This window comes from Pleurodeles waltl, unplaced genomic scaffold (assembly GCF_031143425.1).
Source record: "Pleurodeles waltl isolate 20211129_DDA unplaced genomic scaffold, aPleWal1.hap1.20221129 scaffold_37, whole genome shotgun sequence".
In the NCBI taxonomy this organism is placed as follows: domain Eukaryota; kingdom Metazoa; phylum Chordata; class Amphibia; order Caudata; family Salamandridae; genus Pleurodeles; species Pleurodeles waltl.
Genome location: NW_027150076.1, coordinates 1,555,354 through 1,627,442, shown reverse-complemented (window position 1 = coordinate 1,627,442; position 72,089 = coordinate 1,555,354).

The window sequence follows — 72,089 nt, the reverse complement described above, 5'->3', positions numbered from 1 at the left end:
GTTGTGTGCCATCTGCTGCGATGAACCATGTTTCCTACATGTATGTGTGTAATAGGTGTGGTCCTCAGCTATTGACCTTCAAAGGTGAACTGTACAGGATGTCAGTCATTTACATTGTGTGTGTATGTGACCGTTGTATGATAGGCATTACATTTGTAGTGTATTTTTCTGTGTCCTGATTGTTATATCATTAATGCTCCATGAGACGACATTCTACTTCTGATATTTAGAGCTAAAGGTGTGCAGACATGAATAGCCAGACCATGATGTGGTGTTTGTTATCAGTGTTTATTTACAATAGTTAATTAAGTGGTGATGGTGATAATAATTAAAAGAAATTGTTCACAATGTGTTGGCGCCTACGCACTCCAGCAGCCGTGTTTGGTTGTTCCCCCTCTTGTTGCAGGGCAGCATCCTCCTCTTCCTCGTCTTCAGGCATGTATGGGTCTGGTTCGAGGAGGGGAATGTTCCTTTTGACACAAATGTTGTGCAATATTGGACATGTGAGGATGATCCTACAGACAATCTCGGGGAATATAGTAGGCTACCACCAGTGATGTTGAGGCAGCGGAACCTTGACTTGAGGATGCCGAAGGTCCGCTCGACAATGCTGCGTGTCCTCTTATGGGCGTCGTTGTATGCCCGCTCTGCAGCAGTACTCGGGTTGCCAAATGGTGTCATTATCCATGGCTGGATGCCATACCCCTGATCAGCTGCAAGAGAAAAAGAATGGGATCATGTTGATGTAGCTTGCACTATTGAAAAGACCTTCAATGGCAGTAGTTGTCTTGTGTTGTCTGTGACTATTTTGTGTAGTAATGTGACATCCTATACTTGTAGGCTATACCATCTGCATTGTGTTGTTTCCTTGGCTGAGCAAGTGTTTGTCTGCTAACAGTTTGTCAGCAGTATGTGTTGGGATTTTCAGTGCAGTATGCCCTCCCTAGCATTGTGACTTGTGATACAGGTGTCCTTGTGTCTTCACTTGGGGTGAGTAGATAGTTCAATGTAGAGTTTCATTTATAAGTGTTGTTAGCACGTTCATATGAAAGTACCCTGGACATCCCATACCTTTAGACTTAGGCAGTGTATTAATGTAAAGGTCATTGGGACACTTACAATTTGCAAGGTGACATTTCGGCTACCATACTCATTAATGTCTTCACATTAGGCTGTAAACTTATTTTCGATGTGTGACAGGTTCAATGCTGACTTAAGAAACATGGCTAGCGGTGTCACGACCTCAGTGTGTTCCTGTCTAGATGTTGCTGTTGTGGTGTATGTGTTGTGTGTCCTAGAGGGTTGCTGTGCAGTGTGTATATAAGTAGGTTTTTGTACTTACCAACAAGTAGTCCATTGCCATACCGTCCATCCTGGAAGTGTTGGTTGATGGTGCAGTGACAGAAGATGAATGAGTCATGGACACTCCCAGGATATTTAGCCACGATGGTGGCGAACATTCCTTGGTGATCGACAATGGCCTGCACGTTGATTGAATGTGTGTGCTTCATGTTGCGGTAGAGGTGTTCAGTTGCAGCAGGTGGCACAAGGCGTACATGTGTGCAGTCGATTGCACCAAGGACGTGTGGGAAGCCACTGATTGCGTAGAACCCCTGTTTAGTTTCCTGCTGCTTCTGCAGTGTGTTAGGGAAGCAGATGTGGCGGGGTGTCAGGCAAATGATGGCATCTAGTACCTTGGGCAGAAATGCGGAGAATTATGGTTGTGATATTCCGCCAACCAGGGCACCAGTTGTTTGAAAAGAGCCACTTGCGAGCATGTGGAGTACGGCAAGCAGCTTTGTTTCTGTTGGTATGGTGTGGGGTGTCACCAAAGCAGGGGCCAACTGCTGTTCAATGTTTCTCAGCAGCTGCTGTATGGCCTGCCAGTTCAACCGGTACCTCTGTATGATGTCGTGTTCCCTGAGGCCCTGAAGGGTGGTTCTTGGGCGGAATATCCTCTCCTGCCTTCTGCGCTGCCTTTGGGGTCCCTGCTGGTGTTGTTGTAGCTGCTGTTGTTGCTGCTAGGCTCTGCGTCTACGTGCACGCTGGATAAGAATCACCTCCATGTCTCCCTTTTGCTGCTCTGCTGCTCTGCTGCTCTGCTGTTTGTTCTGTGTGTTCTGATTAAATACAGGTGTGTTTGCCCCATTTTAACGCTTGCCCTGACCCAGGCGTTAAATTTTGACGCAAATCGGGCTGTGTGTCATTTTCTCGCTCCGCCTCCCGGCTGTGCGTCATTTTTGCCCAAAAGCATAAATACGACGCACAGCCGTTTAAGTAATTTTTTGGACGGGAACGCCTACCCTGCATATCATTAATGCAGGGCGGGTTGCCGCATCCAGAAAATGACGCACACGGCGGAATTTTGTCGTCCGCGGGCTCGGGTGTCAAAGTTTAAATACGGGGCAACCTTTGCGCTGATTGTGCGTCAAAATTATAAATATAAATATGCCCCTCAATCTTAAAGCGACCCTTAGACCTTCCGATACTAAATGTTTCACCGCATAAGCATTCTGGGCTCTTTTTAAGAAAGCGCTGCGTGCAACACACTGAGCATAAAAGCACCACACACTGAAGTCCACGGTTAGAGAAAAACACCTTGTGATTGCGAGAAGCTGCGGCTTGTTGAGGATCATTTGTATGAGTGCGAGCAGATACCTCGCTTTAAGTGCTCTGTGTTCTTTAGCTGTCTTTTGTAGGCGCTAGAGAAGGTGTGTGTTGGCCCATAGCTATATTCCCATTCTCACACCTTCTCTAGCATAAAATGGATATTTGCAATTCAGCCATAAATTCTGTGGGCCAGATGTATCAAGATAGGGCTTTGCGAATCGCAAATAGGCGCTAGAGAAGGGGTGGGGGCGATGATTTTTTTTTCTTTTCACTGGGGTCATGGCATTAAGAAGTTTGAAACCACTGCATTACGGGGTAATTGGCAAACTTCTGATGTTCTTGAAAAGACTGAGCATTTGCACCAAGTGAACCCAGCCCTCGGGGAATGATGGAGATGCAGAAATGAGTTACCGCCTGCCCGGTGCTCTGCGCTCAGCAGTGTAGCGCCCACATGGACTCACAGCAGCAGCCGTGTTTGTGACGAGATAAGAGCAGGATTTACAGCTCTTTACATGAAGGGGGAGCAGAGCTTTGAGCGAGGTCTGGGAGGGTCTGGGGGGGTAAGACTGAGTGCGCACAGGCTGAATGAGAGGAACCCTTTGCAGCTTATCACACGCAGTGGGGAACAGAAACCCCATGCTGCCACGCAATCTTGCTGCCAGCGAGCACAGCCTTCAGGAGCGTCAAGCGCAACCGGGAACTGCGATTATAAAGCCATTTGTTCACCTGGATGTCCGCCACATGGTCCTCCCGAGCCCAGGCTTCACAAGGTGTGGCGCTGAAGGGCAGTGAGGCAGGCCAGGCACCCTCACAGCAAACACAGGGCACCACTTGGGCGCTTCAAAGCTGGGCGGATCGACGCTAGGCGCACCTTTCATACTGGTAATGGAAGCAGGAGATGGAGAGGAGCGCAGACTCCTTGACTTGGGATGTTATGTCAGCAGCCCTGATCGTCCTGGGTTTATCTTCTGAAAGGCAGACTTCCACAGAAGAGGAATAATTCCAAATGACACAAAGGACCCAGCTGCCCTGGAAAGCCCCCTCTGCCCTTGTTTTATGTTTGCAGAGGGAGGTGGGGAAGGCAGGCCTGCCGGAAGACTCACTCGAGAAAGCATGACTGCTCTGAAACACACACCCACAGTGTAAGACTAGCAGGCAAACACTGGAAAACAGTCCCCTACAAAAGAGATAAACAGGACAAAGTGTAAATTTACAATACTTGGTCCCTGCTCTGAAAGAGAAAAAAGAGGAACAACGAGACAGAACTGACCACTGTAGGAGGCTGGCCTGGCTTGTAGTGGGTACCTTGTGGTACTTACACCCTGTGCCAGGTCCAGTTATCCCTTATTAGTGTAGAAGAGGTGTTTCTAGCAGCTTAGGCTGATAGAGGTAGCTATGGCAAAGCAGCTTAGACTGAACTAGGAGACATGCAAAGCTCCTACCATACCACTTATATCATATAGCACAATATCATAAGAAAACACAATACTCAGAGTTACTAAAAATAAAGGTATTTTATTTTAGTGACAATATGCCAAACGTATCTCAGAGGATATACTCCCTTAGGAGGTAAGTAATATACACAAAATATACACACAAATCAAAATCAGGTAAGTAAACAGTTAGAAAAGTAGTGCAAACACTGTAGAATACAATAGGATGCAATTGTACACAATAGGCCTAGGAGCAACACAAACCATATACTCCAAAAGTGGAATACGAATCACAAATGGACCCCAGACCTATGAGAGGTTGTAGAGGGTCACTGGGACTGTGAGAAAACAGGAAGGGTGTCCAAGATACCCCACCCCAAGACCCTGAAAAGTAAGAGTAAAATTACCCTACTGGCCCAGAAAGACAATATAGTCGTGATAGGGGATTCTGCAAGAACCACAAGCACCAACAAAACACTGAAGACGGATTCCTGGACCTGAGGACCTGTAAAGGAAGAGGACCAAGTCCAAGAGTCACGAAAGTGTCCGGGGGGGGCAGGAGCCACTAAACCCCGGATGAAGGTGCAAAAGGGCTGCCTTCGGGTGGAAGAAGCTGAAGATTCTGCAACAATGAAAAGGGCTAGGAACTTCTCCTTTGGATGGAAGATGTTGCACGCGTGCTGGATGTTGCAGAAGTGTTGCCAGGCGGAAATACCGCAAACAAGCCCTGCTAGCTGCAAGAGTCGCGGTTGAGGATTTTGGGTGCGGCTGGGGACCAGGAAGGACCAGGATGTCGCCCCTTGGAGGAGGAGACAGAGGGGGCGCTCAGCAACTCAGAGAGCCCCCGCAGAAACAGGCAGCACCCACAGAAGCACTGGAACAGGCACTTAGAAGATCTGAGGACAGCTGTCGACTCAGAGTCACAAAGGAGGGTCCCACGACGTTGGAGTCCAACTCAGCAAGTTGGGCAATGCAGGATGGAGTGCTGGGGACCCAGGCTAGGCTGTGCACAAAGGAATCCTTGGAGAAGAGTACAGAAGCCGGAGCAGCTGCAAATCACGCAGTACACAGGTTTGCTGTCTGGCGTGGGGAGGCAAGGACTTACCTCCACCAACTTTGGACAGAAGGGCCACTGGACTGTGGGAGACACTTTGACCCAGCTCCTGCTCGTCAGGCTGAGAGGAGACCCAGAGGACCGGTGATGCAGAAGTTTGGTGCCTGCGATAGCAGGGGGAAGATTCCGTCGACCCACAGGAGATTTCTTCTTGGCTTCCAGTGCAGGGTGAAGGCAGACAGCCCTCAGAGCATGCACCACCAGGAAACAGTTGAGAAAGCTGGCAGAATGGGGCGCTACAATGTTGCTGGTAGTCGTCTTGCTACTTTGTTGCGGTTTTGCAGGCATCCTGGAGCATTCAGCGGTCGATCCATGGCAGAAGTCGAAGAGGGAAGTGCAGAGGAACTCTGGTGAGCTCTTACATTTGTTATCTGAGGAGAGACCCTAAATAGCCAGATAAGGAGGTTTGGCTACTGACAAAGGAGGCTTGGCTACTGAACGAGGTAAGCACCTATCAGGAGGGGTCTCTGATGTCACCTGCTGGCACTGGCCACTCAGAGCAGTCCATTGTGCCCCAACACCTCTGAATCCAAGATGGCAGAGGTCTGGGACACACTGGAGGAGCTCTGGGCACCTCCCCTGGGAGGTGCAGGTCAGGGCAGTGGTCACTCCCCTTTCCTTTGTCCAGTTTCATGCCAGAGCAGGGCTGGGGGATCCCTGAACCGTTGTAGACTGGCTTATGCAGAGATGAGCACCATCTGTGCCCATCAAAGCATTTCCAGAGGCTGGGGGAGGCTACTCCTCCCCAGCCCTTCACACCTATTTCCAAAGAGAGAGGGTGTAACACCCTTTCTCAGAAGAAACCCTTTGTTATGCCTTCCTGGGACTGGGCTGCCCAGACCCCAGGGGGGCAGAAACCTGTCTGAGAGGTTGGCAGCAGCTGCAGTGGAGACCCTGGGAAGGCAGTTTGGCAGTACCTGGGTTCTGTGCTAGAGACCCGGGGATGCATGACAATTCCATGATCTTAGACATGTTACATGGCCATGTTCGGAGTTACCATTGTGACGCTACACATAGGTAGTGAACTACGTTTAGTGCACGCGTGTAATGGTGTCCCGGCACTCACAAAGTCTGGGGAATTTGCCCTGAACAATGTGGGGGCACCTTGGCTAGTGCCAGGGTGCCCACACCCTAAGTAACTTGGCACCTAACCTTCACCAAGTGGGTGACTTATAAGTTACTTATGTGCAGTGGAAAATGGCTGTGAAATAACGTGGACGTTATTTCACGCAGGCTGCAGTGGCCATACCATATAGAAGGGAATTATAAGGGTGTTCCAGTGTGCCAATGAGAATTGGTGAAGATAGTCACTAGCCTGCAGTGACCATTGTGAAAAGCAGAGAGAGCATTGGCGCAGTTGTGCGTCAAAAAGTATAAATATGGGCCCAAGAGCTAAGAAACCGACCTCCATCCCAGATCTAAGATACCAACCTCCATCCCAGAGGTGAGATACCAACCTCCATCCCAGAGCGAAGATACCAAGCTCCATCCCAGAACTAAGATACCAGCCTCCATCCCAGAGCTAAGATACCAAGCTCCATCCTAGAGCGAAGATACCAAGCTCCATACCAGTGCTAAGATACCAGCCTCCATCCCAGAGCTAAGATTCCAACCTCCATCCCATGGCTAAGATACCAAGCTCCACCCAGACCTAAGGCGCCAAGCTCCATCCCAGAGCTAAGATACCAAGCTCCATCCCAGAGCTAAGACACCAACCTCCATCCCAGAGCTAAGATTCCAACCTCCATCCCAGAGCTAAGATACCAAGCTACAGACTGATCACGTAATATATAACACCTCCATCATATTGATATGTTTTCTGGATTTATCCACAATAAGGTCTGAGCTATAGGTTTTAAAGACCTTCGGGCAGCACAGATTGAGACAACATGCTGACATGAGAGTAGAGAACCATGTGAACCGTAACCACGAAGCCCCTTTATTTCCTTTAGGGAGCCATTCTTATTTTCTGTGATCCATGAAGTAGTTGTCCACAAAACCCTGCTTGGTGTCTTTGATAGCCCAATGGGAGTTCTCAGTCACAATAAGGTTCATAATTAGTAGGTAAAGCAGCACTTTGAATGTATTAACCATTGCAGTGTTCGGATCTACAGGACTGAAGAGCAGACATGAGTAACACATATACCCCCCTCCTGTGTTATGGATGCCCCTCACCATAAGGTTTGTGTTACTGGTGCTCTAATGTTTACTGCTAAAGTGATATGTTGTGCTGTTACAGATCAAATTTAACCTGACAATGAACCAGGGAATACCTTTTACTATTCAAGTACCTGGCAAACCCAAAGCAGTGAAGGAGCTCCTGTCTGAACTAAGGGAGGAAACCAATGCAACTATGGCCTTCTCTGTCATTAGTGTAGGAGGCTGGGCTGGCTTGTAGTGAGTACCAAGGGGTACTTGCACCTTGCACCAGGCCCAGTTATCCCTTATTAGTGTATAGGGTGTCTAGCAGCTTAGGCTGATAGATAATGGTAGCTTAGCAGAGCAGCTTAGGCTGAACTAGGAGACGTGTGAAGCTACTACAGTACCACTTAGTGTCATATGCACAATATCATAAGAAAACACAATACACAGTTATACTAAAAATAAAGGTACTTTATTTTTATGACAATATGCCAAAGTATCTTAGAGTGTACCCTCAGTGAGAGGATAGGAAATATACACAAGATATATATACACAATAGCAAAAATATGCAGTATAGTCTTAGAAAACAGTGCAAACAATGTATAGTTACAATAGGATGCAATGGGGAAACATAGGGATAGGGGCAACACAAACCATATACTCAAAAAGTGGAATGTGAACCACGAATGGGCCCCAAACCTATGTGACCTTGTAGAGGGTCGCTGGGACTATTAGAAAATAGTGAGAGTTAGAAAAATAACCCTCCCCAAGACCCTGAAAAGTGAGTGCAAAGTGCACTAAAGTTCCCCTAAGGACAAAAGAGTCGTGTTAGAGGAATAATGCAGGAAAGACACAAACCAACAACTGTGGATTTCCAATCTAGGGTACCTGTGGAACAAGGGGACCAAGTCCAAAAGTCACAAGCAAGTCGGAGATGGGCAGATGCCCAGGAAATGCCAGCTGCGGGTGCAAAGAAGCTTTGACTGGACAGAAGAAGCTGAGGTTTCTGCAGGAACGAAAAGGGCTAGAGACTTCCCCTTTGGTGGACGGATCCCTCTCGCCTTGGAGAGTCGTGCAGAAGTGTTTTCCCGCCAAAAGAACGCCAACAAGCCTTGCTACACGCAAATTGTGCGTTTGGCGTTTTTGGACGCTGCTGGGGCCCAGGAGGGACCAGGAGGTCACAAATTGGACCTGCAGAGAGAGGGGACGTCGAGCAAGACAAAGAATCCTCACTGAAGCAGGTAGCACCCGGAGAAGTGCCAGAAACAGGCACTACGAGGATGCGTGAAACGGTGCTCGCCGAAGTTGCACAAAGGAGTCCCACGTCGCCGGAGACCAACTTAGAAAGTCGTGCAATGCAGGTTAGAGTGCCGTGGACCCAGGCTTGGCTGTGCACAAAGGATTTCGGCCGGAAGTGCACAGGGGCCGGAGTAGCTGCAAAGTCGCGGTTCCCAGCAATGCAGCCCAGCGAGGTGAGGCAAGGACTTACCTCCACCAAACTTGGGCTGAAGAGTCACTGGACTGTGGGGGTCACTTGGACAGCATCGCTGGATTCGAGGGACCTCGCTCGTCGTGCTGAGAGGAGACCCAAGGGACCGGTAATGCAGCTTTTTGGTGCCTGCGGTTGCAGGGGGAAGATTCCGTCGACCCACGGGAGATTTCTTCGGAGCTTCTGGTGCAGAGAGGAGGCAGGCTACCCCCACAGCATGCACAAGCAGGAAAACAGTCGAGAAGGCGGCAGGATCAGCGTTACAGAGTTGCAGTAGTCGTCTTTGCTACTATGTTGCAGGTTTGCAGGCTTCCAGCGCGGTCAGCGGTCGTTTCCTTATCAGAAGGTGAAGAGAGAGATGCAGAGGAACTCGGCTGAGCTCATGCATTCGTTATCTAAAGTTTCCCCAGAGACAGAGACCCTAAATAGCCAGAAAAGAGGGTTTGGCTACCTACGAGAGAGGAAAGGCTACTAACACCTGAAGGAGCCTATCAGCAGGAGTCTCTGACGTCACCTGGTGGCACTGGCCACTCAGAGCAGTCCAGTGTGCCAGCAGCACCTCTGTTTCCAAGATGGCAGAGGTCTGGAGCACACTGGAGGAGCTCTGGACACCTCCCAGGGGAGGTGCAGGTCAGGGGAGTGGTCACTCCCCTTTCCTTTGTCCAGTTTCGCGCCAGAGCAGGGGCTAAGGGGTCCCTGAACCGGTGTAGACTGGCTTATGCAGAATTGGGCACATCTGTGCCCAACAAAGCATTTCCAGAGGCTGGGGGAGGCTACTCCTCCCCTGCCTTCACACCATTTTCCAAAGGGAGAGGGTGTCACACCCTCTCTCAGAGGAAGTTCTTTGTTCTGCCATCCTGGGCCAGGCCTGGCTGGACCCCAGGAGGGCAGCTGCCTGTCTGAGGGGTTGGCAGCAGCAGCAGCTGCAGTGAAACCCCAGGAAGGGCAGTCTGGCAGTACCAGGGTCTGTGCTACAGACCACTGGGATCATGGAATTGTACCAACAATGCCAGGATGGCATAGAGGGGCAATTCCATGATCATAGACATGTTACATGGCCATATTCGGAGTTACCATGGTGAAGCTACATATAGGTAGTGACCTATATGTAGTGCACGCGTGTAATGGTGTCCCCGCACTCACAAAGTTCAGTGAATTGGCTCTGAACAATGTGGGGGCACCTTGGCTAGTGCCAGGGTGCCCTCACACTAAGTAACTTTGCACCTAACCTTTACCAGGTAAAGGTTAGACATATAGGTGACTTATAAGTTACTTAAGTGCAGTGTAAAATGGCTGTGAAATAACGTGGGCGTTATTTCACTCTGGCTGCAGTGGCAGGCCTGTGTAAGAATTGTCAGAGCTCCCTATGGGTGGCAAAAGAAATGCTGCAGCCCATAGGGATCTCCTGGAACCCCAATACCCTGGGTACCTCAGTACCATATACTAGGGAATTATAAGGGTGTTCCAGTAAGCCAATGTAAATTGGTAAAAATGGTCACTAGCCTGTCAGTGACAATTTGGAAAGAAATGAGAGAGCATAACCACTGAGGTTCTGATTAGCAGAGCCTCAGTGAGACAGTTAGTCACTACACAGGTAACACATTCAGGCACACTTATGAGCACTGGGGCCCTGGGTTACCAGGGTCCCAGTGACACATACAACTAAAACAACATATATACAGTGAAAAATGGGGGTAACATGCCAGGCAAGATGGTACTTTCCTACACAACCCCCCCCCAAACGAAGGACAATAAGACTAGCCATTACCTGATGAGTCTTCATTGTCTAAGTGGAAATATCTGGAGAGTCCATCTGCATTGGAGTGGCTACTCCCAGGTCTATGTTCCACTGTATAGTCCATTCCCTGTAGGGATATGGACCACCTCAACAATTTAGGATTTTCACCTTTCATTTGTTTTAGCCAAAGTAGAGGTTTGTGGTCTGTCTGAACAATGAAGTGAGTGCCAAACAGGTATGGCCTCAACTTCTTCAGAGCCCAGACCACAGCAAAGGCCTCCCTCTCAATGGCAGACCAACGCTTTTCTCTAGGGGTCAACCTCCTACTAATAAAAGCAACAGGTTGATCCTGGCCCTCAGAATTAAGTTGTGATAGGACTGCCCCTACTCCTAATTCAGATGCATCAGTTTGGACATAGAATTTTTTAGAGTAACAAGGGCTTTTCAGGACAGGTGCAGAGCACATGGCCTGCTTCAGCTCCTCAAAAGCTTTCTGACAGCTTGCTGTCCATAATACCTTTTTACGCATTTTCTTGGATGTGAGGTCATTAAGAGGGGCTGCAATGGAGCCATAGTTCTTAATGAACCTCCTGTAATACCCAGTGAGGCCTAGGAAGGCTCTCACCTGAGTCTGAGTGGTAGGGGGAACCCAATCAATAATAGTTTGGATTTTCCCCTGAAGTGGTGCAATCTGTTCCCCACCAACAAGGTGTCCCAGATAAACCACCTTACCCTGCCCTATCTGGCACTTTGAAGCCTTGATAGTGAGGCCTGCCTTTTGCAGAGCCTCCAAAACTTTCCATAGGTGGACCAGGTGATCATCCCAGCTGGAGCTAAAGACAGCTATATCGTCCAAATATGCTGCACTGAAAGCTTCCAGCCCTTGCAGGACTGTGTTCACCAACCTCTGAAAAGTGGCAGGTGCATTTTTCAAACCAAAAGGCATTACAGTAAACTGGTAATGTCCTCCAATGGTAGAAAATGCAGTCTTAGGTTTAGCATCTTCTGACAATTTGATCTGACAATACCCTGCAGTCAAATCAAAAGTGCTTAGATACTTGGCAGATGCCAGTGTATCTATAAGCTCATCTGCCCTGGGTATAGGGTGAGCATCAGTTTTGGTTACCAAGTTGAGACCTCTATAGTCTACACAAAACCTCATTTCCTTCTTTCCATCTTTAGAATTGGGTTTTGGTACCAGTACCACAGGAGAAGCCCATGGACTGTCAGAGTGCTCAACCACTCCTAGTTCCAACATTTTCTGAACTTCTTGCTTTATGCAGTCCCTGACATGGTCAGGCTGCCTATAGATCTTACTTTTGACAGGTAAACTGTCTCCAGTATCTATAGTGTGCTCACACCAAGAAGTGGTGCCTGGCACAGTAGAGAAGAGTTCTGAAAATTGTCCTAGGAGATTTATGCAATTATCTTTCTACTCAGCAGTAAGACAATCAGCCAAAACTACACCTTCCACAAGAGCATCTTGTTCTGTGGAAGAGAAGAGATCAGGTAGAGGATCACTGTCTTCTTCCTGTCCCTCATCTGTTGCCATGAGCAGGGTGAGATCAGCCCTGTCATAGTAGGGTTTCAGGCGGTTGACATGGAGCACCCTAAGGGGACTCCTGGCAGTGCCTAAGTCAACCAAATAGGTGACTTCACCCTTCTTTTCAACAATTGTGTGGGGTCCACTCCATTTATCTTGGAGTGCTCTTGGGGCCACAGGCTCCAAGACCCACACTTTCTGCCCTGGTTGGTACTGAACCAAAACAGCCTTCTGATCATGCCATTGCTTCTGGAGCTCTTGGCTGGCCTGAAGGTTTTTACTGGCCTTTTTCATGTACTCAGCCATCCTTGATCTGAGGCCAAGTACATAATCCACAATATCCTGCTTAGGAGCTTTTAAAGGTTGTTCCCAACCCTCCTTTACAAGTGTGAGTGGACCCCTAACAGGGTGTCCAAAAAGAAGTTCAAAGGGGCTGAAGCCCACTCCTTTCTGGGGTACCTCCCTGTAGGCAAAAAGGAGGCATGGTAGAAGGATATCCCATCTCCTGCGGAGTTTTTCAGGGAGTCCCATAATCATGCCTTTGAGAGTTTTATTAAATCTCTCCACCAGTCCATTTGTTTGTGGATGATAGGGTGTTGTGAACTTGTAAGTTACACAACACTCCTTCCACATGGCCTTTAAGTATGCAGACATGAAATTGCTTCCTCTGTCTGATACTACTTCCTTTGGGAAGCCCACCCTGGAAAATATTCCCAGGAGGGCCTTTGCCACTGCAGGAGCTGTAGTGGTCCTTAAAGGAATAGCTTCAGGATATCTTGTGGCATGGTCCACTACCACCAAGATAAACCTATTGCCTGAAGCAGTAGGAGGGTCAAGGGGGCCAACTATGTCAACCCCTACCCTTTCAAAGGGAACCCCAACCACAGGCAGTGGGATAAGGGGTGCCTTTGGAGTGCCACCTGTCTTGCCACTGGCTTGACAGGTTTCACAGGACTTACAAAATTCCTTTGTGTCCTCAGACATCCTAGGCCAATGAAACAATGGAACCAATCTGTCCCAAGTTTTCATTTGACCCAGGTGCCCAGCTAGGGGAATGTCATGTGCCAGTGTTAGGAGGAACTTTCTGTACTCCTGAGGAATCACTAATCTCCTGGCAGCTCCAGGTTTAGGATCCCTATGCTCGGTGTACAAGAGGTTGTCCTCCCAGTAAACTCTGTGAGAGTCACTGACATCCCCATTAGCCTGTTTGACAGCTTGCTGTCTGAGACCCTCTAATATGGGACAGGTTTGCTGTGCCACACTCAGCTCCTCCCTGGCAGGCCCCCCTTCACCCAAAAGCTCAGCAGTGTCTGCTTCCAGCTCCTCTGGTGTAGGTTCTGCACAGGGAGGGAATTCTTCTTCCTCAGAATTAGAATCCACTGTAGAGGGAGGGATAGTAGGAAGTGGTTTGCTTCTACTAGCCCTAGCTTTAGGGAGCACTTGGTCCATTGTTCCAGGATCCAAGCTTCCCTGTCCTTTTTGCTTTTTGGCCTGAGCCCTTGTCAAAGCAAAAATATGCCCTGGGATGCCCAGCATTGCTGCATGGGCCTCCAACTCCACATCTGACCAAGCTGATGTCTCCAAATCATTCCCTAATAGACAGTCTACAGGTAAATCTGAAGCTACCACAACTTTCTTTGGACCAGTTACCCCCCCCCCAGTTGAGATTTACAACAGCCATGGGGTGGCTTTGTGTTATGTTGTGAGCATCGGTTACTTGGTACTGGTGTCCAAGTATGTGTTGTTCAGGGTGCACCAGTTTCTCAATCACCATTGTGACACTGGCACCTGTGTCCCTGTAGGCCTGGACCTCAACACCATTTATTAGGGTTAGTTGCTTGTACTTCTCCAAGTTATGGGGGCAAGCAACCAAAGTGGCTAAATCAATAGCCCCTTCAGAGACTAAAGTAGCCTCTGTGGTCTCCCTAATCAGACCAACCCCAACTAAATAACCAAAAGTGAGCCCAGCTACTCCCTTGGATTGGCTATTAGTAGGTTTGCTCCCACCACCACTGCTATTAGTAGGGACACTAGGTGTAGCAGTAGGGGTTGTAGTGGTAGGAGCTGTGGTGCCTTTCTTTGGACAACTGGGATCTGTTGTCCAATGGCCTTTTATTTTACATAAATAGCACCATGGTTTCTTTTCCTTGTTCTGATTAAAGGAGGATTTGGACCCACCACCCCCACCAGAGTGTTTTTGTGGGCCTGATGAAGACTCATTTTTAGATTTGTCCCCACCCTTGTCAGAAGACTTACCATCCTTCTTTTTGTTGCCATCTTTGTCACCCCCTGTATGAACTTTTCTGTTCACTCTTGTTCTGACCCATTTGTCTGCCTTCTTTCCCAATTCTTGGGGAGAGGTCAGATCAGAGTCCACCAAGTACTGGTGCAACAAATCAGACACACAATTATTAAGAATATGCTCTCTCAGGATTAAGTTATACAGGCTGTCATAATCAGTAACTTTACTGCCATGTAACCACCCCTCCAAGGCCTTCACTGCCTGGTTGTGCTGCTTTACTCTTCAGAATATCAAAACTATGCACTTCAGGATATTTTAAGGCACAATGTAAAGCAATCACTCTCAAACACCTTCGTAAGTAGAGTAATCAAGTTTATTTAAGGGGCAAGTTCTCAGCTAGCAAAACTAAACCACACTAATATATATATATATACATCAGGAGAATAACATGAGAATAATGATAAAGATATAAGCACTCTGTGAATAATTGCAAGAGTAAGTGCATATAATACAAGCACACACAATATACCTCAATGCTCAATAGCATGAAAATTACTGTAAAAATAAGTGCATATTACGCGCGCACACACAATATACTTCAATGCTCAATAGCATGAAAATGACTGCAAGAATAAGTACATATTACGCGCGCACACACAATACACTTAATAAATTGAAAAGCTTCACCGAAAAGAGCGTCTGCATCCCTCCGCCGTACACAAAGCTGGGGAACCCAAATCAGCTGACACAGGGAGCCTCTGTTCGGGACAATCAGTCCTCCTGGCGTTGCGTCCAACCCAGAAGAGAGTTCCTAAACCAGCCCATCCAGGCCCCCAACTTTTATAGTATTTACTAACGCCCAGGAGTCTTTTCTAGAAAAAGACCCCCTCCTTTACAAATTGTGCAATCGGCGGTACCTTGTTCACCCTTCGAGACGTCTCCTCAGAACGGGCCAAGTTCCCAGGAGAGGACTCCAAGGTGAAGCTTGCATTCCTCCTTGTGTACAGGCGCATCCCCCTGTTGTTCTAACTGATAGCTCGTGGAATGTAAATAGCGCCCTTCGTACCAGGCAGATGGAGCGAAGTTGAGCAGAAAAACACCCCACCCTTCAGCTTGCCGAAGCTTGTGGAAAAACACAGAACAGTGCCTTACGCACCGAACCAGACTCGACAAAATGGAGTCGTGAACCAAAATGGAAGCGAAGGCCAATGAAAGCAGAGGCCAATGGTCCACACTCTGCACCACTGTTTACCTTGCACGTAGTGCTGCCGCATGCACGTAGTGTATGTAGCAATACATTTACGTAGTGTATGTAGCAATACATTTCCACCCTTGGACCATTTGGCCAACTTACAACTAAGTATATCCTATAAGCTGAAATGGCAATGCTCTTGGGCGAAACTGAGATAGAAGGTTAGGCACACACTGAATACAACAACATAATGAAATTAAAATAACTGTTATGATAATGATTACACCAAAGATATAACGCAGTTGGCCTAAATTAGGCAGCCATCCAAAAGCCCAATCCCACCACCCCTTGTCAACATCCTGCTGCACCCCCTTCACCAACTTATGCAGGGCCTCTATGTGGGAGTTGATTGATATGGAGTGGTCGGATAAATTGAAGCAACATAATCCTTCAAAATCACTGCAGCCACGGTTGTGTTTAAGCAGTAAATAATCAATAGCAGCGCGATTCTGCAAAGCAGCTCTTCTAATTCCCTGTACATCTAATAACAGCTCAGCTAAGGCAGCTGATGTATAGTTAATATTCTTGACTACTAAACATGCAAGTTTATTAATAACTCTGGTATTATATACTGCAAGTCCTGGCACCCCTACGATAGAACTAGCTAAACTAACATATTCTGTTTTGGACAGCAATGAAATTTCAGAATCACAGTCCGTAGGTAATTGAATAGTGTCTCTGGTATAGCGAGGGTGTAGAGCAGTATCCATAGGAAACATGAGAAAGCCTAAGCGTGACCAGGCACAAGGCCCTCCGGTTAGATTGGCTGGAATATAAGTAAAAGAAAGATTACCACAAGAAAAGAGCCAACCTTTAGGCAACTTAACATTTTGAATGTGGCTGGCAGCAGGCACCACATGTTGGCAAAACATTGAATTATTTACATTCAAACAGGTTAGGTCAGTCCGTGAGTGGCACAACGTCCGTTGTGCAGCAGTTAAGTTTTTGTCTCTTTTCTCCAATTTGAGCTGAGCACATTTACCTATTTTCATAGGATCACAGGTCAATGAATAGCACACATCCCCATTTGAGATGTTAAACGTGAGTATAGATGTCATGTTCCTCCACAACCGCCTGCCCACCTCCGGGCAATGACGGCAGTACTCATAGAGTGACAGATGGGAGCGAACGTCACTCACATCCACCATTCCATCCTGGTTTGTATTGTTAAAGATGTGTAATAATACAGCAGCAGGAGTGGGCACTGCCACTAGACAAGTGGTAATCAAATCTTGAACGCTTTGCATGTTACTCATGCAGAAGTGAGATATATTCAGCACTTCCTGCGCTAGATGAATCCAAACATTGTTCGGTTGATGCAGCAGCGTTGGCATCTGCGGCTGACGGTTGAATTTTTGGGCTATGAGCCCCTCCCGCTCCCCGGTGGAGTCTCCCGAACGGGCTCCATACACCACACTCATGGCACAGGCACTCCACAGGATGATCTGAAAAGAACAAAGGACAAAACACGTATTATCATTCTCGCAGATAGCATTTGTCAGCGGGAACATGTTCCCATTTGTCTTGACCAGGTCGCATAACTACCAGGACATTGTCTGGTCCAGTGGCGATGACATCAGCGGGTTGAGGAGGGTTATTTGGGGATTCAATCCACACTTTGGCCCCTGGGTTCTTGTCAGTAGATCCGAACCCTCCTTTGCCTCTCACAGTGAGAAGAGCTGGGGCGCTCCCCTTCTTAACAACACCTCCATAAACCGGCATAATGACAATTTGGGCAACACGATCTCCAGGTTGCACCACTAGGTCTGTGTCACCACTGTTCAAGAGAATGACTTTCAACTCGCCTTGGTAGTCTGCATCTATCACGCCTCCTAAAACTTGGATGCCCCTCAAGGCAAGCCCAGATCGAGGGGCGATCAGACCGTAATGCTCAGGGGGAATCTGAATTCCCACCCCAGTTTCAATCAGAGTGATGTCTCTAGGTTTCAATCGATGCATGTGTAAAGCATGTAAGTCAAGTCCTGCAGATTCTGGTGTAGCTCGATATGGGGCCAAAGCTCCTGGAGCTGTTTCCCAATACATAATGGTATTGCTCGTTGTAAACGGATTAATCTGTAAAGCAGGTGTCAGCATTCTCATGAGAGGTGTTTCGGCATTTGTTAGGGGTCGGTTGTTCAAAATTTGCAAAGCATCATACAAATTATCCCTCCACCCCTTCAGTGTCCCATCATTCAGTTTACGCAATTGTTCTTTCAGCAACCCATTCATTCTCTCAATCAGTCCCGCTGCTTGTGGGTAGTAAGGTATGTGAAAAATCCACTCAATATTGCGTTGTGCACAATAGTCCTGCACTAGTCTGCCCTTGAAGTGGCTGGCGTTATCACTTTGAATCTGGAGTGGCACTCCATAGTACAGAATCAACAGATCTAGTGTTTTCAGGGTGCTCTGCTGAGTTGCACGCTTGCAGGGAAAGGCTATGAGATAACCAGAGTAAGTGTCTACCACAGTGCAGGCATACTGACACCCTCTGCTCACTGGCATTGGTCCAATGTAATCAATCTGCCAAATCTGTCCTGGCAATTTACCTCTGCCTAGCTGTCCTCTCACCACCTGTGGGACCGGTCTGTGCTGTGCATGCTGACAAATGGGACATTCAATGATCGCTGTTTTAATCAAATCTAGGGGAAGATGCATCCCTCTAATCTCAGCCCACCTGTGAGTAGCCTTTTCTCCAAGATGTCCGCATTTCTGGTGTGCCCATTTAGCCATTCCCACCAAATCAGAACTCTGCGCCTCCACTTCAGCCTCTTGAATCTTGGCTCGATCGTCTGCAAGACAATTGAACCATCGGTCTAATGAATCAGTTGGACAGTGAGCGTCCACATGATAGACAGTCACGGTGCTTTGAGGTAACATTTCCCAGATCTCCTGCCATAACTCCTTCCCCCATACCTCTTTGTTATGGATTTTGTACTGATGTGCATGCCACGTGGGAAGCCAAGTAGCTAACCCATTGGCGGTAGACCAGGAATCTGTATAAATGTGACATTTTCCGGGTAGCTCCTGTTTTAAAGCCTGATACACGGCATAAAGCTCTGCATACTGGCTACTTTTTCCCTGTCCTGTAGTTGTCAAAAGCTTCTTGGTAACAGGATTATAGGACACTGCCTTCCAGTGCCTTTTCGCTCCAACATATTTTGCTGAACCATCTGTGAACCACACATGTTTTTTGTCATCTGCAGACAAGTCTGCGAACGGCTGGCCCCACCCTACTGGGGATTCACACACTGAAGGTACATCATGCAACATTTCGGAATTCTCCACTGGAGCCTGCGCTACCTGCTCATGCAAAACGGCGGTCCCTTTTGGACCCGCTCGTGCCCTGTCCTGGACATACCATTTCCATTTTATAATGCTGGCTTCTTGCGCATGTCCAATTCTATGAGTTTTTGGGGAACTCATCACCCACTGCATGATGGGAATTTCAGGCCTTAAAATCACATTGTGTCCCAGTGTAATTTGCTCAGTATCAACCAGGGCCCAATAGCAGGCCAGCAGCTGCTTCTCAAAGGGAGTATACCGCTCTCCTGCCTCAGGTAACTTCTTTGTCCAAAATCCCAGGGGCACCCTCTTTCTTCCTTGTTTTTGCCATAAACTCCAATTGGCATACTGCCCCTGGACTGTCACATTCAACTCAATGTCTCCCTCTCGAATCGGCCACAAATCCAAAGCATGCTGAATGGCGTCTTTCGCCAATTCAAACGCGCACTGCTCCTGCTCTCCCCATTCAAACGCATTTTTCTTTCGTGTAACTTTGTACAATGGGGCCAAAATCTGAGACAGATGAGGTATATGTTGTCTCCAATACCCGAATAGTCCAATAAAACTCTGGGCTTCCTTACGATTTCGCGGTACTGCGAATTCCTTAATCTTTTGTTTCACTTTTGGCAACACTTCTCTGTGTCCCTGATTCCACTGAATGCCCAAAAATGTCACGCTCTGAGACGGTCCCTGCACTTTCTCGGGGTTAATCTCCCACCCTTGATTCTGCAAATGTTCCACCACCCTGTCTAGCTGAATTTACACCTGTTCTTGCGTCTCTCCCTGCATCATCACGTCATCTATATAGTGAGAAATTTGCACTCCAGGAACCACTGGTACTTCATCCAAATGCTCTGCCACCAGCCGGTGGCAGATAGTGGGGCTATGTAAATACCCCATGGGTAATCTACAGAAGGTGTACTGACGCCCCGCCCATTGAAATGCCAGCTGAGGCTGGCTCTCAGTAGCTATTGGTATCGTAAAGAAGGCATTGGCAATGTCAATGGTTGCATACCAAGTCCCACTGTGTTTCTGTATGTTCTCAATCAAGGTAATGGTGTCTGGGACCGCTGCAGTCAGAGGAGGTGTATGTTTATTCAATTGGCGATAATCAATGCAAATCCTCCAACTGTTATCACTTTTACGAACAGGCCAGAGGGCATTATTCCACGCAGTGGTGATGGGAACTATTACCCCGGCCTCTAGTAAATCATGTATAGTCTGGCTAATCTCCTCATGTCCTCCCGGTATTCTGTACTGTTTCATTTGAATCACTTTAGTAGCTTGGGGAAGTGTTACCGGAGGAATCTTCAACAGCCCCACCCTTGCGGCGGCTATTGATATAAATCTTTTGGAACCAAATTGATAACATCCATCTTCCAAATGTAGGGTCATCCCTTTCAAAATGTCAATTCCAATAATGTATTCGGGAATGGGCACAATCAGGACAGTGTATTCTCTCTTTGGAAGTGCCCCTATTTTCATGGGAACCACTATCTGCACTGCCGGGGTTTCTTTTCCGCCCAATCCCGTAATGGTAAAGTACTGTCCCCTGAATTTTCTTGGATTGCCATGAATCAAAGTGGCCTCCGCTCCGGTGTCAACGAGGGCTCGAACTTTTTGAACATTTCCACGTTTCCAATAAATTTCTACTTTGACATGAGGTCTGTTATCTTTGCGAGCCCATCCCTGCACCGGAGTTTGGCCTGTTTCCTAATCTATTTTCACTCTGCGCACATCAGAGTCTGCCCAAGTCAAATCTGGATACAGTTTGCGGTAATTCTCAGGGAACTCCTCCTCCCTGTCTCTGCTTCGCAACCTCTCTGAGCTTACCAGCTCCCTCTCCCACTCTCTTCCTCGAGTTTTCCCAGAACCTGTCAGTTCCCGGTCTCTCTCCCTGCTCCGGGTTCCCTCTGCGCTTCGGTGCTCTTCCTCCCAATTTCCGTCCTCTGGGGATCTCTCTCTACTGTGGGGTTTTCTCCCTCTCTCTCCCTTTTCACCCTCACGCTCCTCCTCTCCTGCCTTTCTCTGGTTCACCACTTTGTTATCCTTCTTGTTCCCTTTCCTACTCCCCTCCTTTTTATCCAAACCGCGTTTGCGGTACATTTCCCACAGGTCCTTGGTGCTTATCCCATCAATTTCATTCCTGGTCACCCCATCTCGCATCAAGGCCTGAAACATGTCTCGCCTTGTCACCCTGTTGTTATCAGTACGATTCTCAGACCGTGAATTCCTCTCTGGCTTAGCCCATTCTCCTAAATCACTTAACTCATGCACCGCTTCTACCACCTGAGACAATGGGTTACCTGTCTGATTAATTAACAAAGTCATGATGACATGCTTATATGCAGGAGGAGCGGCCCTAATCAGCCGGTTTCGCACAGACACACTTAAAATTCCATTCATCAAATCATGGGCATTACCCATAAAGATAGCTGTTTTCATCCCTTCTTCCTTCAATCTCTGTACTGCATCTCTCAAAGTATACCAAGGTTTATCATTAGGCGGCCAGTCTGACTCTGTCGGATACTTCTGAGCACACCCCTGCGCCGCTAGCTCTAACAAATTGGTCATGGGACCATTCCCTGGATAGGTTCTAAACTCATTTTGAATAACCGGGTCTGTACTTAACATACAAAGCCTCGGGGCGTCGCCGTGATCCAATTGGACCCCCTGGCCCCCCATATCGTGCACCCGCACCAACCACGTAAGCAATGTTTCCCCAGACCTCTGTCGAAATCTGTCTATCACATCACTTAGTTCTTGTTGTGTATAATCCTCCAGGGCATCCAACATCACCCTTTCAGGATTAGCTGGGCTATGCTGTAACTTTCGCCGATATATGGGCTGCGCACGGACAACATTCCTGCGCTCTGTCTTCTCCTGTCTAACATCTTGACAGTCATCGCCCCCGGACCCATCTGAAAAATCAGATGTATCCCAGATGTTTCCATCCCAAAATTCAGGGTCAAAGGCTAATCCTGCCTGAGAGATAGCTAAATGCACCTTCTTTTTATTAACTTTCCCTCTTCGTTTCTTGTGTTTATATTTAGCTACGCTAACAGCCGTTCTCTCTGCAACTAGTTGGTACATTTCCAACTTATCACTTAATAATTTATTTTGACAAGCTAGCATGGTAGAGGAATTTCGGGCTTCCACTAACTCCTTCTCCAGCTGCTCGTGGTCTTTTTGTAACTGTAAACATTTTTCATACAACTTTCGGTACGCAGAAAGCAAGATCCAGCCTCGCCTCCCCAACGCACAAACCTCCCTTCCCTTGTCAATTGAAACTTTCCGTAGACATATGAGAAGGTCTTCAGGTTCCACATTTAACATACACGCATTCCAATTTTCACACAAACCAGCACAACGTGACCATTCCTGAGCTAAAAGTTTATACGGAGCGGTTTCCCACCCCGGTATTTCTATGTCTGGATTTGCTACATGAGAACCTGCTTTTGAGCTCGCTTTGATCTTATTAAGCATTTTCCCTTTTTTTTTTTTTCGAATCCTGCAAACGACTACGCCAATTTGTGCTGCTTTACTCTTCAGAATATCAAAACTATGCACTTCAGGATATTTTAAGGCACAATGTAAAGCAATCACTCTCAAACACCTTCGTAAGTAGAGTAATCAAGTTTATTTAAGGGGCAAGTTCTCAGCTAGCAAAACTAAACCACACTAATATATATATATATACATCAGGAGAATAACATGAGAATAATGATAAAGATATAAGCACTCTGTGAATAATTGCAAGAGTAAGTGCATATAATACAAGCACACACAATATACCTCAATGCTCAATAGCATGAAAATTACTGTAAAAATAAGTGCATATTACGCGCGCACACACAATATACTTCAATGCTCAATAGCATGAAAATGACTGCAAGAATAAGTACATATTATGCGCGCACACACAATACACTTAATAAATTGAAAAGCTTCACCGAAAAGAGCCTCTGCATCCCTCCGCCGTACACAAAGCTGGGGAACCCAAATCAGCTAGCACAGGGAGCCTCTGTTCGGGACAATCAGTCCTCCTGGCGTTGCGTCCAACCCAGAAGAGAGTTCCTAAACCAGCCCATCCAGGCCCCCAACTTTTATAGTATTTACTAACGCCCAGGAGTCTTTTCTAGAAAAAGACCCCCTCCTTTACAAATTGTGCAATCGGCGGTACCTTGTTCACCCTTCGAGACGTCTCCTCAGAACGGGCCAAGTTCCCAGGAGAGGACTCCAAGGTGAAGCTTGCATTCCTCCTTGTGTACAGGCGCATCCCCCTGTTGTTCTAACTGATAGCTCGTGGAATGTAAATAGCGCCCTTCGTACCAGGCAGATGGAGCGAAGTTGAGCAGAAAAACACCCCACCCTTCAGCTTGCCGAAGCTTGTGGAAAAACACAGAACAGTGCCTTACGCACCGAACCAGACTCGACAAAATGGAGTCGTGAACCAAAATGGAAGCGAAGGCCAATGAAAGCAGAGGCCAATGGTCCACACTCTGCACCACTGTTTACCTTGCACGTAGTGCTGCCGCATGCACGTAGTGTATGTAGCAATACATTTACGTAGTGTATGTAGCAATACACTGGTCAATGAAATCAACCCAGTCTTGTGAAGACTCCTTTTTGGTCTCTCTGAACTTTATCCTGTACTGTTCAGTGGTTAAGCCATAACCATCCAGGAGTGCATTCTTAAGAACTTGGAAATTATTAGCATCATTTTCTTTTACAGTAAGGAGCCTATCCCTACATTTTCCACTAAATGATAGCCATAGGATAGCAGCCCACTGCTTTTGAGGGACATCCTGTACAGCACAGGCCCTCTCAAGTGCAGCAAACCACTTGTTAATGTCATCCCCCTCCTTATATGGGGGAACTATCTTGTGCAGATTCCTGGAATCATGCTCTTTTGCAGGATGACTATGGGGAATACTGCTGCTGCCACCATGGGTATCTAAACCCAACTTCTGTCTTTCCTTCTCTAATTCTAAAGACTGTCTATCCAAATCCAGCTGTTGCTTCTTGAGCTTCAGTCTGGTTTGTTCCACTCTCAATCTATTGAGCTCCTTTTCTAACAATCTGTCATCAGGGTGGGTGGGAGGGACATTTCTAGATACAGAGGTATGATGGGAATGAACAGAAGGAGACCTGTCCCTTACAGAGGGCACCCTAACAGCTTGGCTACCAGTATAATGTGAGAGCACACCATCAGTATGGTGTCATTCAACCTCTGTACCAACTATGCTAGACTGTCTAGTAATGGGCAGGCTGAGAAGTTTCTTTCCTGAACCTTTTCCTGGGGGAGTCCCTGGATCAGATTGAGAACCATTAGCTACTTTTTCACCAGATTGGGCACTTATGGCCTTATCCTGTACTCTAAGCATATTAATTAACAGTTCTAAGGAAGGATTCTTCCCTACACTCAAACCTCTCTCTATGCAGAGACTCCTTGCTCCTTTCCAGCTAAGGTGATCATATGCAAGTTTGGTCAGTTCAACATTTTTGCCTGTGCCAGACATTTTTTAGAGAGAGTTAAAGTGATAGAAAAAGAAAAAAAAGTTTTCAGAACTTTTTGGAAAGACAGAAAAAACTTTTTAAACTTTTAAGAACTTTTTGAAAGTTTTAGAAGTACTTTTCAGCACTTAGAAAAGAGTGAAAAGAGGAAATGCAAAACTTTTTGGCTATGTGTATATACACTGACCTTGTTTTGTATATTTTTCTCTTATGAAAAGTACAATGACAAGAGTGGTAAGTAGTCTCAAGCACTTATCCCACCACTGCACAACCAATGTACGAGGCTGGGCTGGCTTGTAGTGAGTACCAAGGGGTACTTGCACCTTGCACCAGGCCCAGTTATCCCTTATTAGTGTATAGGGTGTCTAGCAGCTTAGGCTGATAGATAATGGTAGCTTAGCAGAGCAGCTTAGGCTGAACCAGGAGACGTGTGAAGCTACTACAGTACCACTTAGTGTCATATGCACAATATCATAAGAAAACACAATACACAGTTATACTAAAAATAAAGGTACTTTATTTTTATGACAATATGCCAAAGTATCTTAGAGTGTACCCTCAGTGAGAGGATAGGAAATATACACAAGATATATATACACAATAGCAAAAATATGCAGTATAGTCTTAGAAAACAGTGCAAACAATGTATAGTTACAATAGGATGCAATGGGGAAACATAGGGATAGGGGCAACACAAACCATATACTCCAAAAGTGGAATGTGAACCACGAATGGACCCCAAACCTATGTGACCTTGTAGAGGGTCGCTGGGACTATTAGAAAATAGTGAGAGTTAGAAAAATAACCCTCCCCAAGACCCTGAAAAGTGAGTGCAAAGTGCACTAAAGTTCCCCTAAGGACAAAAGAGTCGTGTTAGAGGAATAATGCAGGAAAGACACAAACCAGCAATGCAACAACTGTGGATTTCCAATCTAGGGTACCTGTGGAACAAGGGGACCAAGTCCAAAAGTCACAAGCAAGTCGGAGATGGGCAGATGCCCAGGAAATGCCAGCTGCGGGTGCAAAGAAGCTTCGACTGGACAGAAGAAGCTGAGGTTTCTGCAGGAACGAAAAGGGCTAGAGACTTCCCCTTTGGTGTACGGATCCCTCTCGCCTTGGAGAGTCGTGCAGAAGTGTTTTCCCGCCGGAAGAACGCCAAAATGCCTTGCTACACGCAAATCGTGCGTTTGGCGTTTTTGGACGCTGCTGGGGCCCAGGAGGGACCAGAAGGTCGCAAATTGGACCTGCAGAGAGAGGGGACGTCGAGCAAGACAAAGAGCCCTCACTGAAGCAGGTAGCACCCGGAGAAGTGCCAGAAACAGGCACTACGAGGATGCGTGAAACGGTGCTCGCCGAAGTTGCACAAAGGAGTCCCACGTCGCCGGAGACCAACTTAGAAAGTCGTGCAATGCAGGTTAGAGTGCCGTGGACCCAGGCTTGGCTGTGCACAAAGGATTTCTGCCGGAAGTGCACAGGGGCCGGAGTAGCTGCAAAGTCGCGGTTCCCAGCAATGCAGCCCAGCGAGGTGAGGCAAGGACTTACCTCCACCAAACTTGGGCTGAAGAGTCACTGGACTGTGGGGGTCACTTGGACAGCGTCGCTGGATTCGAGGGACCTCGCTCGTCGTGCTGAGAGGAGACCCAAGGGACCGGTAATGCAGCTTTTTGGTGCCTGCGGTTGCAGGGGGAAGATTCCGTCGACCCACGGGAGATTTCTTCGGAGCTTCTGGTGCAGAGAGGAGGCAGGCTACCCCCACAGCATGCACAAGCAGGAAAACAGTCGAGAAGGCGGCAGGATCAGCGTTACAGAGTTGCAGTAGTCGTCTTTGCTACTATGTTGCAGGTTTGCAGGCTTCCAGCGCGGTCAGCGGTCGTTTCCTTATCAGAAGGTGAAGAGAGAGATGCAGAGGAACTCGGCTGAGCTCATGCATTCGTTATCTAAAGTTTCCCCAGAGACAGAGACCCTAAATAGCCAGAAAAGAGGGTTTGGCTACCTAGGAGAGAGGAAAGGCTACTAACACCTGAAGGAAGGAGCCTATCAGCAGGAGTCTCTGACGTCACCTGGTGGCACTGGCCACTCAGAGCAGTCCAGTGTGCCAGCAGCACCTCTGTTTCCAAGATGGCAGAGGTCTGGAGCACACTGGAGGAGCTCTGGACACCTCCCAGGGGAGGTGCAGGTCAGGGGAGTGGTCACTCCCCTTTCCTTTGTCCAGTTTCGCGCCAGAGCAGGGGCTAAGGGGTCCCTGAACCAGTGTAGACTGGCTTATGCAGAATTGGGCACATCTGTGCCCAACAAAGCATTTCCAGAGGCTGGGGGAGGCTACTCCTCCCCTGCCTTCACAACATTTTCCAAAGGGAGAGGGTGTCACACCCTCTCTCAGAGGAAGTTCTTTGTTCTGCCATCCTGGGCCAGGCCTGGCTGGACCCCAGGAGGGCAGCTGCCTGTCTGAGGGGTTGGCAGCAGCAGCAGCTGCAGTGAAACCCCAGGAAGGGCAGTCTGGCAGTACCAGGGTCTGTGCTACAGACCACTGGGATCATGGAATTGTACCAACAATGCCAGGATGGCATAGAGGGGGCAATTCCATGATCATAGACATGTTACATGGCCATATTCGGAGTTACCATGGTGAAGCTACATATAGGTAGTGACCTATATGTAGTGCACGCGTGTAATGGTGTCCCCGCACTCACAAAGTTCAGTGAATTGGCTCTGAACAATGTGGGGGCACCTTGGCTAGTGCCAGGGTGCCCTCACACTAAGTAACTTTGCACCTAACCTTTACCAGGTAAAGGTTAGACATATAGGTGACTTATAAGTTACTTAAGTGCAGTGTAAAATGGCTGTGAAATAACGTGGACGTTATTTCACTCAGGCTGCAGTGGCAGGCCTGTGTAAGAATTGTCAGAGCTCCCTATGGGTGGCAAAAGAAATGCTGCAGCCCATAGGGATCTCCTGGAACCCCAATACCCTGGGAACCTCAGTACCATATACTAGGGAATTATAAGGGTGTTCCAGTAAGCCAATGTAAATTGGTAAAAATGGTCACTAGCCTGTCAGTGACAATTTGGAAAGAAATGAGAGAGCATAACCACTGAGGTTCTGATTAGCAGAGCCTCAGTGAGACAGTTAGTCACTACACAGGTAACACATTCAGGCACACTTATGAGCACTGGGGCCCTGGGTTACCAGGGTCCCAGTGACACATACAACTAAAACAACATATATACAGTGAAAAATGGGGGTAACATGCCAGGCAAGATGGTACTTTCCTACAATTAGCAATAACTGGTAAAATATTTTGTGTGTGTCATCCAAGATTACTAAAAGATCTGAGCATGGAGAGTCTGGTATCCCGAACATTTGAGCATGAACATCTGTCCTCCAAACAGGCTGACTTTTTGGGAGGATCTTCTGTTTCAGCACCAGGGAAGGGTCCTGCACCCAAACCTGTGCACCCTCCACCTTCATGTGTGGAGACTGAGCGGCAACAGTTGACAGCTTTTGATCTTCCTCCTGAAGCCTGTGATGTTATTCTGGCAGCCAGTTGTCCCTCCACTAAAACTGTATACACCTTGCAGTCGGATAAGTTTATAGCGTGGTGGCCATCCAGACATATTGACACTCTTTCTGCACCTCTCTCCCAGATTCTACTTTTTGTTCTTTCTTTGGCCCACCAGGGCTCCACTACTGGCACAGTTAAGGGCTACCTCTCAGCCACTTCTGCATCCTTGCAGTTGGCAGACCAACCTTCTGAGTTTAAGTCACCCAGTGTGGCTCAGTTCCTAAAAGGTCACCTCAGCCGGAAGATGGTACAACGCCACTGCTCCTGGAGGGGGCCACATGCCCATCACTCTGTCCTGGGGAGTGCAAAGCCACAGTCTCTCAAGTGGGTTGTTTTCCCACTGCTTGGTCCTGGGGAGTGCAAAGCCACAGTCTCTCAAGTGGGTGCCAGTTTTCCTCTGGTTCTGGAGGGGGCTTTGTGCCCAGTGTGCTTCATCCTGCTAAGGATAGGGTGAATGGATGCCTTATTCCACTGGTTCTGGAGAGGGCTTTGTGCCCAGTGTGCTTCATCCTGCCAAGGATAGGGTGAGTGGATGCCTTCTTCCACTGGTTCTGGAGGGGGCTTGGTGCCCAGTGTGCTTCATCCTGCCAAGGATAGGGTGAGTGGGTGCCTTCTTCCACTGGTTCTGGAGGGGGCTTGGTGCCCAGTGTGCTTCATCCTGTCAAGGATAGGGTGAGTGGATGCCTTTTCTTCCACTGGATCTGGAGGGGGCTGGGTGCCCAGTAATGCAGCACATGGGGTGTTCAAGGTCACAGTCACTCACCTGGGTGTCAGATCCACACGATTTTCTGTGGGCAGGATGCATGACACCCCATGGTTGCAGGACTACACTCTATCCGCTGGCGGGGATGGCTGTACAGTGGCTGCAGTGCAGTTGTCGGTGCTGCCAGCGTGGGGGGAGGCTCCAGCCATTCCCCTGCAGCCTCGGATGGCCGCCCACTGGGGCTTCTGGTGGAGGTGCTGCTTGCGGCGGTGCTTGCGGTGCAGGTGGCAGTGCTGGCCGCGGTGCAGGTGGCGGTGCTGCCAGTGGAGGGGGGAGGCTCCATCCCTTCCCCAGCAGCCTCAGACAGCTGAAGTGCCCTGGCTGGTGTTCTGTGCCCCTTCCAGATGGTGGTGCCTCCTTGCTTCTGCCAGCTGGAGTCTTTCCTTTGGCCTTGCTGGCTGGTTGTGCCTCCTTTTCCTTGAGGGATGCTCTCCCCTTTTTGCCCTTTCCTGGTGGCAGAACCTTCTTGGCCTTGGCAGGTGTTGGTGGCACACTGGCTAGGCAGACGGGTGCTTCCTTAGAGCCTCTCAGAGCTGCTGAAACCACTGCAGACGTGGACATGGTGGCTGAGGTGCTGCGCTGGGTTCTGGCCACCCTAGCCCGAGGTGAAGGACGGAGGGAGATGGTGTAGAGAAGAGGTAAATGTTGGTGAGGAAAAGCTTCTTAGGGACATTGGGGTGGGAAGAGGATGAAGGTTTGGGAGTGGAGGAAGAGGGGGTGGTTGTTGGAGGGGTCAGCCTGCTGTGTTTGGGTGCAGTTGCATTAGCTGGATGCTGTTGTGAGGTGGATGGCTGTTGGGTGGGTGTGTGCTTGCGTTTGTGTACTATGGGAGGAGGGGTCACAGACACAGTGGGAGAGGACACAGTGGACCTGTGCATGGATGTGGGGGCGGTGACTGCCAGTGAGGGGCATGGTGTGATAGGTGTGCTGGTGATGGAGGTAGTGGATGAGGATGTAGTGCATGCAGGTGTGAGTGGAGACGCTACTGGGAGGGAGGTGGACGAGGAGGGGATACAGTGGAGGCACTGGATATTGGTGTGTCTGCATGGGAATGATGCTTGTGTGAGTGCATGTGAGATGAACTGTGGTTCTTGTGTTTGCCTGAGCCACTTCTGTGTGTTGATCTGGGTGAATGCTGGTCTGAAGGTGTGCTTGGGATGGGTTGGGGTTGAGGGGATTGGGACTGGGTAGAGGAAGTTGGAGGGGGGAGGCTGGAGACAGGGACAATGGCTGCCATCAGTGCGGAGGCCAGAGCCTGAAAGGCTCTCTGTTGGGCCACCACGCCAGAGTGAATGCCCTCCAGGTATGCATTTGTTTGTTGCAAATGCCTCTCGACACCCTGGATGGCATTCAGTATGGTTGACTGCCCAACAGTGAGGAATCTCAGGAGGTCAATAGCCTCCTCAGAGAGGGCAGCAGGGCTGACTGGGGCAGGGCCTGAGGTGCCTGGGGCAAAGGAGGTGCCCACCCTCCTGGGTGAGCGGGCACGGAAAACACGCTGAGGGGCTGCTGGGAGGATGGTGCTGGTAGAGGGGGTGGCGGCTGTACCTGTTGTTGGGGTTGGCACAGAGGTGGAGGAGTCGCTGTCTGTAGTGTCCCCTCCTGTCTCTGTCGTGGTGCTCCCCTCACCCTCCGTCCCACTGGTGCCCTCAACATCCGTGGATTCGGCCTCCAGGCCCATGTGGGATGCAGCTCCCTCCGTCGCCGGTGCCTCTGCTCCGCCGCAAGATGATGCTAATGCACACAAGGACAGGGTGACAAAACAAGAAGAGGGGGAGAGAGACAGAGGATACACTTGGTCAATGCCAACAACAACACTACCGTTGGCGTACACAACACACAGGGATCAGCCCTATGCACTAGGCCATGCACTACCAGTTACAATGCTAGTCACCAGCCCATGGGGTACATTGCCCAACACCATTGGCTGCATACCTGAAACCAAAAGGACCCTGCCCAGTAGTGGATGCCCACTAACACTGTTGGTGTTGGAGTGCTTCAGAGCCTGCCCAACAAAGGACCTAAGCCTGCCAGTTTGCCCTGGCCTAGGGGCACCCACAGCTCACATCCCTCACCCAGGTACAACCTTAACACGCACAAAGTAATGAAACTGAATCTGTACTCACCCCCTTGTGGCTGCTGTGATGCCCTCAAGCACCCATCCAACTCCGGAGAGGCCACCGCCAGGATGCGGAACATCAGGGGGGTCAGGGTATGACAGGCACTCCTTCCTCGTTGGGAGGCCAGCCCTAGCTGGGCCTCCGCAGTCTTCCTTGCCTAGCGGCGCAGGTCCTCCCACCGTTTGCGGCAGGGGGTGCTCTGCCTGTCAAAGACCCCCAGGGTCCGCACCTCCTTGGCGACGGCACGCCAAATACTCTTTTTCTGATGGCCGCTGACCTGCAGGAAAATATACATAGAAAATATGGGATTAGTCATACCGTCAGGACTGTTACACTCATTTCCCCATATATTTCTCCCATCCCCATACGCACAAACATTTACCACCATGCATGCAGCACTCTGCCCAGGACCCCTCAGCCCCCTCGTACACGAGGCTTACACAGACAGCAATCCATACATTCATGGCCCACGCATCATGCTCACAGTGTACTCACCTGTTTGTCTGGAGGACCATAGAGTAAAGTTTACTGGGGTAGGACCCCATCCACCAGTCTCTCCAACTCCTCCGAAGTGAAGGCGGGGGCTCTTTCCCCAGACACTCTATCCATTGTTGCTTCCAGACACAGGTCACAGCAGCACTTGCAGTGGAGGTCCTCTCCTGTTGAAGGTCAGGTTGCAAGTGAGTGAACAGATAGAAAATGGTGGTTACGTCGGCGGTGGTGCATACCGTCACCGCTGGAGTACATCGTCATTGGCTCCTGGAACCGATAGGGCCCAATGAAAACCAATGCGAAGTTGCGCGGGGGTCGTTGACCCCCGACCGCAACGGCGCACAACGCCAGCGGAATTACCTCATTTCCACTTGTCTCTCCTCACAGGTCAGACAGCCACCTTTTGAGGGGGGCACAGGCCATGGCACCTAACTGCGTCACAGCAGACATTGGAACATCAACTGACTTTCGTATTCACATACTGTTTCTGTACAGGAAGAAATGCATTTTTATTTTCACATATGTGTGAATATGACCCTCTGCTCACGGTTTTCCACCCTGGACTTCAACTGCTGAGGATGAATAGGAAATGGAGACTTCCTCCTGTGTATAGACCCCTGGTGGGCCTGGCGACTATGGAGGACAGGCACATAATCCTTACCTATAGACTTGATCAGGCCACAATCCAAGAACTATGCGCCCAATTGGAACCAGACCTGATTTCAGCTATCCACCAGCCCACAGGTATCCCCCCTCTAGTGCAGGTCCTGTCAGTGTTCCATTTCCTAGCAAGTGGTTCCTTCCAAACAACAGTGGCCATGGCATCAGAGATGTCTCAGCCAATGTTCTTCAACGTGTTGACCAGAGTGTTGTCTGCCCTGCTGAAACACATGCGCAGCTATATCGTATTCCCCCAGGTGGAAGATTTGGCCACAGTGAAGGCTGACTTTTATGCCCTAGGACATATCCCCAAAATCATTGGTGCCATTGATGGTACACATGTAGCATTTGTCCCCTCCCGGAGAAATGAACAAGTGTTCAGGAATAGAAAAAGCTTTCACTCTCTGAATGTGCAGATGGTGTGTTTGGTGGACCGGTACATCTCCCATGTGAATGCAAAGTATTCTGGCTCTGTGCATGATGCCTTTATCTTGAGGAATTTCAGCATCCCATATGTGATGGCTCAACTCCAGAGGCACCGGGTGTGGCTAAGAGGTGAGCCCAAGGTCCCCACCCAGTATATGTTGGTGTATGGGTATGGGGTTGTCCCTAAGGGTGAGTGTGTGTCTAACAGGTATCCCTCAATATTTGCAGGTGACTCTGGTTACCCCAACCTCTCATGACTACTGACCCCAGTGAGGAATGCCAGGACAAGGGCAGAGGAACGTTACAATGAAGCACATGGGCGAACAAGGAGGATAATTGAAAGAACCTTTGGCCTCCTGAAGGCCAGGTTCAGGTGCCTTCATCTGACAGGTGGATCCCTGTACTACTCACCCAAGAAAGTGTGCCAGATCATCGATGCATGTTGCATGTTGCACAAGCTGGCATTGAGATGCCAGGTGCCTTTTCTGCTGGAGGATGAGCCTGGAGATGGTCTTGTGGCAGTGGTGGAGCCTGTGGACAGTGACGAAGAGGAGGCAGAGGAAGAAGATGTGGACAACAGAAGTTCTCTCATTCAACAGTACTTCTAGTGACACACAGGTAAGACACTGTAACTTCACTTTCCATTGCAGTTTTGTGTTAGACATTGCACATGGCAGCCTGATTTCCCTATGTCTATGGCCACTTACTGTACCCTTTGTTATCTCTATTTTCAGATCTCTGTGGCCCATACTGGCTCCTGGAGTGTTTACTGCTGCCCACTACCGGTCATACCAATGTATATATAACTGTACATATGACTTGAAATGTTAAAAGCTTGTTAAACTAATACATATTTCAATCAGTTGACAGACTTGTATTTGTTCCAAGGGTGTTTATTTACTTGCTAAGAGGTGGAGGGGGATGTGCAATGGGCTGGGGTGATGGTGGAGGAAAGTCTAGAATAGAGTCCAGTCTCTTTGTATCACATGAGCATTGACCATGGGTGCATAGAAGGGGAGGAATGGCAGTTCAAGGTGGACAGGGTGACAGAGTTGGACAGAAGGGTGACATTCAGGAGAGTCTTATTTCCTGGCGGGGGTCTTGGCAATGTTCTCTGGCTTCTGCCTGGATCGCAGGGACCGTTTGCAGGGTGGTTCTCCTTCTGCAGGGGGTGGTGTGCTTGTGGCCTGTTGGTCCTGTGGCTGGGCCTCCTGTCCACTAGCGCCGTCAGAGGTGGAGGGATGATCTTCGTTGTGGCTAGTGTCAGGGGCCCATTGGTGTGCCACTGCCTCCCTCATGGTGTTGGCCATGCCAGCCAGCACCCCTGCAATGGTGACCAGGATGGTGTGGATGTGTTTGAGGCCCTCCCTGATCCCCAGGTACTGTCCCTCCTGCAGCCGCTGGGTCTCCTGCAACTTGGCCAGCATCTGGCCCAAGGTCTCCTGGGAATGGTGGTATGCTCCCAGGATCCCTGCAAGTGCCTCGTGGAGAGTGGGTTCCCTGGGCCTGTCCTCCCCCTGTCGCACAGCAGTCCTCCCAGCTTCCCTGTTGTCCTGTGCCTCTGTCCCCTGAACCGTGTGCCCACTGCCACTGACCCCAGGTCCCTGATCGTCCTGTGTTCGTGGGGTTGCCTAGGGTCCCTATAGTGGTAGACGGTTATATGTCGGAACGAAGAACGAGATTGGAACAACAACTTCGTTCTAACCACTAATGCCTTTACCACAAATGTGTTTACAATGATTTTACCATTGTAAACACATTCCTTGTAAAGGCATTAGTGATCAGCATGCACGGTTCCAGCATGCTTCCCACCTGTGGCTTTGCGCCCCCCAACCCAAAAAACCCCAACTACCCTTCCCCTAAAACCGAAACCACCCCAACCCACCCCTTAAACCTAAACCTTGAATCCCACTCCCCCCTAAACCCTAATCACCCCCAGCCCGCCACCCCACCCCAAAAACTAAAAATACCCCGAGTCCCCACCCCGCCCCTAAAACCTAAACACCCCAACCCACCCCTTAAACCTAAACCCTGACCCCTCCTCCCCACAAACCATAATCACTCCCAGCCCCCACTCCACCCCAAAAAACAAAAAATACCCTGAGTCACCACCCGCCCCTAAAACCTAAACACCCCCAACCCACCCCTTACACCTAAACCCTGACCCCCCTCTAAACCCTAATCACCCTGAGCCCCCCCCAAAAAAACAGCCCCAGTCCCAGCCCACCTTACCTCCTCCTTCACCGCGTCGACTCCGACTCCCTTCTTCTGTACCTTAACCATGCATGTACATGGTTCAGACATGCGTGGTTAAGGTACCAAAACCAGGAAGTCGTGGAAAACAAAAGTGTTGTTTCACTTTCGTTTTTCACAACTTTGTGGTTTCGGAGTCGTTGTTCTGGTTGTTTCCCGTGGTGGATACACTGCTGATTGACATGTCCTGGGAACAGCGGTATGGGCCCGCTGGGTGGGTGCTGTGCTTGTGTTTCATGAGAGGGAGGCTCTGTGGTGCTATGGGACTGTGGCAGGGTAACCGACTCTCCCGAGGTCCCTGATGGGCCAGATTGGTCATCGTGATCCAGGCTTGCAGAGCTGCTGTCATCACTGTTGGCCTCTTCTGGGGGGGGACTGGATGTTGGTAGCACCTCCTCTCCGGTGACGTTGAGTGGAGGTCCTGTGGGGATGTAAATGCAGTGTTATTGTATCTGTGTGTGCCATCTTGTGCACTGGTGTGTTTTCCTGTATGGTTGTGATTGTCCTGTCAGCTTTGCCTTGTGTGAGTGGTGATTTTGTGGGCTAGGTGATTCTCTCTAATGTGCATGCTTTAGTGATGGGTATCCATGCAGGTCTGTGATGGGTGTCCATGCATTGTTGTTGCATGCAGGGCATGGTATTGGGATGGGTGGGTTGTGATAGTTGGGTATATGTGAGGTGGTGGAGTGATGGGTGTGAGGGTAGGGGTAGGAGTCTGTGATGGCATGCAGGTAGGGTGGGGGATATAGTAGTAAAGATTTGACTTACCAGAGTCCAGTCCTCCTGCTACTCCTGCGAGGCCCTCAGGATACATGAGCACCAAGACTTGCTCCTCCCATGTTTTTAGTTGTGGGGGAGGAGGTGGGGGTCCACCGCCAGTCCTCTGTACAGCTACCTGGTGTCTTGCAACCACGGAATGTACCTTCCCCCGTAAGTCGTTCCCCCTCTTCCTGATGTCATCCCTTGTTCTGGGGTGCTGTCCCACGGCGTTGACCCTGTCCACGATTCTCCGCCATAGCTCCATATTCCTTGCAATGCACGTCTGCTGCACCTGTGATCCGAATAGCTGTGGCTCTACCCGGATGATTTCCTCCACCATGACCCTTAGCTCCTCCTCTGAAAACCTGGGGTGTCTTTGGGGTGCCATGGATGTGTTGTGAGTGGTATGTGTCAGTGTGTGTGGGGTGATGTTTTGGGGTGTGTGCTGTGAGGTGCGTGGATGGTGTATGGGTGATGGTGTTCTGTGGCTCAGATTGAGTGGGTGCTCCTGGCTTGTCTCTCTCTCAGTTGGCAATCTTTTTTTCTGTTGAAAGGGTTGTGGGTAATGTGGGTGTGTGTTTTATAGTGGTATGAGTGTGTGGGTGTGGTGTGTGTATGTGTGTCAGGTGTGTGTATTTTGAATTGTCCAATGTGGTGTAGTTTTGTTAGCATGTGTGTATTTTGAGCGCAGTGGTGTGTCCCGCCAATGGTTTACTGCGGTTGAAAGACCACTGCAGTGATTTGTGGGTCCTGAGACTGTGGGTGTATTTCTGTTGGCGTAACGGTGTGGGTTTTGGTACTGCCAGTTTATCACTGACCTTTGGTCTGGCGGACTTGTGTGGGTGTCTGTATTGTGGCGGATTTCTATGTGTGGGTCATAATACCCGTAACGGTATACCGCCACAGTCACGGTATCTTGGCGGCCATCAGCATGGCGGTAGGCGGCATTTACCGCCAATGTTGTACTGAGGGCCACAGTGTAGGGAAACTATGCCAGCTATGGTTAACAAGCTCCTCACTAGATGCTGTTAGAGAACACCTCAATCTCCTGTCTAAAAAACTGATTTACAGGATTTCCTGTTAGGACCCAGAAAACAACACAGAAAGCGCTTCTTATATGCAGTCTATAATTAAATATGGAAGCTTACCCAGCAAGAAGCCGCTGCCCGGTTAAGGCAAATAGATCAGGAAAACTTACAGAAGGCATTAGCTGTTGTAGATAATTGGATTAAAACCATGTCCTACTGGATATACACATTAAACAACATTGTTTTTTCTGCAATTGACAATACAAAGCAACCTGTCCTCTTTACACCACGGACAGAGTCAGCTAAGGTCCATTATGCAGTTGGGTTGGACACTATAAACATTGAAGGCAGGTCACGTTCACTGGCAACACGTTAGCGCAAGGGACATATTTTCCACATTTAACTTAAAGCGACAACAACAACTAATGGCTAAGAAAGAAGAAACTAATGTCATGTTAACTATTGAGAAATTAGAAAAGTTGCCTATTAATCTGCCTATTTCAACACTTCAATTCATGTCCTGCTTAAAACACATTCAAGTGGGCAGATATGAAAGGCTAGGAGATAGCTATATCCATGAGGTTTGGGAGCTACCCTTCCTGTACAAATGTCTCAGTGGCATGAAAGAGGTCTTTCTTAGCGGCAGTGAATGTGAGACTAATTTCAGCGATTGGATGGTTTGTAAACAGCTGTCCTTGCACTGGGTGTGTAGAGCTTCGGCAGCAAACTTGGCTTGTTATCTGAAGGGAGTCCCAGCCCTCTTGATTAGACTAATAATCCAGGTGCTCCCGAATGGCAGCTATGTGCTCCTTAATAAGAAGAGCTGTTGTGGGATGCGAGCCGGAATAGTTTACATCGTTTCGGTAACCAACTTCTTTACCCAGTCAGACATGACACTGACACTTTTTGGTTCATTCCTTTTTTCACTTATCTAATTCCCCCTGTTCCAATCTTACTTTAGCATCTTCATAGGGGGCCTCTCATTTTAGTTTTCTGTCCTACTTTTTCCTTCTTTTTTCCTTTTTCCTTTATGTTGTAGTGAGTAAAGCAATACGCATGTGGTTTTCATTATTATACACTATTTCTCAGTCTACTCTCTACAGCAACAGCTTCTTAGCAGTGAACCCCCAGATGGGGTCATACTCGTATCACTACTTCTTTTTAAGTTGTTTTTCTCTTTCATTTTCTCACCTTTTTGGGAGCACGGCATACAAGGATGCATGCTTCATCCGTCTGTAATTAGGATACTCACTTTTGTAGTAGCACCACTCTTTAGCGTGTGACTGACCTTTAGTCTCACATAGTGTTTATATACAAAAGATTTTCAGCCTTGAGAAAGCCCTGGCGTATTAGTAACAAGGGGCGAAACACGTGTTGGCTGTAACATCTTTGAACATTGGAAGCCTCTTTGTTCCTTGAATCAAAAGATTGTGCCAATTGGAGCATTACATTGTTGAACATTGGAACTTGTACCTCATAATTAAAAACTGCTGAACTGGACTCTTGCCATGTATTGCACATTCAATAACATAAACTAGAAGAAACCTTTTTTGTGGGAGCTTACCATCGCTTCGCTGCAGCTGCTTATGTAGACTACAGGCCTCTTAGTCAGGTATGAGGGATGATGTCTTCCCAGGGGGAACCCGAAGGGTAGAATTAGAGCTTAACCTGCTGTGCTCTAACATAGCATAGGTAGAAACTATGTATACAAACCCTAGTGACAATATGGTAGCGTTATTTCTGTGTTTCACTGTAGGAGGCTGGCCTGGCTTATAGTGAGTACCTTGTGGTACTTACACCCTGTGCCAGGTCCAGTTATCCCTTGTTAGTAGAATAGAGGTGTTTCTAGCAGCTTAGGCTGATAGAAGGTAGCTATCGCAAAGCAGCTTAGGCTGAACTAGGAGACATGCAACGCTCCTACTATACCACTTATATCATATAGCACAATATCATAAGAAAACACAATAATCAGAGTTACTAAAAATAAAGGTACTTTATTTTTATGACAATATGCCACAAGTATCTCAGTGAGTACCCTCAGTACGAAGGTAAGTAATATACACAAGTTATATGTACACAAACCCAAAACAGGTAAGTAAGAGTTAGAAAAGTAATGCAAACAGTGTAGAATTACAATAGGATGAAATAGGTGAACATAGGTCTAGGGGCAACACAAACCATATACTCCAAAAGTGGAATGCGAATCACGACTGGACCCCAGACCTATGGGAGCTTGTAGAGGGTTGCTGGGACTGTAAGTAAACAGTCAGAGTGTCCAAGATACCCCACCCCAAGACCCTGAAAAGTAGGAGTAAAGTACCCCTACTGCCCCAAAAGGACACAATAGTCGTGATAGGGGGATTCTGCAAGAACCACAAACACCAGCAAAGCACTGAAGACGGATTCCTGGACCTGAGGACCTGCAAGGCAAGGGGACCAAGTCCAAGAGTTGCGATAGTGTCTGGGGGGGCAGGAGCCCAGAAAACCCCGGATGAAGGTGCAAGGAAGCTGCCTCTGGATGGAAGAAGCTTAGGATTCTGCAACAACGAAGAGGACTAGGAACTTCTCCTTTGGATGGAAGATGTCCCATGTCATGCTGAAGGATGCAGAAGTGTTCCCACGCAGAAATACCACAAACAAGCCATGCTAGTTGCAAGGGTTGCGGAGGAGGTTTTTGGGTGCTGCTGGGGACCAGGAAGGACCAGGATGTCGCCCCTTGGAGGAGGAGACAGAGGGGGCACTCAGCAACTCAGAGAAACAGGCAGCACCCGCAGAAGTACCAAAGCAGGCACTTAGAAGATTTGTGTACCAGAGCTGGCTCAGAGTCACAAAAGAGGGTCCCACGACGTCGAAGGCCAACTCAGAGGTTTGAGCACTGCAGGACGGAGTGCTGGGTACCCAGGATAGGCTGTGCACAAAGGAATCCTTGGAGGAATGCACCAAAAGCCGGAGCAGCTTCAAATCACGCAGTACACAGGTTTGCAGTCTAGCGTGGGTAGGCAAGGACTTACCTCCACCAAACTTGGACTGAAGGATCACTGGACTGTGGGAGTCACTTGGATAGAATTCCTGTGTTCCAGGGACCACGCTCGTCAGGATGAGAGGGGACCCAGAGGACCGGTGATGCAGTCTTTTGGTGCCTGCGTTAACAGGGGGAAGATTCTGTCGACCCACTGGAGATTTCTTCTTGGCTTCCAGTGTAGGGTGAAGGCAGGTGACCCCCAGAGCATGCACCACCAGGAAACAGTCGAGAAAGCCGGCAGGATGAGGCGCCACGATGTTGCTGGTAGTCGTCTTGCTACTTTGTTGCGGTTTTGCAGGCGTCCTGGAGCAGTCAGCGGTCAATCCTTGGCAGAAGTCGAAGAGGGAGATGCAGAGAAACTCTGGTGAGCTCTTGCATTCGTTATCTGAAGAATTCCCCAGAGGAGAGACCCTAAATAGCCAGAAAAGGTGTTTTGGCTACCAAGAAAGGAGGATTGGCTTCCAAAAAAGGTAAGAGCCTATCAGAGGGGGTCTCTGATGTCACCTGCTGGCACTGGTCACTCAGAGCAGTCCAGTGTGCCCCCACACCTCTTTTTTCCAAGATGGCAGAGGTCTGGGACACACTGGAGGAGCTCTGGGCACCTCCCCTGGGAGGTACTGGTCAGGGGACTGGTCACTCCCCTTTCCTTTGTCCAGTTTCACGCCACAGCAGGGATAGGGGTTCCCTGAACCGGTGTAGACTGGCTTATGCAGAGATGGACACCATCTGTGCCCATCAAAGCATTTTCAGAGTCTGGGGGAGGCTACTCCTCCCCAGCCCTTCACACCTATTTCCAAAGGGAGAGGGTGTAACACCCTCTCTCAGAGGAAATCCTTTGTTCTGCCTTCCTGGGCTGGGGCTGCCCAGACCCCAGGAGGGCAGAATCTTGTCTAAGGGGTTGGCAGCAGCTCCAGTGGAAACCCCGGAAAGGCAGTTTGGAAGTTCTGTGCTAGCGACCCGGGGGATCATAGAATTGTCCCCCCAATACCGGAATGGTATTGGGGTGAAAATTCCATGATCTTAGACATGTTACATGGCCATGTTCGGAGTTACCATCGTGACGCTATACATAGGTAGTGACCTATGTATAGTGCACGCATGTAATGGTGTCCCCGCACTCACAAAGTTCAGGTAATTTGCCCTGAACGATGTGGGGACACCTTGGCTAGTGCCAGGGTGCCCACACACTAAGTAACTTGGCAACAAACCTTCACCAAGTGAGGGTTAGACATATAGGTGACTTGTAAGTTACTTATGTGCAGTGAAAAATGGCTGTGAAATAACGTGGACGTTATTTCACTGAGGCTGCAATGGCAGGCCTGTGTAAGAATTCTCTGAGCTCCCTATGGGTGGCAAAAGACATGCTGCAGCCCATAGGGATCTCCTGGGACCCCAATACCCTGGGTACCTAAGTACCATATACAAGGGAATTATATGGGTGTAGCAGTGTGCCAATGAGAATTGGTAAATTTAGTCACTAGTCTGCAGTGATAAATTTAGAAAGCAGAGAGAGCATAAACACTGAGGTTCTGGTTAGCAGAGCCTCAGTGATACAGTTAGGCACCACACAGGGAACACATATAGGCCACAAACTTATGAGCACTGGGGTCATGGCTAGCAGGATCCCAGTGACACATAACAAACACACTGACAACATAGGGTTTTCACCATGAACACTGGGCCCTGGCTAGCAGGATCCCAGTGAGACAGTAAAAACACCTGACATATTCTTACAGACAGGCCAAAATTGGGGGTAACGAGGCTAGAAAGAGGCTACCTTCCTACATTCACTCTCCTTGTTACTTTTTTAATCCTCTTGTGCTTCATCGTCCTAGTTATTGCAATACATGCTTTATTATCTAAGATGCAGTTACCTCAATAAAACCTTATTGAACTTTACTCTGCCTCTGATTGTCCGTGCATGAGTGAGACTAATGTAACTGAGAGAAACGGATGAGATCTGAGTAACCACGATTTCCCTCAGGAATCATTTATGTTATGCGCCCGGTTGCCCAAATCATCCCCGCTCTTGAGTGGAGATGAGGCACTGGTTGTTAGCCGGAAGAAACCCGGATTAGGCTGTAAGACGTCAACTGGAGCAGGTTCAGACTCAGTCCCCCGCAGTCCAGGAGATTCTGCCACCCAAATCCAGTAGTCTCATTAGGATAATGAGAACCTACGCTGCAACTCTAGAGGGACATATAGCCACTGCCAGTGGTATTACACCTTCTGCTAATGCACAAACATGGTTTATTTCTGATAAAGGTTTAATGTACAGCATGGCTAAATATTTCAGCCATTACACTGAGAACCTGGCACTTCTCCAGCTGTTTCTGGGTTTCGGGGACATTCTGAGCTTCTGACATCAGAAGAAGTTCTGGCAGCGTTCTGTGAGACTGCACTCTGAGTGATTTGGCTCCACAGGAACATCTAGGCACGACCAGTGCTACTGCACCTTTTGCTGTTGACTCTACGGGGACATCTAGCCACAACCAGTGGTACTGCACCCGTGTGCCACTGACTCCACAGCTTAATATTTAAAAGGCCTGCTAGGTGTGAAAATGGGTAATACGCTATGCCCTCAAGGGGCTGATTATCTATATATTTTTATTTATTTATTTGTTTATTAAGCATTTATAATAAGCACAACCATAGCATCCCAGCTGGGAGGTCAAAACTTCTTTTTACACACTGATTGAAAAGTAGGCAAAGACAAATGCATGCATCAACATACCATATAATAATAAATTTGAGCTGGCTTCCATCAAAAGCAGCCTAGCATACCGATATTCTGCGGCCTCCCAACAGGCTCACTGGAGACCGCAATAACATAGAACAGCAAAATCCTGGAAGCAGAAAGAGGACTATAGAACGGGAGACAACGATAGACATGAAGAGAAAAAGAAGAAACGGACAGAACAGAGAGACACAGAAAGCCAATGCAGCCGTCCGTCTACCAGAGGGTGACGGATGTCATGGAGAGGATCCTAGCCATTTATATTCACAGGGAAGTACGTCTATCCATACAATATCATCAAAGTCTCGGACTCCAAGAAGGAGCGCAGGGGGGCCCATATGTCTCTAGGCCGAGACCCCTCAGGCATCAATTCCCAATATATCATAAGCTGTTCTTGGCAGAACGAGGCATCTCGCAACCACTCAGATCAACAGGGAGTCTGGCTACGTCCCCAGCACATCGCAACTCTGCGCTTAGCCAATAGCCGCAGCAATCCCACTAGCCTCCTATGAGCAGAGGGGATCTCCTCCACATAACCCAAAAGAGCCAGTTTAGGAGTATAGGGCAGATCAAGACCAGTCATCGCCTCAATCATCTGCAGCACCTCAGTCCAAAAGGCACGCAAAGCAGCACAACTCCACGACAGATTCAGAAAATCTGCATCCGGAGACTTACATCTGACACAACACACGGCATCACATAGACCCATACTGCGCAAGCCACAAGGTGTATAGTACAGTCGATGTAGAAATTTGAAATGGATAAGGCGCAGTCTATAATTAGGGGACAGCACCCTCATATGTGCGCAGCATTTTCACCACATCTCAGCGGGTATAGCCTCGCCGGTGTCCACCTCCCAGCGCGTCTTAGCTTTAATCTCGGTCTCAGACATCTTGATCTGCATACAAGTGTATAACTTGGTCATAAGTCGGCACGGGGACTGCGCCCGATACATCAGCTTTAGCGCTCGGCTCAGGAAAGCAGGGGAAGCGCGCGTGAAGCATTGTGCCAATACGAAGTACGTATAGCCGGTTCAGCGCTGTATCACGCCCATCTCCAAGCGCCACCTCCAAGGAGAGAAACCGCCCATCTTCAAACCAGTCACCCAAGGTCGTTAAACTCGACTCGCGGAGAAATTCATGCAAACGGGCATCCCTGGACATCTGCACATCCGCAACATCCAACACCGACATCGCAGGGGCAAAAGGCTCACGCACATTGCCCCGGCGTAGCAGCGCAGTCCAGGCCCTTGCTGTACAAGACACGGTGTCCACCGCACGCGGCCTGGGTCTAGACGGGCTCCCAAGTACCCGCCATAATCTGTCCAGCCATACTGCATCACTTTCAGGTGAGACAGGTATCTGATGGGGTGAAGCCAAAAATGCGCAAAGTGCCTGCGCACAGTGATAATAGCGCTCTAAGTCCGGAGCAGCCAAGCCGCCCAACTCAAATGGAAGTATCAGCATTTCCCACGATATTCTGGGCTGCCCCCCAGCCCAAGCTAGCTTTATCAGCGCAGATCGAAGTCTCTGTAGAAAGCTCACCTTGAGAACAAGACGTAAGTTAGCAAACAAATATAGATATTTGGTTAAAACAACCATTTTAGCTATTGCAATGCGACCCGTAAGCGAAAGCGGCAGCGAGCGCCATATCTCCACCTTGTCCTCTAGCCACGCCATGGCTTTACCGTAATTTGCAGACCAAAGCGTCTCCACATCTCTACTCAGCCAGACGCCCAAATAGTGCACCGGACCGTCAGCCCAACCAATAGGTTACTTGGAGGAGTCTCTAGCACAGAACCCGGGTACTGCCAAACTGCCTTTCCGGGGTTTTACTGCAGCTGCCGCTGCTGCCAACCCCTCAGACAGGTTTCTGCCCCCCTGGGGTCCAGGCAGCCCTGGCCCAGAAAGGCAGAACAAAGGACTACCTCAGAGAGTGGGTGTAACACCCTCTCCCTTTGAAAATAGGTGTGATGGCAGGGGAGGAGCAGCCTCCCCCAGCCTCTGGAAATGCTTTGATGGGCACAGATGCTGCCCATCTTTGCATAAGCCAGTCTACACCGGTTCAGGCATCCCCTAGCCCTGCTCTGGCACGAAACTGGACAAAGGGAAGGGGAGTGACCACTCCCCTGACCTGCACCTCCCAGGGGAGGTGACCAGAGCTCCTCCAGTGTTCCCCAGACACAATCTATTGTAACTTTACACTGCTTGCATTACTTCCTTTTGCTATTACTGCATAATTTTGGTATTGTGTACATATATCTTGTGTATATAACTTATCCTCATACTGAGGGTACTCATTGAGATACTTTTGGTATATTGTCATAAAAATAAAGTACCTTAATTTTTAGTATATCTGTGTATTGTGTTTTCTTACGATATTGTGCATTTGACACCAGTGGTATAGTAGGAGCTTTGCATGTCTCGTAGTTCAGCCTTAGCTGCTCTCCATAGCTACCTTATATCAGTCTAAGCTGCTAGAAACACCTCTTCTACACTAATAAGAGATAACTGGACCTGGCACAAAGTGTAAGTACCCCTTGGTACCCACTACAAGCCAGGCCAGCCTCCTACATTGGTGGCAGCGGTGGGATAAGTACTTGTAACTACTTACCACTTTGTCATTTTGTACTTTTCATAAGAGAACAATATACAACACAAGTTCAGTGTATGTACACCTAACCAAAAAGTTTAGCTTTTCTCCTTTTTCACTTTCTACTAAGTGCTGAAAAGTACCCTAAACTTTCTAAAAAGTTTCAAAAAGTATGAAAAAGTTTTTTTTCCTGTTCTTTAAAAAGTCCTAAAAACTTTTTCTCTTTTATCACTGTCTCTAAACCTTCTTCTATCATGTCTGATGTAGGAATTTCTCTTAAAATGGTCAATACAACATATGACAATCTCAACTTTAAGAGCCTAAGGAGTCTCTGCATTGATAGAGGTTTAGTGGTAGGAAAGAACCCTTCTAGAGAATTTCTGTTTAACATGCTCATTGAGAATGATAAGTCTCTAGCTGGCACTTCATCTGAGAAGTTAGTAGATAGCTCACACTCTGACTCAGGGGAACCCCTTGAGGGAGGTGTACAGGGGTCTCTTCCAAATCTGCCCCTTAGCAGACCACATAGCAATGCTGGTAGTAATAGAAGCTCTCATCATAGTAGGGATGCTTTTGTTCCTGGAGGCCAGGTTGTTAGAGTGCAAGCTGTTAGGGACAGGTCTCCCTCTGTGCCTCCTACACAAGCTTGGCCTCCAGATAAGCCAGGTCACGCCGCAACATTTTCAGCACCCCATGCTGTTTAGAGAGGCATATACCACGAATCACCACCTTAAAAGCCTCCCAGAGGTTTCCGGCCAAGGTCACCGACCCACAATTCTCTGCAAAGTAATGAGTAATAGCCTCACAAATGTCTTCCCGAAATACCTGGTCACGCAATGCACCATGATGCATCCTTCACATAAAGGCACGCCCGGGACACCCAGACACCGCCAACTCCAGCAGGACCGGCGAGTGATCCGACAAGGTACGTGCCATATGTTCAACCAACTGCGTCCAGTGCCCAACATCCCTGGTACCCAGCCATTTGTCAATGCGGGACCAGCTGCTATGAACATAATTAACACAGGTGCCCTCCCTGGCAGCTCCGTGTTTTGCCCTCCATAGGTCTACTAAAGCACCCTCATCCATCACAAGCGACAGAACCTTGGCAGCCGTCACATGTTGCGGTCGAGCCAGGCACTCACGATCCGCCACAGGATCCAAGATCACATTGAAATCCCCTCCCCACAGCAAAGGCCCATTCCCCAATGACTCAATCAACCGCTACACTTCCCCTAAAAATTCAGGGTCATGTGTTAGGGCCATAAATCAATACTAGTCTGCAAGTTCTATCCAATAATGTGCCACTCATCATAACATATCAGCCATTAGGGTCCACAATTACCCTCTCGGTTCGCCACTGCAGCCCGTTCCGAAGCAGAATTGCCACCCCTCTAGCGTATTGCGAAAAGAACGCACCATGATACTGTTCAATCCAGCCTGCCTTTATCCGTTTTTTGGTTGCCTTGACTAAATGGGTATCTTGCAACATGCAAATATCAATTGCATGGCGCTGCACATAGGCGGACAGCAGCCTCATCTTACGCCCATCATTCAGTCCGCGCACATTCCAAGTAAGACAATGCACCAAAGTCACATCCCTACGTGCCATTGTTATATCCAAGCATCCGGGGAAATTGCCCTGAACTATGTGGGGGCACCTTGGCTAGTGCCAGGGTGCCCTCACACTTAGTAACTTTACACCTAACCTTTACTAAGTGAGGGTTAGACATATAGGTGACTTATAAGTTACTTAAGTGCAGTGTAAAATGATTGTGAAATAACGCGGACATTATTTCACGCAGGCTGCAGTGGCAGTCCTGTGTAATATTGGTCGGAGCCCCCGATGGGTGGCAAAAGAAATGCTGCAGCCCATAGGGATCTCCTGGAACCCCAATACCCTGGGTACCATATACTAGGGAATTATAAGGGTGTTTCAGTTTGCTAATTAGAATTGGTGTAAATGGTCACTAGCCTGCAGTGACAATTTTAAAGGCAGAGAGAGCATAAGCACTGAGGTTCTGATTAGCAGAGCCTCAGTGACACAGTTAGGCACTACGCAGGGAACACACATTCAGGCCACAACTATGAGCACTGGGGTCCTGGCTAGCAGGATCCCAGTGAGACATAGAAAACAAACTGACAAATAGGGTTTTCACTATGAGCACTGGGGTCCTGGCTAGCAGGATCCCAGTGAGACAGTAAAAACACCCTGACATATACTCACAAACAGGCCAAAAGTGGGGGTAACAAGGCTAGAAAGAGGCTTCCTTCCTACACAAATGTCTCAGTGGCATGAAAGAAGTCTTTCTTAGCGGTAGTGAATGTGAGACTTCAGTCAGCAATTCAATGGTTTGTAAACAGCTGTCCTTGGATGGGGTGTGTAACGCCTCTGCAGCAAACTTGGCTTGATATCTGAAGGGAGTTCCAGTCCCCTTGATTAGACCTACATTCTAGGTGCTTTCAAACAGCAGCTATGGCCTCCTCAACGATGAAGACTGTTGTGGGATGCGAGCCAGAATAGTTTATGTTGTTTCGGTCTCTAAGATTGTTACATGCTGCTGGAACGTACTTTTCCCCCCACTAAGATAAAAGAGGTAGCTGACATTTGGCCTCACATTGCTACTTCGAATGTGAATTTTGACAAATTGAGCAGACTCAAGGCTTTATTATTTCAAAAAAATTTGGCTCTTACATCTGCACGCGAGACCTACGCACTTCAAGTGGCAAGGTCGTCAACAGAAATACAGTCCCTTTTAAGTACAAACTTTCCGAGACACTTTGGCGAACTTGTGGGACAAATATTTAATGCGTCCAGCACTACTGGAATCGCAAACTTTTTTTGGGCTGTTGGTTCTGGTTTCATTCACACCTTCTCTTCTATATTCAGCCATCCACTCAATTTTTTCTAGTATTTTCGGGAGATTTCCAATAACCTTGGCTTTATTAGCTGGCATTTTTCTCTCGCTATTTTTCATGCGCAATGGCTGTCCCACCGCAACAAGAAGGAATGAAAGTGATCCCATCAGCACAGCTGTGTTGGGAACGCATGATGCAGTATTTTGGAGCAACACTCCTGGAGCAATTGGAGTGTGACTGGTCTCTGTCATTCAGACCGGTTCTACATTGTGTGCAGCCCGTGTTTCGGTGCCTCTGGTGCTCTTTCGAATACGCACTGGAAGTTTGTCTTTCTACGCAGCGCTTGCTTTCATTGGACAGTGATCTGTTGATGTTCTCGCTGAGGGCTCATTACCAGACATGCGTATTGAGGTTGCGTTTGCTGCTATGGGAAGCTACTTATGAGTTGCCCTTCCTGGAGGATGTGGCTCTTAAATCATCTTTGGGTACACCACGTAATGCCACCTTGGCTGAGGCTATGGAACACGACTGCTCCTTGGCCCTTCTAGGCGATGGGTTTTCAACTTTAACATCTGCAGAAGTGGAAGATTTCCTGTCATCTATGGTCCCTGAATTGATTGGAACATTTCAAAAATAACTTTGACTCTGAAAATTCGCTCTTTTATGCCACATGTTTACGTTTCAAATTTTCCTTTTATGTGCCCATGTGTCCTTTTGACTTGGCATAATTGACGTTAATTTTTACATACATATTTTAGTTTGAGCTTTTAGTAGTCATTTTATATGTCATTAGGCTTTGAACCACCTTCAACCGACAAGGGGAGGGTGTTGTGTAGCTGTTAAAGGACGGTTCTGACAATCAGGTCTGCCCTGATTTTTCACTTTTTGACCACCTGGTTTTTGACTTTTTACTGTGAGGAAGCCTCCTATGAGGGGACTCATGCACAGTAAACACACAGTAAAATGGACTGCGCATGTTTACCGCCGGTGCCACCGTGCTAAGGAAAGGCTGCTGTGGCGCAGCAAGGGCAGGAGGCCCCGGGCAGGTTACATGTGATCATTTGTGCGCATGGATGTGCACCAATGTGAGGGCTGTGGGAGGAGGATTCCTGGTGTGCGCAGCCCAAGAACTGCGCTTAGGTACGCCTGGTGCAGGAGGAACTATGCAGAGTGGGTGGTGACATGGAGTAGGTCTCATGAGAGGGGAGTACACATGTGAGGGAGAGTCAGTGTGCTAACTGTCTTTTCACTGTAGCGACACTCAGTTCAATGCCAATGTCAGTGTGCTTAAGGTATTTGCATTGAGGGGATACTCCATTAAATGTCAATGGGAAAGGAAGGCCTAGGGTGCAACTCCAGTTCTCTGGGGTCCACCGAGACCAGAGTCACACCAAAGTACACTGTAAGAAAAGAATGATGCAGTAGGTTACAAGAGCATAGTTGTACACCTTATGGGTAATCCATGGATGTCATCTTTATTTGACTCATCTCAGGATTAGGGCCAATTACTGCTCTGGCCAGTTGCTTGAGCAGGGCCTTGCATCAATTAGCCAGCTGTCATTCCGTGCCAGGAGCAGGCTGGAGAGGCCCTGCGAGGAATGTCAGTGAGGAAGGGCTGAGACTTTCAGAGCACATGTGGCAACTAACTCCTGGAGGATGCCATTTTGAGCTATCCCAGAAGACTGTGCAAGAAGGAGGGGACGGGGGCAAGGAAGTCATGTGGTACATCTGGATAAGCCAGAGGTGCAGACCTGCTGGACACTTCCGCTCCCACTTAAAAGGTCCTGCACAGGGGAGAGCTCTCTCTCTTGGCTGTGCTTCACTGCTGGACACTGGGACTGCAGGCGGGTGTCATGGATAACTAGAACGAAGAACCTCCTGACTGCTCTTGGGGCAGAGACTCTGCCCCTGAAGGATTCAAGGCCAGCGAGGCGAATGCCAGGGCCAGGCAAGCTGGCTCCCTTACCCCCCCCAGAGGACTAGTTGGGGGTAAGGACTGGGCTAGCGCAAGGACGGCACGCTGCTCAGAGGAAAAGAGGGAACCCAGAGGAAAGGTTGGCGCAGGGAGTCAGTGGTACTGGCTCCCTATGATCTGGTACCCTTCGAGGCCAGGAGGCCTAAGGAGAATGCTCCTGGTGGCAAGGGATTGTCACCAGGAGCGAAGCGACACAAGAATGATGAAAATCGGTCCTTGGAGGCCCGAAATATCCCATGAAAAAGGATGGCGACCTTTGACCTTTGGAAAAGCAGCTATGAAGCGTGTGGGGCTCCGCAGCTGCTCGAGACTGTGCCCCCGGGGTGGGCCAGGGCCCGGGGGCTGCCCCAGGAAGAAAAGGAGCAAGGGGAGAGCCGTCGCACTCCTCCTCTGGATGAGGAAGGGACCCAGACCCCATCCCGGGGCCCCATGAAGCCTGGCCCGAAGTGAGTTGATGGGGGGGCGCCACCTCCCCCCACGCCGGGGTGGGTAGGGGTCCCAGACCCCATATCAGGGCCCCCTACGGCAAAGCAAAGCCGGGGAGTGCCGTCACACTCCCCACGAAGATGCCAGGTTGGGGCCCCGGACCCCATCCCGGGACCTCGTGAAGACCGAGGTGTGGGGGCCGCCGTTGCGCACCTCACCATATGGCCACCGGTTGTGACAGAGCCGGCAGCGAAGCAGAAGGAGGGCTCGGGGGCCCCAGACCTCATCCTGGGGCCCCCCAGCAGAAGTCAAGTCGGGGGGCGCCGTTGCGTCCCCGTGAAGATTGTCAGGAGGGGCCCTGGACCTCATCCTGGGGCCCTAAGAAGAGGCTGACCTCAGGGAGCGCGACGAGACAAGGAGGGGCCCCAGACCCCATCCCAGGTCCCCGAAGCTGCCGGGAGGAAGGGGGGAGTGCCGTTGCACTCCCCCAAGCAGCCTGTCCGGCCACAAGCCTCCCCGCGTCTGCCCGCTGGAGCGGGCAGATAACACAGAGAAGGCCGGCTCCCGCGGGAGACTTTACCTTGAGCGGGGGTGCCCGCTTGTGGGGGTCCCAGGAGGATGGGGCCACCACCAGATTCACGCCCAGAGACAGGGGGAGCTCCCGGAGCAGCGCAGCCTTTCCCAAACATCGTTTTGTGTCCACACCCTAGGTAGGGTGGGACAAATGAATGATAACCCCCCAAGGGTGCCAAATCTGTGTTTGGAGCCTAAGCTTCTGTGAACTTTTGTTCCAGTTTGTGGGATGGTATTACCCAATGTGTTGAACTGATTTTATGGAATCCCAGGGGAACCTGAAGGGCAGAATTAGAGCTTAATATGCTGTGCTCTACCATAGCCTAGGTAAGGGTTAGTCTATCAACCGTAGTGACAATATGATAGTGTTATTTCTATGCTTCATTCTCCTTGTCACAATTTTAATACTGTCATGCTGTGTCGTCTTGGTTATTGCAGCTCATGCTTTGCTATCTAAGATGCAGTTGTTTTATTAAAATCATTTTTGAAACATATACTGCCTCTGTTTGTCATTGTATACATGAGACTAAGGTAACTGAGAGAAACGAGTGAGACCTGAGTGATCACGGCTTCCCAGAGAAACCAATTATGTCATGTGCTCAGCTGCCCAGTCATACCTGCCCTTGGGTGGAAATGAGGCACTGCTAGTTGGCCAGACCAAAACCCGGAATGGAGCGTCAGGTGTCATCTGCAGTGGGTCTGACTTAGACACCCACACTGCGGGCGATTCTGTCGCTCAAAATCCAGTATTCTCATTAGAATAATGTAGTTTAGTGTGGGATTGCCCATTCACCCAGGCTTTCAGGACTTGGACCAGATGTACAAAGCATTTATCCAGTGGCAAATGGCCTGATTCGCAGAATCAGGCCGTTTGCGACTGCAAAAATGCTTTTTGTAATGTAGAAATTCCAAACTGCGATTCAGTAAATCACTATTTGGAAGGGGCCTGTTCTGGGAGTCTCTGTTTAATAGGGAATCAGAATGATATGTACCAATGTTTTGGGACCGAAATGTGGTAGCAAAACATTCCTACTTTACAACCAACGTAAGGTTTGTGTTAATTTGTTCACAAATAGGAAGGGGTAACTTTGGGACCCTTGCTGTTTGACAATATTTAAAAAAATATATATTTATTTCAGAATTTAAGAACAGTGGTGCTGCATCCAATGTATTGCCACTTTTCTTGTGCCCCTTTGCGCCCCCTAACGACACCATGCGTGCGCCGTATTTACTATACAGCACACCATGGTGCAGGGTAGGGGCAATAGCATCAACATTATTGACGCTATTGATGTACTTTGTAGGATTAGTGCCTAAAGTTTGATGCTAATCCTGCAGAGGACATAGGGGCCCATTGAAAACAATGGTATGCCCCCTATCAACGTCTGCTCTGTGCAAGCAGCAAATAAAGCTGCTAAAAATGGCGCAGTGGAATCTCTTAGATTTCACTGCACCATTTTTGCAGTCCTCCTAACAGGGGAGGAAGTATGTTGTGCAAGGTGTTACAAAGTGGCGCAATGCATGAATTGCCTCCCTTTGTAAATATGACGCAGTGAATTTGGCCTCGTTGGGCCACATTAGTGCCATGAACAATGAGGCTAATGTGGTGCAAGGAGGCGATAGGCCCTCTTAAATCTGGGCCCCTGATCATCTGCATTAAAAACAAGCATTGGCAATGCCAATAGGTCTCGCCCTATAGTTGAGTTTAGTGGCGTGGATAGGAGTGAACAGTAGTGCTATGAAGTAGGTTAAAGTGTTGTGGAGGGAGTGTAGTGTTGTAGAGTGTGTTATAGGTTTAGAATTTAGTACAGCGTTGTAGAGTGTATTATAGTTTTAGAATGTAGTGTAGCGTTGTAGAGTGTATTATAGTTTTAGAATGTAGTGTAGCGTTGTAGAGTGTATTATAGTTTTTGAATTTAGTGTAGATTTGTAGAGTGTATTATAGTTTTTGAATTTAGTGTAGATTTGTAGAGTGTAGTGTTTTGTAGTGATTGCAAACCAAAGGTTAAAAGGCTAATAAGTGCTTCACTATCGGGCCAGAGCTTTAAAATGCTCGAATTTGACAAAGGGAATTGCATAGAGTATCGCGAATATTGAGTAATGCAATCAAGAAAACATGCTTTTTATTGTTAGTTGGGCCTAGTTTAGCACAGAATCTGAGTGTAGTTTCTCTGACTGCAAAAACATGGATATTACAAAGGGGGTGAACAACTGGGCTTACAATGTACTTTGTTTCATAGAAGGATTTGTAAAACCAGGAACCAACCTTAAAGGCAAGCCACAAGACGTAAAACCATAAACAATTCAACAAAAGGTTCCTGGGGTTTAATGTTCACAGGTTGTGGATCTCGGTGGTATCCAGTTGCACACAAGATCTGCCCTCATTGGTTTGCTGTAAGAGCCGAGGCCACATCAGGCCATTTAGTCATTTCTGAAAGACAGTGCGTCTGGGCTCAAGTGTCTGTTGATCAGAGATTTCATTTTCCTAAATGTAGTAGAGGTTGAAGGCTTGCTTTCTTGAACTGACCCTGGAGAAGTGGGGCTTCCGATGGTCTAGGCTTATACTTCTGCAGGTTTGTTTTGCCCTCCTCTTTTTTGGGGGGTGGTTAAGCAGGGAAGTCCTGCTAGAGGGCTTCATGCGTGATGATTTGGAGTAAGTTAATCCTCCCATGTTATGGAAGCCACTTGTTTCCTATGAAGATGGGATGACAGCACTTCACTTCTTTCCTTCACACACTGGTTCGGTGGCACTGAGAACACTTCACTTCTTTCCTTCAGACACCGGTGTGGTGGCACTGAGTACAACACTTCACTTCTTTCCTTCACACACCGGTGTGGTGGCACTGAGTACAACACTTCACTTCTTTCCTTCAGACACCAGTGAGGTGGCACTGAGAACACTTCACTTCTTTCCTTCACACACCGTCGTGGTGGCACTGACTACAAACCTTCACTTCTTTCCTTCAGACACAGTGTGGTGGCACTGAGTACAGCACTTCACTTCTTTCCTTCACACAACGGTGTGGTGGCACTGAGTACAACACTTCACTTCTTTCCTTCTGACACCAGTGTGGTGGCACTGAATGCAGCACTTCACTTCTTTCCTTCAGACACCGGTGAGGTGGCACTGAGAACACCACTTCTTTCCTTCACACACCGGTGTGGTGGCACTGACTACAAACCTTCACTTCATTCCTTCAGACATGGTGTGGTGGCACTGAGTACAGCACTTCACTTCTTTCCTTCAGACACCGGTGAGGACACTTCACTTCTTTCCTTTAGACACCGGAGTGCAGCACTTCACTTCTTTCCTTCAGCCACCGGTGTGGTGGCACTGACTACAAACCTTCACTTCTTTCCTTCAGACACGGTGTGGTGGCACTGAGTTCACTTCACTTCTTTCCTTAAGACACCGGTGAGGTGGCCCTGAGTACACTTCACTTCTTTCCTTCACACACCGGTGTGGTGGCACTGAGTAGACTTCACTTCTTTCCTTCAGACACGGTGTGGTGGCACTGAGTTCACTTCACTTCTTTCCTTCAGACACCTGTGAGGTGGCCTGAGTACACTTCACTTCTTTCCTTCACACACCGGTGTGGTGGCACTGAGTGCAGCACTTCACTTCTTTCCTTCAGGCACGGTGTGGTGGCACTGACTATAAACCTTCACTTCTTTCCTTCAGGCACGGTGTGGTGGCACTGAGTAGACTTCACTTCTTTCCTTCACACACCGGTGTGGTGGCACTGAGTGCAGCACTTCAATTCTTTCCTTCAGACACCAGTGTGGTGGCACTGAGTACAGCACTTCACTTCTTTCCTTCAGACACCGGTGAGGTGACAATGAGAACACTTCACTTCTTTCCTTCACACACCGGTGTGGTGGCACTGAGTACAACAATTCTCTTCTTTCCTTCAGACACTGGTGTGATGGCACTGAGTGCAGCACTTCACTTCTTTCCTTCACACACCGGTGTGGTGGCACTGAGCACAACACTTCACTTCTTTCCTTCAGACACCGGTGTGGTGGCACTGAGTACAAAACTTCACTTCTTTCCTTCAGACACCAGTGTGGTGGCACTGAGTACAGCACGTAACTGAAAAGCCTGTTGTACTTTAGGTCGTCTAGGTAGGTACGTGTCACATCTACTCAGGGCCGGCTTTAGGACTGATGGCGCCCTGTGCGACACTTTATTTTGGCGCCCCTGACCCCATGACCATAGTTCTGTTTTTTGCAGCAGGCATATTAACCCTATATGCTACTTTATATGGAGTCAAAGCTCCCAACTCTCTCCTTAGCAGGAACATTAATCACAAGAGGTGTCTTGACATTTTAATTGTTTCTGAAGGCTGAACGCATGAGGAACTTTTCAGCAGCCGCATTTTTATATCGCAAGTTTCTGAAGTTATTGCTAAACACAGCGCCCACTGAGGTTAGCGCCCAGTGCGGTCGCACGCCTGCACCTCCCAAAAGCCGACCCTGCATCTACTCAACCATTAACTGGATGATCATGGATCAGAGCTGACAAATGTTTAATATTCCTAACAGGAATGAGGTGGTACTTGCACCCCCAGTGCCACATTGGTGGTCGTGCATTGAGTCTTGGAGGAGAACTGCATCGCAATGTTGCCTTTTTGTAAATGTCGCTGTGCAGTCTTTCTCTGCTATGATTCCCATCTGAGTTACAGAGCACCTGGCATTCAGTCTTTGGGGAGGGGGTTATTTTAGCAAAAGGAGTCATTTGTGATTCAGAGTCCCAAGGCAAGTGTTGAAGCTTTTCAAGCACAGGTAAGAAATCACTTGTGTGCCAATATGTGTATCCTCAAGATACTGATGCTTGTCAGATTGTGACACATCATTACTTTGCCCAGAAGTTGCAAATAATATGGCTGAGAGTTCTGAGCCCTGAGACGTTACTTCAAATCTAAGAGGGAGTGTAGATACTGATGGAAGAGTTGAAACTGTACAAGACCTGCTCGTGTTCCTTTAGCTGTCCCCCAAAGCCAGGGCCACTGGAATTATGCAGCAGGGAAGGACCAAATGTTTTAGTAGAGTTGGCTAGATTATGTGGCAAGAAAAGGCAAATTATGTGGTTTAATGTGGCATATTGTATGTTACTATTACCTCATTATTTAGGAATTTTACACATTAACACTATCTGGGCAATGGTTTCACCTCACTGGTACCACTTTAACAGCCAAATACAGAAATGAGCAACAGAAGCATGAGCAGTCGACCTTTGAGAAAGGGCTCCCACTGGACGGAAACACTTTTTTCTTTATTTTTTTGTAACTTTAGACGCGTCTGAGGTGGGAACAACAATTTTTGTTGAACTCTGCCGAGATATGCAGCAGATGATAGATTATGTGGCAAAAGCGGCAATCCATAATTATGTGGAAAATGCATTGGCCACAAGATTGCATAACTCGAGTGGCTTGGCCAATAGCCGCTGGTGTAAAAAGCTACAGATGTTGGAACATGAAAAGTAAAACATGGTAGCAAGCGGAGATACAAGTGGAACGAGTGCACCATGTGGGCAGCAAAATCCCGGGCGACGGGAGGAGACCGAGAGATGTTCTGGCTAAATTAAGCTCATTTAAAGTGAAGGAACGGATACTTTTAAGGGCAAGACACCAGGGCCCCGTCTCCTTCCAAGGTGGGCAATGCTCACTCTTCCAGGATATAGCGCCAGCAACTCTAGCTCGACGTCAACAGTTCTGACCAGTGACGGAGGCGCTGAGAGAAAAGAAGATAAAATATTGATGGACCTTCCCCTTTGGCGTAGCGTTTGAACTCCATAATAAAGCATGCCATTTCTCAATGGTGGATGCGGCAGCCGCTGCACTAGGTCTAGAGACTAGAGGAGAGAGGGGTGCTACCGACTTTGAGGCGGGAGGGGGGCAAGGAGGAGATGCCCCTCCCGTTTCGGCGGACCAATGGAAACAACAGAGGAGAGGTAGAAAGACCCCTAGAAAATGAAGCCATGCGGTAAGCCGGTACCAACTCGGACGGGGAGCGGCCCCGGTGAGGGGCCCCCTGGGAGTTCTATAGAGATGGGGAGGTCCCCCCCCTCGTTGGGAGGGGGTAGAGCGGATCTGCTCGCTCCGAGTCCTGGTGTTGCTTGCTACTCAAGCATACTTTATCGCTGCTAAGCACCGAGGGTCCGGGGCCCCAGCCTTTGAGATGCCCATTGGTGTGATTGGGCCTGGGGGGAGAGATGAGACGGAATTGGATCCTGTCCACGACATGAAGACTGTAAGACACTTGGCGGTTATGTGCTGCCAGGATAATGTCTGTATTTCTTTTAGGAAATGTTTTTTCAAGTTGTTTGATGTTTACCATCCGTGTCACCTTGCAAGGAGTCAGGGGAAAGCGTCACAGCTGATGGAGTATTCCTGGAGAGGGAGGGTGAGAAACACGATGAGGGGCACTGGAGATTTTACTGGGAGTCTGGGTGAGAACACTGATGCTACACAGAGATAATACTGGAACTACTGACATGGAACGTGAAGGGCCTCAACTCCCCCAATAAACGGTCACATTTGAAAAAATACCTTGAGGAGCCTAGGTATGACATAGTGACCCTACAAGAAACACATTTGAAGAGGGGGGAGGGACACCGTCTTCGTCACAAACACTATTCTCAAATTGCCCTAGCATCAGCTCCCACAAAACACTGTGGGGTGGCGTTACTATTTAGCAGATCAGTCCACTTTAAGGAAACAGGGTCCAAGAAAGATAAGGAGGGACGATTTCTGATGTTGAAAGGCAGCCTGGACGGGAAACTCTGTACCATAGCTACTGTCGATACTCCTAACAGTGGTCAAACCCAATATCTGTTACAATTCCTGAGCGAGCTAGAGGGCTTTGCGGAGGGTGAAGTTGTCCTGATGGGGGACTTCAACCTGGTGTTCGACTCAACATTAGACACAACGCACCCACAGAGATCACAAACGAGTGCCTTTGCCAAATCACTGAAAGCCTCCTTTCGCCGTGTGGGGCTGTTTGACTCCTGGAGGGCCCTGAAGCCTCTGGAGAGGGATTACACCTTCTTTTCACACACTCATTGTTCATACTCAAGGATCGACTATGTGTTTTTGAGCAAACCACTGCGACAGATCCTTACGACAGTAGCTATCAATCCAATTGTCATCTCAGACCACGCTCCGGTGGTGGTAGGTTTAAATAGGTCACTAGCACGCAAACCATCCAAGCGCTGGTACTTTCCAGGGGTGATTACCCAGGACACAACATCCCGCAAAGACTTGCGATCAGCGATTACGGAATATTACCAACATAATGGTTCGGGTGATACCGACCCCCACATTCTCTGGGACGCCTTTAAGACGGATTATAAGAAGTAAATGCATTGCGCTCGCCGCTGCATGCACAGGTTAAAGATTAAAGACTAACTCCTTTTGGAAAACGAACTTAGGGTGGCTGAACGCAAACATAAATCATCCCCGTCCTAGCAAGCTCAAAGGAAGGTGGCGACCCTCAAGGGTAAACTACAGGCTATCTATACGAATAGGGCAGAGATTACCTTGTTGAGATTGCGGAAAGCCCACTACGACAAGGGCAATAAAATAGGCACCCCCTTAGCTAGACAGTTACGAGTCAAACAAGCCCGCGACTACATTGAGCAGGTCAAAGACGAGCACGGAAAACACTTCACTGAAGAGGGAAAGGCGAGGGCATTTAGACGATTCTATAAGCGTCTTTATCAATCGGACCACCCACCCGCCCACGCCCAAGAGACCTATTTGCGCTCAGTCCACCTACCACAGGTCTCCCAGAAGACGAATGACATGCTAGAGGCACCCTTTACAGCGGAGGAAGTACAGGCGGCCATCAACGCCCTTCCCCTGCATAAGGCTCCAGGTTCTGATGGTTTTGCAGCCCTTTTTTATAAGACCTTCGGGGCAGAACTAGCAGGCCAACTCGCGACTCTGTTCAATTATATACGGGGGAGGGGTGCGGTGTCCACGTCCATGGGGAAGGCCCTGATAACTCTCATACCCAAGGCCGGAAAGGACCCTCAACTCTGTGCATCATTCAGGCCCATTGCTCTGCTGAACCTAGATGCCAAATTATACTCTAAAATCCTGGCGCAGAGGCTGGAGGATGTGATGCCGGAGCTGATTCATCCAGACCAGTCTGGCTTTATTAAAGGTCGCCAGACTCATGACAACTTAAGGCGTGTCATACACTTAATGGAAAAGGTACAAAAGAAAAAGGTCTCAGCACTCTTATTGGCTTTAGACGCTGAGAAGGCATTTGACAGGGTTGAGTGGTCCTTTCTAGTAGCAACCATGAGACAGTTTGGATTTGGGGAACAATTTATTTCCATGGTGATGAGCAACTATGCCTGCCCCAGATCCCGCGTGTTGGTCAATGGGGTAACTTCTGAATTCTTCAATCTATCCCGAGGCACGAGGCAGGGATGCCCCATTTCCCCTCTGCTCTTTGCGCTCAGTGTTGAGCCCTTGGTGACGCGGGTGAGGGGGTGCGCGGAGTTCCCAGGCATTACATTTGGTGCAGACTCCCATAAAATTTCTCTACTCAAAGACAATATTTTATTATTTGTCACTGAGCCCGGTACTTCCCTCTCAGCCATAAAAGAAGAATTGTCTCGGTTTGAACAAGTTGCGGGGTTCAAGGTGAACACGGGGAAGTCCTATCTCCTAAACCTGACACTGCCCGAGGGTGTGATGGCCCAGATAGCCTCCATGACCCCATTTACTTGGGCCAAGAAAGATATTACTTACTTAGGCATTCGGATTGTTCCCCAGGTGGCTCGGTTGTTTAGAGCAAATTACCCCTTTGATTAGGTCTCTACGAGAGGACTTCAAGAGGAGGTCCCCGTTATGGATATCCTGGCTAGGGCGCATCAATAGTATTAAAATGACGGTGCTCCTACGATTACTATACCTCTTTCAGAGCCTCCCCATTGAGATCCCGACAGATTTCTTTGCGGAGATTCGACACCAGACAGCTGTGAGAGAGGAGAGAAGTGCACCCCGACATCTCCCAGACAGCTACGAGGGAGGAGAGAAGTGCACCCGACCTCGCCCAGACAGCTACGAGGGAGGAAAAAGTGCACCCGACCCCTCCCAGGCAGCTATGAGGGAGGAGAGAAGTGCATCCGACCTCGCACAGACAGCTACGAGGGAGGAGAGGAGTGCACCCTGACCTCTCCCAGGCATCTGCGAGGGAGGAGAGAAGTGCACCCCAACCTCTCTGAGGCAAATACGAGGGAGGAGAGAAGTGCACACCGACCTCTCCCAGGCAGCTACGAGGGAGGAGAGAGGTGCACCCCGACCTCTCCGAGACAGCTGCGAGGGAGGAGAGAAGTGCACCCCGACCTCTCACAGACAGCTGCGAGGGAGGAGAGAAGTGCACCCGACCTCGCCCAGACAGCTATGAGGGAGGAGAGAAGTACACCCTGACCTCTCCCAGGCATCTGCGAGGGAGGAGAGAAGTGCGCCCGACCTCTCCCAGGCAAATATGAGGGAGGAGAGAAAAGCACCCCTACTTCTCTCAGACAGCTTCGGCAGCTACAAAGGAGTAGAGAAGTGCACCCTGACCTCTCCCAGACAGCTACAAGAGAGGAGAGAAGTGCACCCCGACCTCTAACAGACAGCTACGAGGGAGGAGAGAAGTGCACCCCGACCTCTCCCAGGCAGCTACGAGGGAGGAGAGAGGTGCACCCCGACCTCTCCCAGACAGCTACAAGGGAGGAAAAAAGTGCACCCCAACCCTTCCCAGGCAGATACGTGGGAGAAGAGAAGTGCACCCGACCTCTCCCAGGCAGCTATGAGGGAGGAGAGAAGTGCACCCTGACCTCTCCCAGACAGCTATGGAGGAGAGAAGTGCACCCTGACCTCTCCCAGACAGCTACAAGAGAGGAGAGAAGTGCACCCGACCTCTCCCAGGCAGCTACGAGGGAGGAGAGAAGTGCACCCCGACCTCTCCCAGACAGCTGCGAGGGAGGAGAGAAGTGCACCCCGACCTCTCCCAGACAGCTGCGAGGGAGGAGAGAAGTGCACCCCGACACCTTCCCAGGCAGCTACAAGGGAGGAGAGAAGTGCACCCTGACCTCTCTCAGACAGCTGCGAGGGAGGAGAGAAGTGCACCCGACCTCGCCCAGACAGCTGCGTGGGAGGAGAGAAGTGCACCCCGACCTCTCCCAGACAGCTACGAGGGAGGAGAGAAGTGCACCCGACCTCTCCCAGGGAGCTACGAGGGAGGAGAGAAGTGCACCCTGACCTCTCCCAGACAGCTGTGAGGGAGGAGAGAAGTGCACCCCAACCTCTCCCAGACAGCTGTGAGGGAGGAGAGAAGTGCACCCCGGGAGAAGAGAAGTGCACCCGACCTCTCCCAGACAGCTGCATGGGAGGAGAGAAGTGCACCCCGACCTCTCCCAGACAGGTACGAGGGAGGAGAGAAGTGCATCCCGACCCTTCCCAGGAGTTTGTTTCAAGAAAGAAACACTGGACGGGTTCATCCTCGGGCGGGCGTGAAAAGCTTTTGCTACTTGCAGCCCTGGCGATTTATATTTTATCATTAACATTAAATCAACAAAAAAATTGCAGGGGAAAGAAAACGAGCATCTGTAAAAGATAAAGGGGGTCATTCTGACCCTGGCGGCCGGTGACCGCCAGGGTCACCGACCACGGGAGCACCGCCAACAGGCTGGCGGTGCTCCCTCGAGCATTCTGACCGCGGCGGTTCAGCCGCGGTCAGAAGCGGAAAGTCGACGGTCTCCCGCTGACTTTCCGCTGCTCGGGGGAATCCTCCATGGCGGCGGAGCGTGCTCCGCCGCCATGGGGATTCAGACACCCCCTACCGCCATCCTCTCATGGCGGGAAACCCGCCATGAACAGGATGGCGGTAGGGGGTGCCGCGGGGCCCCTGGGGGCCCCTGCAGTGCCCATGCCAATGGCATGGGCACTGCAGGGGCCCCCGTAAGAGGGCCCCGCAAAGTATTTCAGTGTCTGCTATGCAGACACTGAAATACACGACGGGTGCCACTGCACCCGTCGCACCTTCCCACTACGCCGGCTCAATTCTGAGCCGGCGTCCTCGTGGGAAGGTTGATTTGCCCTGGGCTGGCTGGTGGCCTTTTGGCGGCCGCCCGCCAGCCCAGGGCAAATCTCAGAATCACCGCAGCGGTCTTTCGACCGCGGTGCGGTGTTCTGACGGGGTTACTTTGGCGGGCGGCCTCCGCCGCCCGCCAAAGTAAGAATGACCCCCAAAGTGCTGCGAAGCGGGTGCCATGCTGAGCTGGGGAAACGCTCATCCAAATTTTTTAAAAGTCCCTGAATAAAAAGTAACATTCAAGTCCAGGGGCAACACTCCAGGGGAGGAACCAACTTGGAAAAAGGAGGGACCAGGAGGCCAAATCACCCACTAGCAACCAAGGACTTTCAAAAGACAAACGAGCGGACAAATCGGAAGCAATGGGAGGAGTCAAGCATCACATAGTCCATACAACAGATCACCTGACAGCGCAAGTGCCGTCTAAGCTCGACCTAAAAAGGCTGCTATATTTAGAAGCAATCACAGCCATGGTGGTCTGCTGACCCCAGCAGGCTTCCATCCCTGTGATGACACTGAATCCTAGTGCCTCATTTATATTCATGAAGTTTACTTGCGACACACTGCGAATCGCTATTTAGGGAACGGGGCTAGATAACACCATTGTACATTAGTAACAGCGATTACTAAATTGCGTTTCGCAAGCATTCGCTATTTGGTAATCAATGTTACTACTGTCCGTACATCTCGCCCTGGGACCCTTAAGAAATATTACAACATGTGCTAGGCAGACCCCTGATGAGAGACCCCAACAGAGCAACATCAGGCTGGGATAGGGGGTGGTGAGGGCGTGAAAGCTGGTGCTCCTAGGCAGGGTAGTGGCCAGAAGAGAGATTACTCGTTACTAGGGATCGATGGCTGCTCTATCCGTGAATGGCTTATGGGTACCAATATCTATGCTGTGCCGGAGGTGATGGGCTACTAGGATAGGAGTGACCCGAGAAACATGTAAAGATATGGGGTACACTGTGGAATTACTTCAAATCAATACAGCCTAAACCTGAGCTAAGTGTGGAACTGAAGATAGAGGGTAATTGTGATAATAATGGTTTATGTGTTGGAAGTGAGCTGCATAGTCTTGTTCATAAAAATAAGTCAGCACTGTCAGTAATATTCAGTTTCAAGCCTCTACAATATAAAAACATCCTTGTTTATTATACATTACTTTATTAGCAATCTTGTGACTCTTCGGGAGGTCATTATTTAAGATGCTGATGCAGACCATGGTGGGAACTGGCGAGCCATCATGGCCAGCAGCCCTAACTATCCAGCTGGCGAGCTCTCTACCACCTGTGGCTTTCAGCGCAGCCACAGCCAGGACACCATCGGACTGGAATCTGACTAGAAATGAGGAAGCACTGAGAAAAAATTCACAGCATAGTCCATCGCTGTTCATGCTCCCAGGTTCTGGAACAACATTGCAATGCCCATCAAGAGAACCCGAATACTGCTTCAGTTTGGAAAGAGTTAAAGATGCCTCTCTTATAACAGTTACACCACTCAATATGCTGAAATGGGAGCGCTGCCAGCACTTTCCACTCTTTACACCAATCAGGGCAGGAGTAGATTCAGAAGGTGTGGGGGGAGGACTACACACCCACTGCTTTTCTTGTAGGGGCCACTTACACACCCACTGTTCTTCGTGCAGTTGTCACACAAGCCCATCACTCCTTGTTCATATTTTGCTTGCACTACACACCCACTGTATCTCCTGCAGGTGTCACATACACCTCCACTGCTCCTCTTGTAGGTGTCACTTATATACCACTGTTCCTCATGCAGGTGTCAACACATGCACATAACTCCTTGTGCACATTTCATTCACACATCCACTGTTCCTCGTGCAGGTGTTACTTTAACATCCACTGTCCCTTTTGTAGGTGTCACTTGCACATCCACTGCTCTTCATGCAGCTGTCACACACCACTCTTCCTTGTGCAGGTGTCACTTTCACACCCGCTGTTCCTCCTGTAGGTGTCACTTATACATCCACTGCTCCTCGTGCAGGTGTCACACACACACCCATCACTCTGTGTGCACATTTCACTCACACATCCACCGCTCCTTGTGCAGGTGTCACACACACACACACTGCTCTTCGTGCAGGTGTCACCCACCCACTGCTCCTCGTGCAGGTGTCACTTACACACCTGCTGCTCCTCGTTCATGTGTCACACATCAGCATACTCTGTGCGCTTTTCACTCACATGCCCACTGCTCCTTGTGCAGGTGTCACACACACATCCACTGTTCCTCATGCAGGAGTCACCCACTGCTCATTATGCATGTGTCACACACACACCCACTGCTCTCCCTGCAGGTGTCACCCACACACCCACTGCTCCTCGTGCAGCTGTCACCCACACACCCAATACTCTTCGTGCAGGTGCCACTCACATCCCATTGCTCCTTGTGCATGTGTCACACACACATCCATCACTCCTTGTGCACATACCACTTTCACACTCACTGCTCCTTGTGTAGCTGTCACCCACACACCAACTACTCCTCGTACAGTTGTCACCCAAACACCTACTACTCCTCATGCAGGTGTCACCCACACACCCACATCTCCTCCTGGATGTGTCACCCACACACCACTGCTCCAAGTGCAGACGTCACACACACACCCATCGCTCCTCGTGCAGGTGTCACATACGCACCCACTGCTCCTCGTGCAGGTGCTACTAACATTACCATCGCTCCTTGTGGACATATCACTTGTTCACCCACTGACCCTCATGTAGGTGTCACCCACACACCCACTGATCCTCATGCGTCACCCATACACCCTCTGTTCCTCGTGCACATGTCACACACACACCCACTGCTTCTCATTGCACTTATGTGAGAGCAGTTTTCCTTTTCTTTTGCTTTGAATACATTAGAAACCAAACTTACGCTAACATAACAATATCGTAATACACCACGTGATGACTAGTACTTTTGTTTCTTGTTCTAAAGAATTGCAAGCGTTATGCTAACACACAGTGAGTGTTCCCAGGAACTCCTCGCCATGCTGTACCTTACCAAGGATATCCCAACTGTCTCAGGCTATCGCATGTACAATGTACCTACTGGAATGCTTCAATAAACTGAAATAAACTGCGAGAACAACAGAATTCAGTGTAAAAGTATTACAAGAGAATCATCAAATGCGGTCTGTAGTAGAATGTTTCTTTGTGTTTGCACCTCATTGGTGCATATCCTGAGAACCATATACTTGTACAGTAATGTATGAAAAGCAGTGTCTAAAGTCCTATGAAAGGACACACCTTTCTCTGTAACCTGGAACCCCTGTTTCTTACTCCTATGGAAATCTATGCCGGATTTCACATAGAGCTTTACGAAGTTTGTTGTACTTATGATTTGTATGCTTCGCTGCTAAACTTGTTGATGGCATATTTCATGTAGTTTGCCTATTAATTCATAACATAAACTTTTAAACCTTGACCTGTGTCAGTCATTCTTGCTGAGAATGTTATAGGCTTGATTATTTAATCTGCTCTTAGATGGACAGGAGACAGGTCCAATCTGGGAGCACCGTAGGAGGACTACACTGCTCCAGGTGAGAAATGTTGGCGCAGCCCTGGTAAGATTGAGATACATGGGGTTGTGTGACACTTACATACCCACTGTTCCATATGCAGGAATCACACACTCACCCATCGCTCCTTGTGCAGATATCGCTTACACACCCACTGTATCTCCTGCAGGTGTCATATACACACCCACTGCTCCTCTTGCAGGAATCACACAAACACTTGTTACTCCTTGTTCGCATATTGCTTACACGACACACCAACTGTATCTCCTAAAGCTGTCACAAACACACCCACTGCTCCTCTTGTAGGTGTCACTTACACACCCACTGCTCCTCGTGCTGGTGTCACGCATGCAGCCATCACTCCTTGTTCATATATCGCTTACACTACTCACCCACTGTATAGCCTGCAGGTGTCAGGTGCACACCCACTACTTGTCTTGTAGGTGTAACTTACACACCCACTGCTCCTCATGCAGGTGTCACACAAGCCTATCACTCCTTGTTCACATTTTGCTTACACTACACACCCACTGTATCTCCTGCAATTGTCACATACACCGCCACTGCTCCTCTTGTAGGTGTCACTTATACATCACTGCTCCTCGTGCAGGTGTCAACACACACCCACTGCTCCTCATGCAGGAGTCTCACACACACATCCACTGTTCCTTGTGCAGGTGTCACTTACACACCCACTGCTCACACACACACACACACACAATGTTCCTCGTTCAGGAGTGACACATGCACACACTACTTGTGAATAAAATGAAGCAGCAGGGGCCCATTTTGGGTTCAGAGGTCAGTCATTGGGTCTTAATACATACATCTTTCACCACCCCTAACTCATCTGATCCCATCACGCTGTGGTGCCAGGTTCTTGGTGGGGCTGAAGGGGTTATTGGTGCGTGGCAGCAGGGGGTAATAGGGTGTGGAAGGAAGTGGATTAATGGGTTTTTAAAACTAACACCTGAAATGAATGAAAATAATTAAAACAGTTTATTCTGTAACCACTGGGGCCAAATGTAATGGACAAACCTGTTTGGATGACCTTAATGCAGACATCTTTCTGCACCCCTCTGGAGCTTGGTGCCCTGGGGTTGGCCTAAAGCTGGCCCTGCCCTATGGAAGGGGTTATGGCTGTGGGTCTGTGGGGGATAGTAATGAAAGTGTCACCTCCTCGAACACCTACTTGTACCCCTGTGAGCCTACACCCGAGGCCGGGGTTGTATCTGGACTATGAGGGTGTGCAGCTGTCCGTGTACAATGCAGACACCTTGGAGCATCTCTACACCTTCAATAACACCTTACCCTGGGGCTGCACCCCCACTTCTGGGCTGAGACATGGACATCTTCCTCCACCTCATCAGGTGCTGGTCTTCTATTTCCCGTTGGTGACAGACCTCTCTGGGTAGAAGTTGCAGCCCTCAGTCCTCCCTAACAGGGTGCATCCCCTATTTTTTGCATTAGGGGAGACCGACATGCCTCCTTCGCTGAGGGGTGGGAGGCTTTTGTTGCGTGGATGGTAAATTGTGGCTTTCGGTGGATGGACTCGAAGTGTCACTGGCCACTGGCTAAATAGCAGAGATTATGAACAGGTGACTCAAAAAATCAAAACATTTTTAAAATACATATTATCACTAATCCCCCATAATCCTCCAACCAGCAACTACAGCCTGCATTGGCAGAGTCTCCACCTAGGGGGCAGCAATAAAGTTGCTACCCGTCACTTTATCTTTGTGAATACTGAAAAACAGTAAAGAAGAGTCTAAGTTTACCTTTGTGAATAGGGCCCCCATTGTGCGACCATGGGTGCCCCTTGCAGATGTACGTCACTCTGGCATGGGGGCCTTGCTTCTTTGAGGAGCAGTGTACCACACCCTCTCCCCCGGGACACTCGTGTCGCATGAGTGGCTCGTGGTCATGTTTGCACCTGGTTGAGTAGCTGCTCCAGTCAGCAACTAAGTTGCTGCGCTATGCCATGTCAAATGGAGAGGGCAGGAATGCGCAATATCTACCAAGATGTGGCATATTCCTGCTCTCTCCTTGCACTGGCACACTTGGTGACAATGTTATCTTGCAGCACAAAATTCCAACTGTGGGTATCTGGTAGCGCCGGATGGAATAAAGTCACAAATTCATGCTGATCGCAAAAATATGCGGGCCGGAACCAGGGTCCAAGTTAGGCTTGCTAAACAAAGTACCTTAAATACTGGTCTATTAGGTATTGCCAGATGCTACATCAAGGATGCTTCAGGCAGCAGCGGTTCGGAGGAGCTGTAGGGTTGCAATGCAGAGTCCTGCATCGTTGTTGAGGATGTGGTCAATGAGGGGCTTGCAATGCGATGTTCTGTGTAGAGAATGCAGCGTTCAGCAGTGGTTCTGAAGAAGCCACCGGCTGTCACGTGGCCATGCATCATCACAAAGGATGCCAGTGAGGAGGGCTTGCGATTTAAAGTCTTGCGTAGAGGATGGATGAGACTGTGGCAGTTACGAGGAGCATGTGGGCTGCAATGCGAGGTCTGGGATCGGGATGCAGGGATCCGATGTGGCTGCGAGGAGGTGCATTGTGCTGCGTCTGCTCACATGACCACAGCTGGGCTAGCACAGCACCTTTAGGCCATTTCCAAGGGTCCAGGACTAGGGTGGCACCACTTCACTTGGGGGGGGTAGGACTTACAGCAGACAGAGTCCATGTGGTGGGTTCAAGGTGGATGGAGTATTTTCTTTCCCTGATGCTCTGATCAGGAGCTCAGCCAGTTGGCCCTTATAGTCACTCTGGTGGTCTTGGGTTCAAGAGGCAGGTCCAGTCCTCTTCACTCAGCCACCAGGGCAGCAGTCCTTCTGAGTCTCCTACAGGTTGAGAGTTGAACTAAAGAGTTGGGTCTGAGGGTCCATTATTTATATCTGGTGCCCACTTTGAAGTAGGAGAAGATTCTTGAGGTTTCTACCCCCAGAGGTATCTGGAATTTCCAGCCTCCCTGCCCTGGGGCCGGCTTGTCTGGAGTCTCAAAAGACTTGTGTCAAATCCTGTGTGAGTGTGCTAAGGCAGAGCCTTTGTGATGTGTAAGTGTGGTAAGCGACCACCACTCTCCCTCATCAATTCAGAGATGGCCCATCCTGCCAACACCTATTGCCCTTAAGAATTTTTAAGAATTGTAATTTAAATCCTGACTTTACCATTAACGAGATGTTGGAAACGGCCTTTCAACAGGGTCACTCCCAAACTTTTTGCCTTCCTCATTCTCTTTTTCTGACCTCATTTTGCTGGCTTTAGGACTCTGCACACTTCACCACGGCTAATCAGTGCTAAAGTGCATATGCTCTCTCCCTAAAACATGGTGACATTTGCTCATACTCAATTGGCATATTTAATTTACTTGTAAGTCCCTAGCAAAGTGCACTACGTGTGCCCAGGCCCTGTACATTAGATACAACTAGTGGGCCTGCAGCACTGGTTGTGCCACCCACATAGGTAGCCCTTAACCATGTCTCATGCCTGCCACTGCAAGGCCTGTGTGTGCAGTTTCACTGCCACTTCGACTTGGCATTTAAAAGTACTTGCCAAGCCAAAAACTCCCCTTTTTCTACATATAGGTCACCCCTAAGGTAGGCCCTAAGTAACCCATAGGGTGCTATGTAAGTATAAGGCAGGACATGTTCCTGTGTAGTTTATATGTCCTTGTAGTGTAAAACTCCTAAATTCGTTTTACACTGCTGTGAGGCCTGCTCCTTTCATAAGCTAGTATTAGGGCTACCCTCATATACTGTTTGAGTGGTAGATTCTGATCTGAAAGGAGTAACAAGGCCATACTTAGTATGGCCAGAATGGTAATACAAAGTCCTGTTGACTGGTGACATTGGATTTAATATTGCTATTCTAGAAATGCCACTTTTAGAAAGTGAGCATTTCTCTACACTCAAATCCTTCTGTGCCTTACAGCCTGTCTCCAATCCATGTCTGGCTGGGCTGGTTGACAGCTCCCTTGCGCATTTCACCCAGACAACTACAAACACAGGATGCTCAGTCACACCTGCATACTGAATGGGTCTTGGTGGGCTGGGAGGGTGGAGGGCCTGCCCTCACACAATGGACTGCCAAACCCTCTACTGGGACCCTGGCAGACAGGATTGTACTGAAAGGTGACCTTGTGCACTTCTAAGCCACACTTTTGAAGACTCCCCCACTGCAAAGGCACATTTGGGTATATAAACTGGGTCCCTGACCCTACCAACTCAGACACTTCTTGACATAATACCTACTGGGAAAGAACTCTTAACCAGAACCTGCAACCTGCTAAGAGAAGCTGTCTGGAAGGGCAAAGGACTCACCTGACTGCTTTGCTGTAAAGGGCTGCTGCCTTGCTGTTGCCCTGCTGCCTTGCTGCCCTCTGGCTCTGCTGAGGAGTACTCTTCAAGGGCTTGGATTGAGCTTGCCTCCTGTTTCCTGAAGTCTCAGGGCCAAAAAGACTTCATCTCTGTAAAGAACTCCTTGTGTGGTGAAAATTGCCGCACAGCCTGCCAGAATCGACGCACAGTCTTCCCTGCAGTGAGAAAATCACTGCAACGCCGAACTGGATTGACGCAGCCTGGCTCCCCGAATGGAGAACGACACAGTGCCAGCGTTGCGACCGGAACTTAGATGCACAGGGCACTGGATCGACGCATCGCTGAGACGGAACGACGCAGCCCAACTTCCTGCGAGAGGAATCGATGCAGCGCCTGCCATGCGACAGAAATTTCCCTGCATCGCCCTGTGACTTCATCCTGTATTCCCAGGATTTCTCTGCATCGTCCCCGGGGCGTCCAAATATCCCGCAACCCGAAGAGGATCCAAGTCTGCCCGCCGGAAGTTGAAGCAAAGCTTTTGCTGGGCGGAAAAGCATTGACACATCGTCCGTGTGCACCCGGGAGAAACCGACGCACACCTCCCTGTTTTCCACACACCTCCTCCTCTGCCATCCCGTGCACATAATTTAGATGCAAACCAGGTACTTTGCGCTCGCAAGAGATTATTGTTTTTGTTTAGAACTATAAGACTCTTATAAATATAAGTGATATTTCAACTTGCAGTTATCAAATCTTGATTGTTTTGACCTTAATCTGCACAGATAAATATTCTATATTTTTCTAAACCTGTGTGGGGTATTTTTGGTGGTGTCATACTGTGTTACTGCATGATTTATTGCACAAATACCTTACACATTGCCTTCTAAGTTAAGCCTGACTGCTCAGTGCCAAGCTATCAGAGGGTGGGCACAGGATAATTTGGATTGTGTGTGACTTACCCTGAATAGAGTGAGGGTCCTTGTTTGGACAGGAGGAAACCTGACTGCCAACCAAAGACCCCATTTCTAAATCGAGGGCTTTAAACCACGATTCTTTAGACACCAAACTCGACATTCCCACACGCTTCCAACTGAAAGTTAGCACTTATTAAATGTAATAAGGTGAACCAAAGTTTTCCTAGGTAGGCCTTGTATTAGTGAAAAACTAATCTAAGAGTTTTTCACTAATAAGAAATGTAAAACTTTAAAGTACATGCCCAACTTTTTAAACACACCGTGCCATGCCCTATGGCCGATTTAGGGCCTACCATAGAGGTGTCTTATATGCATTATAAAAGGAGGGTTTAGGCCTTGCAAAAGATTTATTTTGCCTTATCAAAAAGGGTAGTTTTAAAGCTGCACACAAAGGCTTCAGTGGCAAACTTGGGACATGTCTTAAAGGGCTACTTAAGCGGGTAGCACAATAAGTGCTGCAGGCCCACTAGTAGCATTTAATTTACAGGCCGTAGGTACATGGAGTACCCCTTTACTAGGGACTCACAAGCAAATTAAATAGGTCAATTTGGTGTAATGGTTAGTAGTGGTAAAGTGCTCAGAGTCCTAAGGCCAGCGAAACCAAAGTCAGCAAAAGCCAAGAATGTCAGTTTTATCACACATGCAGGTGCATTAGTGTTGTCCTGCCTGTAGTAAAGAATTGTCTCCACAAATATGTGCATTTGCACTGCGCAACGCTATGTTACGAATTGAGGAGGAGGAGGTGGCCAGTAAAGACACTTAAGCCAAAATGAAAAAGAAACCAGGAGGATCCTCTCCAAGAATGCTGGTCTTGAGACCCCAGTACCAGGACTGTACCAGTGTCTGAATCTGCCAACACAGGAAACATGGAAACCTTTAAGGAGTCCTTGATTTAGATGTACTTGACAGAGACACACTCTTTGCACCGCTCCTTGTCCTCGAGGCCGATCACTGTAGCTCATTCCAGACCTATTATTACCAGACCTTGATGCCGCCCTTAGAATGACACAAGAAGAGAGAACCTGCAATGCCTGGGATCCTCCATCTTGTTGATTTCTGACTTCACAGTGATTGTTTCTGGCTGTCAGCAAAAAAACTCTAGTCGATGGATAATGAATATTGAGTAGAGCATGTTTTACATGGCCTGGCTTTAATTCACCTTGATAGGGACGCTGTTTACTTTCCGTGACCCACAGTAGGTGATGAAGGCTGTGAGAAACTATGCAGCAAATCATGGCTCTCACAAGAATGATGCTGAGGGTGGAGGCTCAAATTATGTTTTTGACGCCAATTACTGAGTTCTTATAGTTGGTGATTGTCACTTTCATTGGCACTTGCAATGAGTACTGGTGTGATCCAATGATCTGATGTTGGAGTGTGTGGCTTTGTTGAATGCTGTTAGTACTGGCGGGATCCAATGACCTGTTACTGGAGGGTTAGGCTTCGTCCAATGTTGTGAGTACTGGTGTGGTGGAAGATATGCAATATCATTTTCTACTTGTAGCGACACTTGATGTAGCCCTCATTCAGGA